Source organism: Vicia villosa, linkage group LG7, assembly GCF_029867415.1.
Source record: "Vicia villosa cultivar HV-30 ecotype Madison, WI linkage group LG7, Vvil1.0, whole genome shotgun sequence".
NCBI lineage: Eukaryota > Viridiplantae > Streptophyta > Magnoliopsida > Fabales > Fabaceae > Vicia > Vicia villosa.
The window spans coordinates 751654-823742 of NC_081186.1; positions in this window are offsets into that span (position 1 = coordinate 751654).

The window sequence follows — 72089 nt, forward strand, 5'->3', positions numbered from 1 at the left end:
CCAACTTAAACAAAAACATAATCAATTTAATCCAACTTAAACAACAACATAATCCACTTAATCCAACTTAGACAACAACATAATCAACTTAACATAACAATCATTCATCAACACAACAACTCGATATGCGACTCATTATGCAACTCAAACTATCCAAATGCATGTGGTGCCATTCGGAGTAAACTCCCAACTCTATCAATTTCCAGTAATTCTGAGGCATCAACGCAATAACTCTATCATCTTTGCCATTAAAGGCCAACTCTAACAATGTTATGCTATGCGACACAATGAGGAAACATCCACAGGTACAACAACTTAAACACACAACAACAACAACTTAAACATGCATTAAATGCATCAACTTAAATCAACACTGGTCATTCGACCTACAACTCAAACGTGTTCATATATTGGGACGATTCAACTTATTCAACATTGGACATAGGCCTACAACTTCATCAACGAATCATCAACAAGTTATAATAACAACAACTCAATAATAACAACATATTCAACTTCACAATACATCATCATCATCATATAATCATCCTCGTCATAACAACAACTATTCGTCATAAAGAGCATACATCATGTTATTTCAAACATAATCATTTTCAACTATACAACAATATTCACTTCATGCTTATCCACTCAATACAACCTATCAACTTTGACCATAGGGTCTACAACAACAAGAAGAAGTCCAACATACTAACAACAAACATAACTACATGTTATCCACAAGTCATCAATACATAATGCACACAAACATGATTACATGTTATCAATAATTCATCAAATAGCTCGCACAAACATAATTACATGTTATCGACAACTCATCAATACATAACGTACACAAACATGGTTACATAATATCAACAATTCAACATATAATGCATACAAACATAGTTATATATCATCAACAATTCATCACAAAACACATAAGATTAATCATAAGTTATTCATACAACAACATCATAATTAATTCATATCAAAAGATGATTAGAGTTAATTTCATGAGAATCTAACATAAACCCTAACATTTTCAAGTCCAATACTAAACCCATTATTTCTCTATCAATGGTGTACCCAGAACCAGCACAACAATCTAATGCACATAGATTATCAATTGCACACAACTTATCACATTTATATCATCACATTCTATCAAACCATCAAATACCCAAAATTGCACATAGAGGAACATGGATATCAAGTATAGAATCTACCCACCATAACATACTATCATACAACCCTTTATCATGAATGAACCCCACCCTTACCATGGCAAATATGGACTCTTTCACCACAACTCTAAGCTTTTCTCCAAAAGAAATCCTTTCTAACATCATTTAGAGACACACCTAAAAACCAGTTCGAGAATCAGCTTATCAGACAAACTTGAAACCCTCAAAATCAAATTTTCTCCGCTCAGAACTTACCTCTATGGGTTAGGAATGTTGTGTCTAAGTACCGCAACGATCCAACGGTTGGATTGAGAGATACGCCCGATTTTCCAAGGTGGTTTTCTGCTGAAACTTGCTGCGGAAATTGAGGCTTCCTCCATAATTTTTCTTCTTCTCCCAAGTGCTCTTCCCTTCTTTATCTTCTCTCTTCTTTCTCCCCCAAAATTAGTTATGAGAATCCAACTCTAAAACCCTAACTTTATACTCTTACTATCTCTCTTATGACAATTGGGCTTAACCCACCAATCCATCCATTATGTTTCTATGACTTAAGCCCATTTAGTTATATCTCTCTAATAACTCAGTTAAGTCAAACAACACAAACACTCACATAATTAAATACTTAAATAATTATTATATCGCATAATAACTAAATAAGTAACTAATTTTTAAAAACACCAAATAATATAATTACTAATATAATTAATAAAAATAGGGATGTTACATCGTAGTTCTGCTCAATATTTTCTATGTTTTTTATTGTTTGTTGTGTGTTTTTTAGTGAATAGTTACATCACACTCCGCTGCTCGACCTTTGGAGACTTAAACTGGGAGTGAAGTGGAAGTAACTTGCTCTTAAAAGCAAAAGAAATATTTGTCGAGCGTTTCAAGTGACTCCCTTAAGCAAGCGGACTTGAGCTACTCTTGGTTGGTGTTTTTTATGGTTGGGAACTTCCACTCAAGTGACTCCCTTAAGCAAGCGAGACTTGAGCTTCTATTCCCTTTTTATTTAATTCCAACCTTTATTAAGTGCTTTATGTGTTTTGTGTTTATTATGCAAACGGGAACATACATCTCTAAAGGGAAATCTCTATCCTAATTTTAACATGCAATGGTGGCCCTAAGGTCAAGGATAAGAGAATCTCTACCTATTATTAACATGCATAGATATCAACCTAAGTTGTTCTATGTGACTAATCTTAATCAAGATTGAAGTCACCACCCTAAGGGAACATGGTAAGTAAATGGTAAGAGATAAGCAAAGAAGAAGCATGGAGATAACACTCCTCTCAATCACATAAGTGTTGATACATGTCTACTCTTAAAAGATGAGAGACCACACCAAAGAACCCCAAAGAAAACAATCCACAAAAGGTGGATGAAGAATAAACAATTGTCGCCTCTTAAGCTACCAACAATCAATGTATGAAAGAAGAAGTAAAGCAAGAAGAGGGAGGAAGAAGCCCTAAGGAAGTAGCACATCAAGTAATTGAGTGTCCTAAATAAACATCGACATTGTCATACCCCAAAATTTGCCCAACATATTTATTCATATTTTAGTCCATCTGACTTTCAAATGCTCAAAGATACACAAGAAGGAAGCATGCAATCTCTCCTAAACAACAACCCTCCAACTAGGGTTCTGATCTTCTCAAGGAGAAATCATCTTCTGATATCTCAGGTGGATTCTAGGACCTCTCATGTGATTCAAAGAACCTCTATGCCAAGTTTCAAGCCCTGATTCCAAGGATTGCTCAGTCAATTGCTCAAATAGTCAATAATCGACTGGGTGACCTAAAAGTCAAACTATGGTCAAAGTACAGTCAAAATTCCCGATTTTTGGTCAACATCAACATTTTAATGTTAGATTCATCATTTGATCAAGATATGATCATGATTCATCAAGAAAAGATCAGAAATCAACAAAACCTAAAGTTTCTAAATTAGGGTTTCATAGGAGCAAGTCAACTGAACTTTGACCACCCATAACTTCCACATGGAGCATCAAAAATTTCCCATTCAAAGCTCATTTTGAAGGAAATTGAATTCTCTACAACTTTGTCTCTCACATGCCAAGTCTAAAAATGCTTCATTTGAGAGATATGACTTAAAACATTATAGGTCCTTTTGAAAATCAACCAAAAGTCATTTTTTTCAAAAGAGCATACAAGGAGCATGGAAAAATATTTTGATATGAGACCAAAGGCATTGGTTAAAGGACATCTTGGGCTTTCCAAAAAGTCATAGAACATATTCATATGACAAATATTGAGAGAGTTATGGCTTGCACAAGTTGGGCGATTTTGAGAAAATGCATGAAACTCAAAAGGACAAAAATCATACTTTTGAACATTGGGCTTGGATTTTTGGCTCCCCCACGTGATGTCAAGCATATAAGAGGCTCATAAACTCATTTATATTTATTTTATGATTTTTATTTCTTTTATTTTAATTTTATTCAGTTAAATTCAAATAAAACCAAATAAAATCACAAATTAAATGATACATGATTATGAGTTTATTTTCAATCTTTTCCTTCAATCTAGAATTATCTTGGGACCCATAATTTAATCTCACATAATTATTTTATTATTTTTATTCTTTTATTTCGAGTTTATTCATTAAAATTCGAAATTAAAACAATAAAATTATAATTTAATTGGCAAAAATTATGTGATTGATTTTATTGATCCTAATTGATTCAATAACACATGAAAGGCAAGATTGGAGAGAGATTGAACAATTTTAGTAAGGTTTCACATTGGTTTTCAATCAAATATTTTCCAAAAATTTTCTCTCATTAATCTCTTGATTTGATTCCAATTTTCTTAACCTAATACTCTCACCTATATATACCAAACATCATCAACATTCAGCAGCCACGAAATCCTAGTCAAGAAAGAGCAGCCATACACTATCAAAAATCCAAGAGCTAGGGCAAAAAGAATTCTACTTCCACAACAAGTGTTAAAGCCTCTCATTGATTTTATTGCACTCAGGAGGTGCCCTAAGGTGAGTATGGATCAAAAACTACGCTTCTTACTCCCTGAAAAGTGTTGCTCATATTCATCATTCATGTTCACCTTTTAGCTCTTCAAAACTATTCCTGTTATCGTGTTCTAATGCAAGCTAAAATTATATATGAGTTTTTGGTGATGAGTTGGAATGCTTAGAACCTTTAGGTCGGAGCTTGGACGCATAAACCGATTCCCACCATTGTTAGGGCAAGAGGAGTCAAGCTCTTCGTTCTCATGCATACGAACAAATCCAGGGAAAACTAACCCCATATTTGAACTCAGGGGATGTTTTTACATGGATATGGGTCGTTTTAATATATTGATACTGTGCTTTTAAGTGTTTTCAAAATTGCAAAAATTTCGAAGGGATTTTCCGCGGGTAAATCCGCAGGAAAACTCCCAACAAAATCTGCAGGTCAGAAGCAGGAAGACGATGACATGGGCGGTGAATTGTGGACCCCTCACGCGTGGAAGTTTCGTCCATTGCTATTCGTCAGTCAACGAGCCAACTTTCTCTCTCTCGCTTTCATTGGACAACGCATGCCCAAGGACCCCACTTTGAACAACCTTTTACTATTTCCATTCATTATTGCGTTACAAATTTATTTTCTTTGAGTGAACATAATAACAATACACAGCTTTAGCTTATGTGGTCTTGCAGGTTGATTGGTAATTACCATGTCCTGGGTTCGAATCCACGCAGGGTATTATATATTTTTGAATTATGTAGCACACAGATCCAGTACGATGCTCAGATCTGCATACTGTGCGCCCTTATCTCGTCGCCATCAGATATCTCCACCATAAGGATCCAACGCTCAAGACAATGAATCCACACCATGGACCCTCAGGCCAACCACATATGATCTGAGCTAAGTATCTCTTAATTTTTTATTTATTTATTTACGTTATATAATCCTTTTATTTATTCATTTTTTTATTTTGTTAAAATATTTTCCCTAAGTTTTATATTTACTAATAATGTTGTATTTTAACAATTATCTCCTTCTAATCGAAAACTCGATTTTTTATAGTTTTATCAAAAATTGTTTCTTTAACATCTAAAAATTATTTGTTTTGCACATATCTTTTTTTAATCAATTAAATAATTAATTCTTAGGTTTGTAAACCTCGATTCATTTATAAACCTTAGAATCCTCAGGTAGGTGTTTGAAGGATAGAAAAACACTTAGAAAGGGGGGGTTTGAATAAGTGTAGTCTAAAAACTTGAACGATAAAAACAAATTGCACAGTTATTTTTATCCTGGTTTGTTGTTAACTAAACTACTCCAGTCCACCCCCACGGAGTGATTTACCTCACCTGAGAATTTAATCCACTAATCTCAACAGATTACAATGGTTTTCCACTTAGCCCACGACTAAGTCTTCTAGAGTATCCTGATCACAACCTGATCACTCTAGGAACAAATGCTTAGACACAAGCTAAGACTTTTCTAGAGTATCCTGACCACCACGTGATCACTCTAGTTACAACTGCTTAGACACAAGCTAAGACTTCCTAGAGTATCCTGATCACACTTGATCACTCTAGTTACTTACAAATTAATGTAATTAAATCTAAGAGTATTACAATGCTTCTGAAAAGCTTTAATCACAACAGTGATATTTCTCTTAAAGTTTAAGCTTAATCTCACTAATATATTAGAACAGCAATGTAGTGAGCTTTGGTGAATATGAAGTTTCTGAGCTTTGAGTTAAACAGCGTTTCAGCAAGTTATTCAGAATAGGTTCATTCAGAATTCGTAACCTTGCTTCTCATCAGAACTTCATATTTATAGGCACTTGAGAAGATGACTGTTGGGAGCATTTAATGCTTTGCGTGTTCCGTACAGCATTGCATTTAATGTTTCACGCTTTTGTCAACTACCTCGAGCCTTGTTCACGCTGTGTCTACTGACGTTGCCTTTAATAGCTTTCAACGTTCCTTTTGTCAGTCAGCGTAGCCTGCCACCTGTACTTTCTTCTGATCTGATGTTTGTGTATACAACGTTTGAATATCATCAGAGTCAAACAGCTTGGTGCATAGCATCTTCTTGTCTTCTAACCTTGAAGTGCTTCTGAGCGTGATACCATGAGAACTTCAGTGCTTCTGCTTCTGAACTCAAGTTCTTCTGATGCTTCCATAGACCCATGTTCTGATTCTGCCTTGACCATCTTCTGATGTCTTGCCAGACCATGTTCTGATGTTGCATGCTGAACCTTCTGAGACAAAGCTTCTGAGCGCTGATTTGTGCATACTCTTTATATATTTCCTAAAAAGGAAATTGCAATGTATTAGAGTACCACATTATCTCACACAAAATTCATATCCTTGTTATCATCAAAACTAAGAATATTGATCAGAACAAATCTTGTTCTAACAATCTCCCCCTTTTTGATGATGACAAAAACATATATAAATGATATGAATTTGCGATCAGAAAGAGCAGACGGCTAAAGACAATTTACACAGCTATAGCATAAGCATGTGAATATGTCTCCCCCTGAGATTAATAATCTCCCCCTGAGATGAATAATCTCCCCCTGAAATTAATACTAGAAGAATTATAATAATAAAAGACTTCCCTGAGTATTTCTGTAGAGACGTTCACAGTGCTTGATCTACAGAACATTCATGACTTCTGATTTCTGCTTCCATAGGACAGCTTCAGAACATTGAATTTCTTTAGATCCACAGAACATTCACAGCTTCTGATTTCTGCTTCCGTCGGACAACTTCAGAACATTGTATTTCTTTAGATCCTTAGAACATTCACAGCTTCTGACTTTTGCTTCCATCGGACAGCTTCAAAACTTGAATTTCTTTGATCTTCAGAACATTCCCAGCTTCTGACTTCTGCTTCCATCGGACAGCTTCAGAACTTGAATTTCTTTAGATCTTCAGAACATCCACAGCTTCTGATTCTTGCTTCCATTGGGACAGCTTCAGAGCTTGAATTTCTTCTTACATCACTTCATGCTAGATTGTATCAGAACATTGTTGAATGTACCAGAGCATCATCAGAGCATCTCTACATCCTGAAATGTTACAGAACAAAACTAAACGACAAAATTCAGCATGAATGAGTCAGAACATAGAATATGTTTCAAAATACATAATATGTATCAGAACAAATAGACAAAATGTTTCAGAGCATATTCTATCATTAGAATATCTGAACATTCTTCCTTCTTGCTTATGATTCTGAAGCTTCATAGCACTCAACTTGCTTCAAGAATCCAAGAACTTGATTCATCTTGTTGCTTCTTAGGTTGATCTTGTAAAGAGAATCTTCAATTCCTGCAACAACACAACTTAAAGCATAGAACTTTGCAAGTTCTGTTAGTAATGTGAGGCCTTTTTACCCGGTAACTGATATAATATTTAATCAGATCATTTATCATATATTTTCTCCCCCTTTTTTTCATAACATCAAAAAGAATATAAAAGATTCAGATGTAGAAAACGACAGAATCAAACTTTTCATTGATTAAGCAAACAGAATTACAAAAGATGTATGCATAATAAGCAGATGCAATCAAACAAAGAAAACTACAAGGACTTAAGGACTACAACCCTAGCTTAGACATAATCTTAGCTTAACATATCATGAATCCCTGCGGTGTTCTCAGTTTGTCTAGCCATAAAAGCTTGAAACTCTGCATGCCTGTCCAGACTAGAACCTCCACTGTAAGAGAATGCATGAATTCAAGGAGGAAGTGAGAGACAGTTCACAGAAAGAGAGCTAATGTCTCAAACGGAGCTTTCCCTTAACATAGAAGTCAAGAACATGATCCTTAACTTCATCCAATATCTCAAGAAAGTCTTCTTCCTTTGGATAAATGTTGATAACAGCATCACAGAAGAGATCTGACTTGAGGCTTCTTGCAATCTTGAGAGATCCGTCTTGAAATCAATGTCAGCGATCCCCGAGATTTGTTTCTCAACCTGGAACCAGACAACCCTTCCAACTGTTCTATTCAAATAGATCGACCACCCTTGAGCCTTCGTCTTCGTTTTTGGTTTGAAACCATAAGCACCAAAGTCATCAGAGTCCACAGAAGATTTACACAAAACTTCCATTTCTGATGGAGGAATGTAGCGAGTTTTCAGTGGAGAAACCTCTTGTCTGTTGAATGCTTGTTGGGAGGAACTTGAAAAAGGATTCATGATGAATGTTAGGTTGAAGATGAATAAACTAGGGTTTATGCAACATGCAGAGAGAGAGAGAGAGCGAAAAAGAAACTGAATGCAAGAAAGAGAAATATAAGAGGGAAAAGAAACGTTTGAAGAGTATTAAAAGAAAAAAAATAAAAGGAACTGATGGATAGCATTTAATGTTACATGACGTAAGGAGAGATAATAATGACAAAAGAAGTGATTAGCACAGTTACCTAAGTAGGCGTCCCCTCAACTGCACGCACGCTTGTCCAGAAATAGTGAACACGTGTTTACCATCTGGATAGCCAGTTACAGCTGTTTTACTTTTAAAGAGATTCTGAGTCAACTTAGACAATGAAACGTTAGAAATAACAGAATCACTACTTCTAATTGATTACAATCAGAACTTCTTATAAAAGACTAATCCAATCTCATTTCAGAAGATACTCATACATAAGATCTTCTCATCTTCTCATTCTGGGCATAAATCCATACTGATATTCTTCAGAATGAACTTAAACCTATCTTCAGCAAGGGGTTTTGTAAAGATATCAGCCCATTGATGGTTTGTATCCACAAAGTTTAAAGATATAACACCCTTCTGAACATAGTCCCTTATGAAATGATGTTTAATCTCAATATGTTTAGCTTTTGAATGTAAAATAGGATTCTTAGATAAACATATAGCAGAAGTATTATCACAGAAAATAGGAATGTTACTCTCATATATCTGATAATCTTCTAGCTGACTTCTCATCCAGAGCATTTGTGTGCTACAACCAGCAGCAGCAACATATTCTGCTTCTGTTGTTGAGAGAGCAATTGTAGCTTGCTTCTTGCTGTACCATGAGATCAGATGACTTCCAAGGAATTGACAACTTCCAGAAGTGCTCTTCCTTTCTATTCTATCTCCAGCATAGTCAGCATCACAGAATCCTACTAAGTTGTAATCTTTGGATCTTCTGTAAACTAAACCAACATTAGTAGTACCTTTCAGATACCTCAGAATTCTCTTAACCGCAGTTAAATGAGATTCTCTCGGATCTGATTGGAATCTAGCACACAAACAAACACTGAAGAGAATGTCAGGTCTAGAAGCAGTTAGGTATAGAAGAGATCCAATCATACCTCTGTACAACTTCTGATCTACCTTCTTACTTACCTCATCCTTACCTAGGACACATGTTGGATGCATAGGAGTTTTGGCTTCTTTGCTTTCAGAAAGATTAAACTTCTTCAGAAGTTCTTTCACATACTTCCTTTGATGAACATAAGTTCCGTCAGAAGTTTGGTTGATTTGAATTCCAAGGAAATACTTGAGTTCTCCCATCATGCTCATTTCAAATTCAGCCTGCATAGACTCAGCAAACTCCTTTCCAAGTGTAGCATTAGATGTTCCAAAGATGATATCATCAACATATATTTGACATATTAAAATATCCTTTTTAAAGGTTTTACAAAAGAGAGTAGTGTCCACTTTTCCTCTAGTGAAACCATTTTCCAGAAGGAAGGAACTTAAACGTTCATACCAAGCTCTCGGAGCTTGCTTCAATCCGTATAATGATTTCTTTAATTTAAAAACATGATTTGGAGACTTGGAGTCTTCAAAACCAGGAGGTTGATGGACATAAACTTCTTCATCTATATAACCATTTAAGAAGGCACTCTTAACATCCATCTGATAAAGAGTGATGTTGTGTTGAGTGGCAAAAGAAATTAATAGACGAATAGATTCTAACCTGGCCACTGGTGCAAAGGTTTCTGTGTAGTCAATCCCTTCTTGCTGACTATAACCTTGAGCAACCAGTCTGGATTTGTTTCTTACCACTTCTCCCTTCTCGCTTAGCTTGTTTCTGAACACCCACTTAGTGCCGATGATGTTAAATCCTTTTGGTCTAGGAACCAAGTCCCATACGTCATTCCTTGTAAACTGTTTTAGTTCTTCTTGCCTGGCAATTATCCAGTCAGGATCTTCTAGAGCTTGGTCAACAAAAGTTGGCTCGATCAAAGAAACAAGACCTAATTGACATTCTGCATTGTTCTTAAGGAATGCCTTTGTTCTGATGGGATCATCTTTCTTCCCAAGGATCACATCTTCTGAATGAGCTGAAGCAAGTCTAGGTGATCTTCTGACTGTTGGCTCTTCAGAAATCCTGAGATTCTCTAAAGATGCAGCAACTTGATCTTCTGATCCATTGCTTCTGAGACTATCAGCTTCTGCAGCTTTGCTTCTTGGTTCTACTGCTTCTGATATATCAATATCAGAATCTGCAAAATTCTCAAACTGCTTTGGTTTTTCAAGACCAAGCTTATCATCAAACCTGATATTGATTGATTCTTCTACAATCAATGTTTCAGTATTGTAAACTCTGTAGCCTTTAGAGCGTTCAGAATATCCAAGAAGGAAACACTTTTGTGCTTTAGAATCAAACTTACCAAGATGATCTTTAGTATTCAGAATAAAACATACACATCCAAAAGGATGGAAATATGAAATGTTGGGCTTTCTGTTCTTCCACAATTCATAAGGAGTCTTATTTAGAATAGGTCTTATAGAGATTCTATTCTGAATATAACACGCAGTGTTTATTGCTTCTGCCCAGAAGTGCTTAGCCATATTGGTTTCGTTGATCATGGTTCTGGCCATTTCTTGTAGAGTCCTATTCTTTCGCTCTACAACTCCATTTTGTTGTGGAGTTCTAGGACAAGAGAAATCATGGGCAATACCATTTTCTTTGAAGAACTCCTCAAAGAATCTGTTCTCAAATTCGCCACCATGATCACTTCTAACCTTTATGATTTTACACTCTTTCTCAGATTGGATCTGAGTGCAGAATTCAAAGAACACTGAATGAGACTCATCCTTGTGTTTTAAGAACTTTACCCATGTCCAGCGGCTATAATCATCAACGATGACTAATCCATATTTCTTCCCTTTGACAGATGCTGTTTTGACTGGGCCAAACAGATCAATGTGCAAAAGTTCTAATGGCCTTGAGGAAGAGACAACATTCTTAGACTTGAATGCAGGTTTGGAGAACTTGCCCTTCTGACATGCTTCACAAAGAGCATCTGATTTGTATTTCAGATTAGGGAGTCCTCTGACAAGATTTAGTTTGTTAATCTGAGAAATCTTTCTCAAACTAGCATGTCCTAATCTTCTGTGCCCGGCCCATTGCTCTTCAGAAACAGACATAAGACAAGTCACCTTCTGATTCTTAAGATCCTGAAGATCTGTCTTATAAATGTTGTTCTTTCTCTTGCCTGTAAATAGGATTGAGCCATCCTTCTGACTTACAACCTTGCAAGACTTTTGATTAAAGATTATATCATAACCATTGTCACTTAATTGACTTATGGATAATAAGTTATGCGTTAATCCTTCTACAAGAAGTACATTAGTTATGGAAGGAGAGTTACCAAGACTTATGGTTCCAGAGCCAATTATTTTGCCCTTATGATCTCCTCCAAACTTGACTTCTCCACCTGGTTTAAGCACCAGGTCTTGGAATGTAGACCTTCTTCCCGTCATGTGTCGCGAGCACCCAGAGTCCAGGTACCATGACATTTTGCTTTTTGTCCTCTTTGCCGCCAAGGATATCTGCAACAGAAATTATCTTCTCCTTAGGTACCCACAATTTCTTGGGTCCTTTCTTGTTAGTTCTCCTCAAGTTCTGATTGAACTTGGGTTTAGCAATATATTTAATAGGAGGAACAACATGATATTCTTTAGGTTTGTCAGCATGATATTTCTTAGGATGTGTCACATGCTTCTTGGTGTGAACAGTGTTAAACTTCTGTGCATGTGAAGTGAGCCTAATATCATGAGCATGGCCATATTTGAACTGATCATAAAATGGCTTGTATGTGATCTTCAGATCATCAACAGGTTCAAATTTATGTGAGGTATCACCCTCATAGCCAAAACCAAACCTTCTGTTTCCAGAAACACCATATATCATAGAAGCAAGATGACTTCTGTCAATACTTCTAGATCCACTATCTTTGGATAGATTTAAAACTTTTTCCTTCAGTTCAGAGTTTTCCACTTCCAGCTTCTTAGTTTCAAATTCAAACTGCTTCTTCAGCTTTTTGTATTTGATACTAAGATGAGCCTTGAGTTCCAAAAGTTCTCTTAAACTGGAAACTAACTCTTCTCTAGATAGTTCAGAAAATACCTCTTTAGAATCTGATTCTAATGTAGATTCTGATCCATCATCTTCTGTAGCCATCAGCGCGAAGTTGGCTTGTTCTCCTTCAGAGACTGATTCTGATTCTGATTCAAAATCATCCCATGTTGCCATAAGACCTTTCTTTTTATGAAACTTCTTTTTGGGATTCTCCTTCTGAAGTTTTGGACACTCGTTCTTGTAATGTCCAGGCTCATTGCACTCACAGCAGACAGCCTTCTTCTTGTCAGATCTTCTGTCACCAGAAGATTCTCCACGTTCAAATCTCTTTGAACTGCTGAAGCCTCTGAACTTCCTTTGCTTGCTCTTCCAGAGTTGATTTACCCTTCTGGAGATCATGGACAGTTCATCTTCTTCTTCAGATTCTGATTCTTCAGGATCTTCTTCTCTAGCCTGAAAAGCGTTAGTGCATTTTTTAACATTAGATTTTAATGCAATAGACTTACCTTTCTTCTGAGGCTCGTTTGCATCCAACTCTATTTCATGGCTTCTCAAGGCACTGATAAGCTCTTCCAAAGAAACTTCATTCAGATTCTTGGCAATCTTGAATGCAGTCACCATTGGACCCCATCTTCTGGGTAAGCTTCTGATAATCTTCTTTACATGATCAGCCTTGGTGTAGCCTTTATCCAGAACTCTTAATCCAGCAGTTAGCGTTTGAAATCTTGAGAACATCTTCTCAATGTTTTCATCATCCTCCATCTTGAAGGCTTCATATTTCTGGATTAGAGCAAGAGCTATAGTCTCCTTGATTTGAGCATTTCCCTCATGGGTCATTTTCAATGACTCATATATATCATAGGCAGTTTCCCTGTTAGATATCTTCTCATACTCAGCATGAGAGATAGCATTCAGCAAAACAGTCCTACATTTATGATGATTCTTGAAAAGCTTCTTCTGATCATCATCCATTTCTTGCCTGGTAAGCCTTACGCCACTAGCTTTCACTGGATGTTTGTAACCATCCATCAGAAGATCCCATAGTTCACCATCTAGACCAAGAAAGTAACTTTCCAGTTTATCTTTCCAGTATTCAAAGTTTTCACCATCAAATACTGGTGGTCTAGTATAACCATTGTTACCATTATATTGCTCAGTAGAGCCAGATGTAGATGCAGGTGGATTTGTTGGAATTTCACCAGCCATCTTATACTGAAGCGTTTTTCTCTTCCTGAATCTTTTCTAAACACGGTTAAGTGCTTGCACCTTAGAACCGGCGCTCTGATGCCAATTGAAGGATAGAAAAACACTTAGAAAGGGGGGGTTTGAATAAGTGTAGTCTAAAAACTTGAACGATAAAAACAAATTGCACAATTATTTTTATCCTGGTTCGTTGTTAACTAAACTACTCCAGTCCACCCCCACGGAGTGATTTACCTCACCTGAGGATTTAATCCACTAATCTCAACAGATTACAATGGTTTTCCACTTAGCCCACGACTAAGTCTTCTAGAGTATCCTGATCACAACCTGATCACTCTAGGAACAAATGCTTAGACACAAGCTAATACTTTTCTAGAGTATCCTGACCACCACGTGATCACTCTAGTTACAACTGCTTAGACACAAGCTAAGACTTCCTAGAGTATCCTGATCACACTTGATCACTCTAGTTACTTACAAATTAATGTAATCAAATCTAAGAGTATTACAATGCTTCTGAAAAGCTTTAATCACAACAGTGATATTTCTCTTAAAGTTTAAGCTTAATCTCACTAATATATTACAACAGCAATGTAGTGAGCTTTGGTGAAGATGAAGTTTCTGAGCTTTGAGTTAAACAGCGTTTCAGCAAGTTATTCAGAATAGGTTCGTTCAGAATTCGTAACCTTGCTTCTCATCAGAACTTCATATTTATAGGCACTTGAGAAGATGACCGTTGGGAGCATTTAATGCTTTGCGTGTTCCGTACAGCATTGCATTTAATGTTTCACGCTTTTGTCAACTACCTCGATCCTTGTTCACGCTGTGTCTACTGACATTGCCTTTAATAGCTTCCAATGTTCCTTTTGTCAGTCAGCGTAGCCTCCCACCTGTACTTTCTTCTGATCTGATGTTTGTGTATACAACGTTTGAATATCAATCAGAGTCAAACAGCTTGGTGCATAGCATCTTCTTGTCTTCTGACCTTGAAGTGCTTCTGAGCGTGATACCATGAGAACTTCAGTGCTTCTGCTTCTGAACTCAAGTTCTTCTGATGCTTCCATAGACCCATGTTCTGATTCTGCCTTGACCATCTTCTGATGTCTTGCCAGACCATGTTCTGATGTTGCATGCTGAACCTTCTGAGACAAAGCTTCTGAGCGCTGATTTGTGCATACTCTTTATATATTTCCTGAAAAGGAAATTGCAATGTATTAGAGTACCACATTATCTCACACAAAATTCATATCCTTGTTATCATCAAAACTAAGAATATTGATCAGAACAAATCTTGTTCTAACAGTGTTATCCACTAAAACCTTATAAACATTTTGGGTCACAATAAGTATTCTTAAAATAACCCTTTAGGGTTCAAGATTAGGGTTTGTAAAACTTTTTAGGATCTGTAAACCTTTTTAAGATTTATAGATCATTCATACACTAAAAGTTTTTTTCTTTTGTGCAAATTTTTTCAGGGTTACCCCAGTATCCTCCGACTACGCGCCGTCAAATCAAAAGCTAAGTTTCTATTTCTTTTCTTCTTTAAAATATCATTTTAATTTTATTTTGCCTTTTTCCTAAAATAGGGTTTGTCTCAAATAGTCAATGAATCCCTCCTACACTCATCCTATTATTTTTATTTTAATTTTCAGGGTCGATCAAGGGTTCAAGGAAGATCAAGGCGCTTAAGGATTTTTTCTAATTATTGATCTCTCTTATTTTCTGCCTTTTAATTTCCCCCATCCTCTCAGGTTTTTATTGTAATAGCGTAGGAAATTTTATTTCTGCTTTTATATTAATTGTTGTGGTTAGTAATTTAGGGAGTGATAACCATGAATTGAACGTAGATCACCTAATTACAAGATAAATGTCATTGAAGTTAACCACATGATTGTGCACCCACACACCTTTAGGGTAATTCCTCTTGTTGCCTGTTGCCTTAATTGTTGCCTGTTGCCTCTAAGTGTACTAAATAGTCAAGTCCCTCGATTCCAAGGATACCTAAAGCAATGTTGCCTTCAAAGTTATTGAAACTCCCCCAAGGTTGCCTTATGAAAAGTGATTGTCCCTATTGCTAAGGTATCCTCGCATGATGCCTTAAATGACTATTATATCCTTCCCTTAGACTACCTGCCCTCTTTATGGCATGGGACAGTCTTGTGGCGAACGATTATTCTCGATGACCCTTAAACATCCAATTGAAAGACTTCCTGCCCTCTCATGGTATGGATAGATCCTTTCACCCGAAAGACTAAAAGAACAATTTTTCTAACTTAAGGGTAGTTGCTACTAATTTCTTGCTCTTTTTCAAATTCAAATTCAAACTCTTTTTCCCACTTCTTTTCAAAGAAACTTTTCAAAAAGACTACGCTTATTTACAAGCTAAAGTTCTTATTCAAATTTCTATTCACACCCTACTTTTCAAACAATTCAAACATTTCAAAAACAAAGTGAGCTAAGAAATTAAGAGCCCATGGAAAACCATGGATGCAAAGGGTTCCTTACACCTTCACTTTGTATAACTTACCCCCCGAACTCAAAATATTTTAAAAGGTCTTTTTTTGTTCTTTTAGCCTTTCTATAATTGGATAAAATAAAAGTCGGTGGCGACTCTTGCTATCCGCACATTTCAAATAAAGTCAGTTCACCGTATTACAGAACTGACGACTCTGTTGGGGATGCTTTCGAATAAAAGAGGGGTTACCTTAAAGTTTAGGATCACTTTAAAATTGTTTGATTTGTTTGCTTTATATTTGTGGGCATGTTTGGGCTTACTTGTGTGAAAGATCCTAACCCGGATCTGAGTACCTTAGGTAAATGGCATGAGACCAAGGAGACTGCACAGCGTATACTGATGTGGTTGATATGGTGGCCATTGTTAGTGTGACACATTGGTTTGTCCTGGTGTTCCTTAGAATCCGACTTGAGGAAACACTTGGCTGCTGCGTGGTGTCGTTAAGCACTAATCTGCCCTTAGAGTCCAAGTTGAACTTGACTTTGGCCTATTAGAAAGTAGCGAGATGGCTGGCTTTGGTTCCGACTGAAGTTGGTTGATAATCGAAGCTACACTCATATGGACTGGACTTTCAGGACCTTTTGGGTTGGTGATTCGATTTCCGAACTGAGATAAACGCCTTCGAGAAAGGTCAATGATATGAGCTCCCTAGAACCCGATCTTTATATAGGACATGTTGAACCAACTTAGCTTCAGTGGGGAGGGTACTTACCTACAAACTTCATGCAAGCCTTTAAACCTAAGGACACTTGCCTGACTTGTCTGTGCTTGCTATTAACCCTTTGGTTTTCTTGCAGATTTTTCTTGTGGGACTCACTCGTCCTTACTATCTTACGCTTTGCCTAATGAACTGCATTCACATAACATCATGACATCATGACATCATAAGCATAACATGATTTAACTAACCCTTTCAAGGATCTTAGGGATTTATGGCGCACAATTTTCAGGTACTCCTATCAAGGACCGATTTCCTAATCAAAGGGGGGCAAGAGGATTTATTTTCCTCTAGCCACATACCTTCCAATTCAAAAACTTAGCACCTATCAAGGGGCAAGAGGATTTATTTTCCTCTATCCATGTACCTTTAAATTCAAAAGTATCCCGAATCAGAGGCTATGACCCACTGGATATGGTGAGCTTGATTCCCATGGAAGAACATCCCAGAATCAGAGTTCTTCAAACAAATATGCGACCAAATCATTTTCCAATGTTGTTAACTAAATTTCCTATAGATCCTTGAAAGCATTTCATTTGCATTCATAACATCGCATAACAGGTTTCCCTAACAGGTCTCTCATCTTCTCTCGCTGTTTATTTCAGCAAAAATGGATCTCGAGCAATCAGTCAAAGACCTTCAAGCTCAGAATGCCCAGTTCCAAGCTTTGATTCTGAACTTGTCCAAGGGGAAAGAAGAGCTGAAGACCATCCTTACCAAGAAAAAGAAGAAGAAGGGTAACAAGACTCTGGGGAAAAAGCTTAAACTGATCTTGCAACTCAGGGAAGCCGAAGTCTCTGAAGACAGTGACGACGAGGAGCAAGATGATGATGCTAGTATCAAAACTGACGCAAAAAGTAATCATGAAGAAGAAGAGGACTACCATCATGAGGATGAACATCCTGATGACAAATATAAGTTGTTGGAAGAACGTATGAAAGCCATGGAAATCCAGAAGGTACCTGGACTAGAATTTGAAGAACTAGGACTCATCTTAGGGGTTGTCATTCCTCCGAAATTCAAAACTCCGACCTTTGCTAAGTATGATATAGTTTCCTGTCCTAAATTACACTTGAGGTCTTATGTAAGGGAGATTCAGCCTCATTCCGCTGATAAGAAACTCTGGATCCATTTCTTTCAAGAAAGCTTATTTGGAACTCAACTCGAATGGTACTATCAACTGGAGGGTACCAACATCCATACATGGGAAGACTTGGCTGTTGCTTTCTACACACAATACCAATACAATGCTGATCTTGCGCCAACTCGTACACAATTACAAAGCATGTCCATGGAACCTAATGAAAGCTTTAAGGAGTATGCTCAAAAATGGAGAGACCTGGCTGGCAGAGTTCAACCCCCCTTAGCTGACCGAGAGTTAGTTGACATGTTTATGAATACATTGACTGGTCCTTTCTACAGCCACTTACTTGGAAGCTCCTCGTCTGGTTTCACTGATCTCATACTGACTGGAGAACATGTTGAAAGTGGTATCCGAAGCGGAAAAATTCAGGTGGCTACTTCTTCCGGTACTGTAAAAAAGCCATACAATGGGAGGAATGAATCCGACACTGTTTGGGCAATCTTGGTCTCTAATCAAGCATCGACACAACAACAAAACAACCAACATAAACAAAGCGCATCCAAAAGACAATTCACAAAGATCAACATGTTTTTGACTCAAGCGCTGCAACACTTTTTGAAAGCAGAGCTACTTACACAGATAGCTCCTCATCCAAATCCCAACACTTCCTCCCCTCGCTATAATCCCAACGCGAGGTGTGCATATCACTCTAATAGTCCTGGACATGACACTGACAACTGCTGGACATTGAAGAATAAGATTCAAGACATGATCGATGACGGGGAAATCAAGTTCGATCCTCCTGCAACTCCTAATGTGATCACTGCTCCCATGCCTAATCCCGACAAGATTGCTAATGTTGTGGATGGCTAGAAAGATGGACTTTTAGATCATTAGATTTACTTTCATTTGCAATTTCTTTCTTGTTTGTTTAAACATTCGACTTATGATAGACATTATCTGTTTTAATAATCATCATCAGTGCATTTCATATGTTTGTCTTGAATAATTTATTTCGCTATCACTCATTTTAAATTGTGTCTTTACTTTGCATATGTTTTATTCAACTCCTGCTAAGCTGTAAGCCTTTTGAGGGAGAATGACGAAAACGATACCGCAACCTCATACAGTATGCTTTTGAGCGGACTATGCTGACGATGTACAGGCATTGTTTCAATTCCTAAACAGTGGAGATATAATGATGTTAATCCCTCGTCAACCCCTTTGAGCCTAAGGAGTCGAAGTTTTCTTTCTTGTGTAACTTAAAACCCTTAATCGTAACCTGGGGCAGGGTAGTTACTCAGTTAACTCAATTATCTTAGCTGTTGTCTACACGAATAATGATGGGTTCCCGCGATCATTAAGTCAGGTAGTCAATATCCACCAAAAGAAAAGATGTTGAGTCAAAACCTATGAAGGAGACTTATCAAAAATCAAAACATCCCGCTGACTCTAATCTCAAAATAAACAGTTCAGGCAAAAGTTAGGGATAACAAAATCAAAGAGGAGGTTGCTAAAAATTTCCTCGACAAAAGAAAACATTTCAAAAGAGGTCACTACAAATACTCGACAAAAAGAAAAATTACAAGAAAGGATGGTTGTCTGTCCAAATAAAAGTTTCAGTGCTTTAACCATCATCAAATGTCAATGTTACGACGTCAAGCTTTGCTAAGGCTTAAACACATGGTTAACTGAGCATAAGATCGAAGAACATCACGAAGATTGAGATGGGTATAAATAAATTTTTGAACCATTATCCTTTGTTTCTTAAACCGTGAACCAAGCCACGTTACAACCCTTGAAAGTCCTAACTGAAGCATGGTTAGTTTGAAAGCATACTGTCACCAAAAGGGTATCCTGACTCCTTAAGATTTGCCACAAATGCCGAGTTGATATCCTGTTTTTACAAACATCAAGTTTTAATATATATCACGCTTTTACATCTCCTGTTTTAATGTTTTTCAAAAACTCAAGACAGACTTATGCATTGCATCTCATGAATTCATTGTTAAACATATTCTGCTACATAATTTCAAATGTTAGCATCAGAAAGAATTTGCACAGGGTATGGTTAATGACTCAAAGTTATCCCGACCAACAAAGATTAATCCAAGAAGCAATGTCTCCTACGTATGCAAAGGGCATGACATGCTTTGCCCAATCAATCTGGGGCAATCAAGTCAAGATTCCGAGAATCTCTCAAGGATGCCAAAACAATCAAAAGCATACAACCCAAGTAGATTTGAAGCTACTTCCCGGTCAGTTAGGGGCATCACCCTAAGCTTATGATTACCAGGGGCATGTCGTCCATAGTACATATCTCATAAAGTCCTCGCGAGGAGAATATTTCCAAAGTCCCTACGAGCAGGGGAAAATATATGCAAGTCCAGTTTGACATCGTGATCAACATTCAGTGGTGTGTCCTACTCAATATAAGTCCAGGAATAACAAGAGCTATAAATCACTGGGAGCAATGATCAAAGCATGCACGCCTCCCCACAGCGCCAGCTTCACAGGGGCATATCCCCACAGAGTAGTCCTCAAGAAGTTATCTTTGAATAATCGCCATAAAGGTTGGCACTCACAATTGAGTTGAGTCAGATGCAACATCGGAGATTATATTCATCTCTCTCATACCTAATCAGGGTACATCGAGATCAATCACTTAAATGGCTCTCATCCCCAAGCAGAAAACATAAAATCCCCAGCTGAGTATCCTCGAGCACGAAGCGGGAGTTCTTAATAAAACAGAAGACTTGTACTCTATATTCTCCATAATATTCAGGGATTTATTTTCCCCGCCAGACTATTCTATGATCTACTTTCATCATCGATAATATGTTGCATACATACATCATTCATAATCAATCCATGCATCATGACATTGCATGCTGCTAACTTTGTCTTTCAGGTAAGTTCCCAAGAAGACAAATATCATCAGCAAATCAATCTCTGTCAGATATACATTCTGGAAAGCATATCCCTCCAGACATTCTGAAGACACCAGCATCAGATATACATTCCAGAAGCTCGAACCCCTGACATTCTGAAAGTTCCAATCAGATGAACATTCTGGAAGCGTGACCCCCAGACTTCTGAAACATTCCAATCAGATATACATTCCGGAAGCTCGAACCCCGGACATTCTGAAAGTTCCAATCATATGAACATTCGGGAAGCTTGACCCCCAGACTTCTGAACATCCCAATAAGATATACATTCTGGAAGCTCGAACCCCGGACATTCTGAAAGTTCCAATCAGATGAACATGCAGGTAAACAACCGCTAGTCCTCCAAACTATAAAATATACTTTGGTTACTCGCATGATCGACTAGATTGATCCTAGGACATAATCAAACAAATGTCTTTTGAAATGATTCGATTCATGTTTGCCTGCTTCGACTTCTAGAAAACTTGTTATGTGACTCGATCTTATGAATGTTCACTTGAAACAATATTGGTTATACAAGTTAATATAACTTTCGAAGAAACATAAATAAAAGCATGTGAATTGCAGAAAAAGTAAAGTGCAGAAATACAACATGCAGTAATGTAAAATGCAGGAATGTAAAGTGCTTCGAAATGAAAGTTTAGACGCAATGAAAGAAATGCAGGAATATAAATAACGAAAAGTAAATGAAAGTAGTAATAATGAAAAGATACTTTAATTAAGGAAAATACAAATGTATTTAAATTGATGTTGGTGTCATACGTACATTTCTCAGCAAACTCGTTATCTAAACACTTGATACTTGAGTGATTTGACAAAATGAACACATGGAATCCTAACATTAAGACCCATATTTATACTAATTTCAACCCTAACGGTCCTATACTAATCTAATGCCACGTTGCCCACAAGAATCCTTGGGATGCCATCTGTCTTTGTGCGGTTACACAAACTACTTCGAAATTCAAATCATCCGCCTGAATCCTCTTTCGACGCGTGGCAACATGACCAGAAACGAGAATGCCACGAAGACACGTTCAGCCTCAGTACTTTACGTATTTTGAAAAAACGTTTAAGTCTTTTAAAGATAATCCTCTTCGAATTAGCTCCAAGTCTAACCATCTTTTACTCCAACTCAAACCAACATTCTCGAAACATGGCCATCAGTAGCCATTTTTAATCTCAGAAATGGTCATCAGTAACCATATTCCTTCGAATTGTAACTCTTCAAAGGATATTCTTCCCAAACGAAATCTCCAGCCAACAAATTGCCCCCAATAAATGCCTGTTTCGAAAAACAAGAGAAATAGGCGTTTCTTGTTATAATGAGATTTCGTTCTACTCACTTTTGAGAGTTCCAAGACAACTGACTAACGTCGTAATCATTTATGGCTCCACTTTCAAAACGTCTTGTCATTTTCAAAGATGTCCTCTCAGAACTTACATTCCCACGTTCTGTCATTACCTCATGATCATTACTCCTATATACTAGGAGTAAGGCTAATAATTATTCGTCCGCCGTTGGATTAAATCAACATCTGCCGCGTGTCTTTGACTTTTACCCAAAATATTTGAAAGGGTTTTCGTTAAACCTTTAAATACTGGAACTTCTACCCTCGCATAACTTCCACTTCTATTTTCTTTACCCTCAAAATGGAAGAGAAAAATCTTCTTTGGCCCTGTTTAACCTATTTCTCAAATCAAATTCACTCATGGCGTCTTCTTCAAATGCTCTTCAACCCATTCAGAAACTTCAACACCCTACACCGATAAAGAATCAAGAACACATTCCAGATCCAAATGACGTAGAGGCGCGCGCTATCTACGCTTCTCAGGTAATCATCCCTTTTGAACTTTCTGGAAAAACTCATGCTTTCATGGGTCCATTACCAAGAGGAAATAACCCCTCTTTGAGTAAATTCTTCCATTCCTATTATAAAACTAGGCCCTTAGTTAGCAAGAATAAGATAGATGATGAAGGTCACCCAGTCTCAGCTAACCCTGATAGCCCAAAAGAAACCTCAACTGAAACCCCTTTGGTCTTAGAGAAATTAGGTTAAACTATGTAACCAATTTTGTGAAAGTCTTTAGGTCAATCCCTTTAGCAAAGGATCCTGAACTGTATTATGCTTGACTAACGAAGGTGGAAAAACAAAAAGCGTCTTTCTGGAAACAGCTAGGGATTTATGACTTAATCCAATTATCCAAAACAGGTTTAGAATATAACCAAACCATGTTAGTAGTGTAGCGGGGAAAATCTGATATCGAAGCCATGGGATTGACTCGAATCAATATTCCGTTTTGAAATCGCCACCGCGCTTTATTTTTTCAAAGGAAAAGGGAAAAGAACGTAAAACCCAAAGTTTTGTTTTTTTTAAAACAAGAAAGAGAACTCAGGTTCGGGTGTTGATTATATGAGGGGAAGGTTTAAAGCACCCCTCATATCCGTGGTACTCCACGGGAACCTTTTTGAAAATCTGTGTTGTGTGTGTGCTAAAAAACGGTTTGTTTTATTTTTAAAATAAGCTCGGCAAAGCGTTAAGCTTCGGGCCTACATACCTCCTCGGTGCAATGGAGAAGTCAGAGCTAATGTAGTTCCGCTTTTGGGAAAAACGTTTTTTAAAACGGATAAACACTTTGTTGTCGTTAGAGAGAAATACTCAGCCATTGATCTTGAGCATGAGAACAAACAAGTTCTTTGCATCGCAAATGAAAGAAGGGCGCCAACTCGGATAAAATCAACGAGTATGCCACTAGCTCTCTCACGCGGAAAAGATCTCGTTATTATCAATCAATTTCAAAATCGTGGGGTATAACCACTCGTTTCGACAATTAACGGTGTCTAAACTTTTGAAGAAAAGCCACTAAGGGCGAAAGATATTTTTAAGAAAAAAAGTTTTGAAAAGATTTGCAAACATAAGAATATTTTGGAAAAAGGGAGAAGATTTTGAAAATTTAAGAATGGGAGGAGATGAAGAGGCTAACCTAATGGATAAAATAAAAGCTAAGGAAAGAAACGGTCTAACCGAATAAGAAGCCAACACTTGACATTAAGAGCCAAGGTAGTTTTCCCATCCTTTGGATTTATCAATACCAACACATTAACACTTGGGGATCCAGATGAACTTATTGTCTTAGCACCATTTTTCATTAAGCACATTAAGATTCTAACGAAAATTGGGCAGAGTAACGGCTGTTTTCGGGTAAAATCCTTATATCAATGCCTTGGAATTAACCATCAAGGGCTTTCAAGGAAATACCTGCACACATAAACATACAACAGAACAATGCCAGACAGACAGAACAATCACATGATAGTAATAGAACGAGTCCAGAGGTACTAGGTCCATAAGTCCGAATCTCCAAAGTGCTAGGGATAGTAACCGATAGTCCGAAGAGAACCTTATGTATTTTTTAGATTTTTGTTTATTTATTAGTATTTTAGCGAAAAAATAAAGTATGGTCCAAGTGGACAAAAGAAAAATAACAGAAGCATAAACATATGTCCAAGTGGACAAAGAGAAAATGACGGAAAGTAAATATTATGAAATGATAAAGTAAAGCGATAAAGCGAGAAATGTAAAGAGCGGTAATATAAAGAGCGGTATAGTAAAGGTGCGGAAATTAAAGTTAGTTGTTAAGTGTTAAAGATAACCATCTTGAAACTTGTCAAGTATGTTATCAAAGTTAGTAGGAAGATCTATGGTGAGTGAATGATGTACTCGGATTTAAATTCAATGGGGTTTATCAGAAGCTTGATAGAATCATAGCGACTACACGATAAAAACCTCCACAAGTCTTAAATCAACCGCATACAATTCTCTTCCATATTTGATCTTTTTTATTCGGGACACGAAATATTGCGCTATGTTAAGCAAATCGCCAAGTGATTTATGTAGAAATCACCCTACAACGAGGCCGGTCAAAACTTTATGTGCTAATGCATGCGAGAAGAACGATATGTAGATCGCCTTCCGAAAGCAATACCGCACGAAAAGAAAATAGGTAACGATCTAGTCTTTACTAAGAATCCATAAGAATTCTCAAAGTATTAAGACTTTCATCGATCAAAAGAAAAAAAGGAGAAGGAGAAGATAAAATGCATAAAGATAATCAACTCACACTATCATTAATATCATTCATCTAATATTATGGATTTGGTTCTTTCAAACCTATCAACATCCTAGATCCAATGATATTAATGAAATGGAGGAAGAAGAATAAAATTCACAAAAGATAATCAACTCACACTATCATTAATATCAATCATCTAATATTATGGATTAGGTCATTTCAAACCTATCAACATCCTAGATCCAATGATATTAATGAAGTGGAGGAAGTAGGAAGCCAAAACAAGCATAAAAAAGGCAAAAAACACATTCTGCCTTACTGGAAATCGATTTACCTCTGTAGGAAATCGATTTCCTGAGTGCAGAGTTCAGTTTTGGGCGCAAAAAACAGAGTGGAAATCGATTTCCCTCTGTAGGAAATCGATTTCCTGCGCACAGTTTTCAAAAAAACAGCATTATGAACTTTGAAACTTGATTTAGGTAAACATACAAACACCTTATGATCACATATCCATTGGAGCACGAATTTTCCATCAAATCACCATCAAATAGCACCAATATAGCATCAAAGATGCATTGAACACAAGCAACAAAGATCTACATCTTAGAATTGAGAAATTTACCAATTCTTGAATTAAAGTGTTGAAGTAGCTTCAAGAACAAGCACAAAGTGTAGATCCTTCAAGTATGGAGATGAACAATCAAAGAAAAGAGTGAAATGTAGGAGGCTTAGTTCAAAATTAGCAAGATTCAATGTGAACCTTACTAATCTTATGAAAATGAACTTTGGGTGAGGGTTTTGGAAAGGGTGAGAAATGAATTTGCAAGCAATTTTTTGGCTCTCCAAGCTTGAGAAATGAGAGAGTAGAGGGCTCTATTTATAGAGTTGGAGCAAGAGTAGTGGCAAATTGGTCTTTTTGTGTTTGGTGATTAACTTGTGTTTAATTGGTGATTAAAGTGGCAATTAAATGGTAAAAAGTGGTAAAATGGGGTTAAAGAGGGTTTAATGAATGAGTTAATTTTGATGAGGTGGAAAATTGATAAATGATCAAATAAAAAAGGTGCCAAAATGATGTCAAGCTTCCCTCTTATATTTTTTTGAATTTTGCGCACAGGAAATCGATTTCCCACAGGGGTAAATCGATTTCCACCTTCCAATTTTCAAAAATTGTTTTCTTGCGCTGTTTTGATTTTTGCCCGATCTTTCACCTGTAAAATATAAACAAAAGAGACAAAACATATATTTTTGATTTCTTTTGGTTAGTATAAACAAATAAAAACTATAAATGCTCGATAATTCCCCTCAGAGATAATCACAGTATCAAAGATCAAGCTTCACAATGGTGCTCTTGATTGATGATTGAATGCAATTGATGTATGATCTTAGGGTCAAAAATTGGGGTATGACAGATGCCCCTATTTAAGTTTCTTCGATTTGGAGATACGATGATTGGAAATCTTCGTTTTGACAAAAATCGAAGAGACTTAAATATATAAAACACAATTTTTGAGCCTAAGATGCAATGCAATGAATGCATGTGATGATAATAAAGCATGACAACACTGGGGGAATAACAAGTGATCCACTAGGGAAAACAAATGTCTTGCTATAACTCCGCTGGGGAAACAAACGTCTTAGAAGTTCCACTAGGGAAGGCAAGACTTTGTTGGAGAGACGGAACTTTGGTGGGAAAAGAAACTTCTCTAGGGAAAACACTTCGCGTCAGAGAGGTTATAGCATCCTCTTTCACTGGGGATGAGAAAAAGGGAACATCCTCTTTCACTGGGTATGAGAAAGTATGCATCCTGAATTAGAATGCCAATCTTCCGTTAATAGAAATCACACCATCGTACCACTGATGATTGAAGAGATGTACCGCCGTGCCACTGATGATAACACACAACAACGTTCCACTGAAGGCATGAAGAAGAAATATACCACCGTACCACTGATGATATGAAGAGAGTTATACCACCGTACCACTGATGATATGAAGAGAGATATACCAACGTACCACTGATGATAACACATACCAACGTTCCACTGAAGGTGAACTACCAACGTTCCACTGAAGGTATTGAAGAGAAATACATCGACGTACCACTGACGATGAAGATAACAAAATACACCAACGTTCCACTGAAGGCGAACTACCAACGTTCCACTGAAGGTATTGAAGAGAAATACATCGACGTACCACTGACGATGAAGATAACAAAATACACCAACGTTCCACTGAAGGTGAACTACCAACGTTCCACTGAAGGTATTGAAGAGAAATACATCGACGTACCACTGACGATGAAGATAACAAAATACACCAACGTTCCACTGAAGGTGAACTACCAACGTTCCACTGGAGGTAGAAAGAGATATACATCGACGTACCACTGACGATGAAGATAACAAAATACACCAACGTTCCACTGAAGGTGAACTACCAACGTTCCACTGAAGGTATTGAAGAGAAATACATCGACGTACCACTGACGATGAAGATAACAAAATACACCAACGTTCCACTGAAGGTGAACTACCAACGTTCCACTGAAGGTATTGAAGAGAAATACATCGACGTACCACTGACGATGAAGATAACAAAATACACCAACGTTCCACTGAAGGCGAACTACCAACGTTCCACTGAAGGTATTGAAGAGAAATACATCGACGTACCACTGACGATGAAGATAACAAAATACACCAACGTTCCACAGAAGGTGAACTACCAACGTTCCATTGAAGGTATTGAAGAGAAATACATCGACGTACCACTGACGATGAAGATAACAAAATACACCAACGTTCCACTGAAGGTGAACTACCAACGTTCCACTGAAGGTATTGAAGAGAAATACATCGACGTACCACTGACGATGAAGATAACAAAATACACCAACGTTCCACTGAAGGTGAACTACCAACGTTCCACTGAAGGTATTGAAGAGAAATACATCGACGTACCACTGACGATGAAGATAACAAAATACACCAACGTTCCACTGAAGGTGAACTACCAACGTTCCACTAGAGGTAGAAAGAGATATACATCGACGTACCACTGACGATGAAGATAACAAAATACACCAACGTTCCACTGAAGGTGAACTACCAACGTTCCACTGGAGGTAGAAAGAGATGGTGTACGAAGATGACATAATCAAGCATGTCCCAAGCTGAACACCAAAGCAGAAACTGCCAGCAATCTTTCGATGGCTTCAAAATATATGCTACCCAACACTAGGGAACATTGAAGCTGAGAGAACACCGTAGTTGAGTTCTAAACCAAACTCGAACCAGGCCAAAAATGTATTGAGTGTAATACGTTCTTCTGCATATGAATACATCAACATGACCATTACTTGAAATGCACTCATGAATCAAAGTAAAAATTCTTTTATAATTTTCAAAAGGATTTTGTTGAAATCAGTTATCTCTTTGTTTCAAAAATTACTATCAACAATAAATGACATTTTGAGAGATATGAAAGAAATAAGATTGCCAATAAAAAGATAAAGGCTCAAACTTTTTTAATGGAATGGTAGCCTGCAAAAGGCAAGACCCCACGGATTATTACAAAGTTTGGAAAGTGGTAATTTTGTGGAAAAGGTACATTGAAATGTAATGACCCCATCCTCTCTCTCAACTGGGAATTCCTGAGCAAAGGCTTCCGTTGAAAAGTGTTGAACTTCTTCATGATAACAGATGACTGCTGATGATCAAGTCTTGTCTGATGTAGTTACTTGCCATGAATCCCTAACTTTTGCCTGGACCGCCCTTTCGGGTTTTCAATCCACCGGGTATTTTATTCTGTTTATGTCTCTAATTTTTGCCTGGACCGCCCTTTCGGGTTTTCAATCCACCGAGACGCTCTTTTTTGCCTAAGCCGCCCTTTCGGGTTTTCGACTTAGCGAGCTGTTCTTTTATTATTTAGGCGAAGTATTTCTTGACTACATCAGCATTCACGGGACGTGGGAGCTCTTCTCCATCCATAGTTGCAAGAATTAATGCACCGCCAGAGAAGGCTTTCTTAACAACATATGGTCCTTCAAAATTAGGAGTCCACTTGCCCCTTGAATCGGAGGTGAAAGACAAGATCCTTTTGAGCACGAGGTCGCCTTCTCTGAATACACGAGGTCGAACCTTCTTATCAAATGCTTTCTTCATTCTTTTCTGGTATAACTGACCATGGCATAAAGCCGTCATTCTTTTCTCTTCTATCAAATTCAATTGATCAAACCTGCTCTGACACCATTCAGCCTCAAATAACTTGGTTTCCATTAAAATTCTCAATGATGGAATCTCAACCTCAATAGGGAGAACTGCTTCCATGCCATAAACCAAAGAAAAGGAAGTTGCCCCTGTTGAAGTACGAACAGATGTACGGTACCCATGCAAATCAAATGGGAGCATCTCATGCCAGTCCTTGTACGTAACAACCATCTTTTGCACAATTTTCTTAATGTTCTTATTTGCTGCTTCAACAGCTCCATTCATCTTTGGCCTATAAGGCGAAGAGTTGTGATGTTCAATCTTGAAGCTTTCACACAATTCTCTCATCATGCTATTGTTCAGATTCGAGCCATTATCAGTGATGATCTTGCTTGGTACACCATATCTGCAGATGATGTTGTTCTTGATAAATCTGACCACAACTTGCTTTGTTACATTAGCATATGAAGCAGCTTCTACCCACTTTGTGAAGTAATCGATTGCTACCAGGATGAATCGATGTCCATTCGAAGCCTTGGGTTCAATCATGCCATTCATATCAGTACCCCACATAGAGAAAGGCCATGGAGAGGAAATAACATTGAGAAGTGTCGGAGGCACATGAATCTTGTCAGCATACACTTGACACTTGTGACACTTCTTTACAAACTTGTAGCAATCAGATTCCATTGTCAACCAATAGTAACCTGCTCTAAGTATCTTTTTAGCCATCGAATGTCCATTGGCATGGGTACCAAAAGAACCTTCATGAATTTCATGCATCAACATGTCTGCTTCGTGTCTATCCACGCATCTGAGCAAGACCATGTCATAATTCCTTTTATACAAAACATCAGCATTGATGAAAAAATTGCCAGCCAATCTCCTCAAAGTTTTCTTGTCTTTATTTGATGCCCCAAGTGGGTACTCTTGAGTCTGAAGGAAGTGCTTAATATCGAAATACCAAGGCTTTTCATCTGTTGCCTCCTCAACTGCAAATACATGGGCAGGTCTATCGAGACGCCTGATTGTAATTTGAGGTTCCTCATTATGGAAATTCACTTTGTACATGGAAGACAATGTGGCTAAAGCATCGGCCATCTGATTCTCATCTCGAGGGATGTGGTGGAATTCAACTTTGTTGAAGAATGTCAATAACCTTCTGGCGTAATCTTTGTAAGGAATTAAACCAGGATGACGAGTTTCCCATTCTCCTTTAATCTGATTAATCACAAGCGCATAATCTCCATAAACATCAAGAATCTTAATTCTCAAATTAATGGCCTCTTCAAGTCCCATGATGCAAGCTTCATACTCAGCAATATTGTTTGTACAGTCAAAACATATCCTTGCAGTGAAAGGAACATGTGATCCATGTGGAGTGATGATAATGGCGCCAATTCCATGGCCATGAACATTAGAAGCTCCATCAAAAATCAAACCCCATTTGGATTCAGGATCAGGCCCTTCTTCTGGCAACGGTTCATCCCAATCTTGAGATCTCAAATACATTATATCTTCATCTGGGAAGTCCATTCTGATAGATTGACGATCATCAATTGGTTGGTGAGCGAGGTACTCTGCCAACACACTTCCTTTCACAACTTTCTGAGCTCGATATTCAATATCATATTCTGATAGCAACATTTTCCAGCGAGCAATCCTTCTAGTTAATGCAGGTTTCTCAAATACATACTTAATTGGATCCATTTTGGAGATCAATAGGGTGGTGTGGTTCAACATATACTGTCTCAGTCGGCGAGCAGCCCACACCAAAGCACAGCAAGTTTTCTCAAGCAGCGAGTATCTTGTTTCGCACTCGACCAACTTTTTGCTAAGGTAGTATATTGCATACTCTTTTCGACCAGACTCGTCATGCTGACCCAACACACAACCCATTGAATTCTCAAGCACTGTGAGGTACATAATCAGAGGTCTTCCCTCAACTGGAGGAAGCAAAATAGGAGGTTCAAGCAGATATTCTTTGATGTTGTCAAAAGCTTTCTGACAATCTTCATTCCACACACATCCCTGATTTTTCTTTAACAACTTGAAGATTGGCTCACAGGTAGCAGTCATATTGGAAATGAACCTGGAGATATAATTCAGACGCCCGAGGAAACCTCTCACTTGTTTTTCAGTCTTTGGTGCCGGCATTTCCTGAATTGATTTGACTTTATCAGGATCCACTTCAATTCCTCTCTGACTGACAACAAAACCCAATAACTTTTCAGAACGGACACCAAAAATGCATTTGTTTGGGTTTAAGCGGAGACGATACTTTCTCAAACGCTGAAACAACTTTAACAGATCTTCCATGTGCCCCTCTTCTGATTGGGACTTGGCAATCATATCATCCACATAAACCTCAATTTCTTTGTGCATCATATCATGGAAAAGAGTAGTCATGTACCTCTGATATGTCGCACCAGCATTCTTCAACCCAAAAGGCATCACTTTGTAACAGAATGTCCCCCATGGTGTGATAAAGGTTGTCTTTTCCATGTCTTCAGGTGCCATCTTAATTTGGTTATATCCTGAAAAACCATCCATAAAGGAGAAAACTTCAAACTTTGTAGTGCTATCTACCAACATATCAATGTGAGGTAGGGGAAAATCATCTTTCGGACTGGCTTTGTTCAAATCTCTATAATCCACACACATGCGAACTTTTCCGTCTTTCTTCGGAACAGGCACAATATTGGCAATCCATTGAGGATATACAGAAGTGACAAAGAAACCTGCATCTATCTGTTTCAAGACCTCATTCTTAATCTTTTCTGCCATATCAGGATGACTCCTTCTTAACTTTTGCTTGACAGGAAGACATTCTGGTTTCAACGGCAAGCGATGCTCCACAATATCTGTGTCTAGTCCAGGCATATCTTGGTAGGACCACGCAAAAATGTCAACATACTCTTTAAGAAGCTCTACCATCCTCTTCTTAACATCTTGACCAAGCAGTGCCCCAATCTTGACTTCCTTTTTATCCTCTTCAGAACCCAAGTTGATGACTTCCAATGGCTCTTTATATGGCTGAATAGTGTCTTCCTCGTGCTCAAGCAGTTGGGAAATCTCATCAGGAATACATTCATCACTCTCTTCTTCCGCCTTATACACAGGACACTCGAAGTTAGGAGAGGTCGCAGGGTCATTACTTTCAACGGTTTTATTGATTAATCTGCACAAATGATTATTATTTCAGGAAAAGGAAAGATATATGCAAACATGTAATCGTGCAGATTATGGGAAGGAATGAAAACATTTTTTAAGGTTTTTTGTGTTACCACTTTCCAGAAAAAGCAAAAAGATAAAAAGCATTTATATGCAGAAACAAAATGACTTTTATTGATGATTTTAATGTTTAAAACAAACAGAAAACAGCCCCAACAACTTCACTTTCATCTTGGGCAGAATGAAAGGATTTTGAAAAACATAAAAGCAAATTACTTTGAGACATGAGTACACTCAGGAATGTCAATGGTGATCCAGTTCTTAATCATCTTTCCATGGGTCACAAAGCTTGGCACTTCTGGCTCTGGTTCATCTTCAACAATAACGTTCACCTCTGGAAGAGTCGGGTGTAGAAACCCAGCACTATGAAACATCTCTTGATAAGGACGAAAAGCAGATTCAGACTTCATCACAGACTTGTCTGAGGCAGAAAATCCCAGACCAGCTCTATTCCTGTTCTCTTGTAGACTCACCATTTGTCCCCAGACTCCTGAATGTCCATTCTGAACCACCAGCTGAGCATCTTTGAAGGAGGCAATGGAAGCTTCATCCTTTTTGATTTCATCACTAACAGACAGGGCTTGGAATGCAGTTCCAATGACCACTTCATCAGCTTCTATGGTACGGAATGAAGAGAGATGACTAATCAGCAAAGCTTGTTCTCCATTCACAACGACCATCTTTCCATCTTTCACAAATTTCAACTTTTGGTGAAGAGTTGAAGTAACTGCCCCAGCCTCATGGATCCACGGGCGTCCTAATAAGCAACTGTATGCCGGAAAAATATCCATCACTTGAAAAGTAATCTTGAAGACAAATGGTCCAATACCAATAGGCAAATCCACCTCCCCAACCACTGATTTCTTCGACCCATCAAAAGCCTTGACGATCACATTGCTAAATCTCATTGGTGTGCCACCATAAGGCAGCTTGGCAAGAGTGGATTTTGGCATGACATTCAGAGATGATCCAGTATCGATCAACACATTGGACATTGAGTCCTTTTTGCAGCTGACAGAGATATGCAAAGCCAAATTATGATTTCTTCCTTCCTCAGGCAAATCTTCATCACTGAAGCTCAAATTATTACACGCAGTGATATTACTCACAACCCCATTAAACTGATCCAGCGTCACATCATGATCCACAAAGGCTTGATCAAGTATTTTCATCAGAGAATCCCTATGAGCAGGAGAATTCGCCAGCAGCTCCATTATAGAAATCTTGTACGGAGTACGATGCAGCTGATCCACGATCTTATAATCGCTCATCTTGATAAGCTTCAAAATCTCATCCATCTCCTTTCCTAAAGATGACCCAGCATTCACTTTTGTCACATCATTATTGTTCATAGGTACTGGAGTAGAATTCCTCTGGACATCCACAACTGTTTGGGGCTGAGTAAAAACTTGTCCACTTCTAGTCACTCTACTGACATCTGCTATATTCTCAACAGAAGACAGAGGCTTAATCTCAACTTCTTTTCCAGCTTCCAGCATGATGGCATTGTATCTGTAAGGTACAGCTTTATCAGAACTATAAGGTACAGATCCAGGCAAACATATCACAAGAGGTTCCACAACAGCTTTGCCATAATAACCAATCTCTACACATTCCGGGATTTCAAAGCATGGTTCAATCACATTGACATCATCTTCATCTCTATCCCTCAGAATCTCAATAAGCCTTTGATCTATCATCTCTTGCAAGTCTCTTCTCACAATGTAACACCCTCGAGGATTAACTGAACAAATCCTACAAGCAGCATGATTATGCTCATAATGACTATACTCACATAGAGTGGCATGCATCTCTACCAATGATCCTCTGATGTGTTCCACACGATAAATCTTATACTTCCCAGGGCATCCATGCACCATATTCACAGCAGACGCTTCATGAGTTGGCAACGGATTGTTCTTCACATTTGGGCCAATATCACGGAAAGAAAGCATTCCAGAACGGACCAATCTCTGAACTTCATTCTTCAAAGGCCAACAATTCTCGAGGTCATGCCCAAGAGCGTTCTGATGAAAAGCACATGTGGCATCAGCTTTATACCACCAAGGGAGTTTCTCTAGAACAGGAGGTGGTGACCTTGGTTGAACCAGCTTCTTATGAATTAGAGCAGGATACAGTTTAGTGTACGTCATAGGGATAGGATCAACATTAACCCGAGGATACGGATTCCGCCTTGCTGGTTGTTGATTAACAGGAGCTACAGGCACTGAATTCACAACAGGAGTTACTGAGGCCACTTGTTGAGATTGATTCCTGAATCGACTATTCCTCCCATGAGAAACAGCATTGGCATCTGATTCTTTCTTCTTCTAGAATGAAGAACTATACTTCTTCGCACCACCAGATGAATTGTCATTTCGAACCAAACGACCTTCTCGCACAGCTTCTTCCAATCTAACACCCATACCCACCATTTCAGTGAAGTCTACAGGAGCACTGGCAATCATCTTCTCATAATAAAACGGACCAAGAGTCTTCAGAAAAATCTTAGTCATCTCTTTCTCTTCCATCGGAGGAATCACTTGGGCGGCAACCTCACGCCATCTCTGAGCATATTCCTTGAAGGATTCCTTCTCTTTCTGCATCATAGCTCGCAATTGATCCCTATCAGGAGCCATGTCCACATTATACTTGTATTGCTTCACAAACGCTTCAGCTAAGTCATTAAAAGTGCGAATATGGGTGCTATCAAGGCCCATATACCACTTAGAAGCAGCTCCAGTCAGACTGTCTTGGAAATAGTGAATCAACAGACGTTGATCAACAGTGTGAGTGGACATCTTCCTTATATACATCACCAGGTGTGCCTGAGGACAGGAATTTCCTTTATACTTCTCAAATTCAGGCAGCTTGAACTTAGCAGGTACTTTCACATTGGGAACAAGGCAAAGATCATGCACATTCTTTCCAAACAGTTCTTTCCCACGGAGAGCTTTCATCTCTTTCTGCAATTCTTCAAACTGATCTTGGAAACCATCCATTCTGTCATGAATTTCACTTGGAGCAGCATCATAAATGGGCTCTAGGACAAAAGGACCAGTATGAACAACAGGAGAGGTGTTGACCATAACAGGAGTCAACGGACGAGTCATCTCAGGAACAGACAAATAACCTTCAGGCATGCCCCAGGGATATCCATTAGGCATACGTTGTTGAGTAGCACCAACAGGAATAGCAGGAATGGTTGTGGCAGCAATTTCAGAAATCACAGTGGTCTGACCCTGAGCTTGGGCATTGGGAGGAGGAACTTGATTCTGATTCTGATTCTGAGCAGCCATCAATGTCTCAACCAGAGCAGTGAGACGATCCACACAAGATCTCAAAGTAACAACCTCTTCACGTAGCTCACGATTCTCTTGTTCAAGACCTTCCATCTTCTTCTTGCAGCTAGCTCGAGTATTATACCGGTGAGACAGCTTGATTCTGTATGAAGAACACTGAATAAGACCTCGGGAATACTCTCGGAAGCAGGACCAAAATGCAGAATGATGCCTGAAATGCAATGCAAATGATTTTATTTTGGTTTTCAAAGAACTTTTAAGACATTAATTGCAAACATTAGCAAAAAAAACATCATAAAACATCACAATATTCTTCCATTAATCATGGGAAAAGCATACAAAAGGATTCAAAGATCCAGAATTACAAAACAAAGGAAAAAGCTAAAAACTAGAAGGGAACACTTCTGATGAAGATCCAACTCCTCTTTGCAGCTTCCTACGGAGCTTCTCCAATTCATCTTCATAAAAGGCCTTCAAATGAGCATTCTCGACCATCAGCTTATCAGCAACTTCCTTCCATGCAACTGAATCTTCTTGTGGTCTCTTTCGCTTTTCACCATGTTGTTGAAGCAACTCTTCTTGATGACGAATCTGATCTTCCTTTTCCATCAACCAACCATCTTGGATATCAAGCATTTCATCTTTTTCTTTCAAGTGTATCTTCAACTCTTTGTTCTCAAACTCCAAAGCATCTCTTTCCGCTCTCAACTTAGCCGCGAGCTCTAGATGTTCTTCACTACTTTCAACAGGAGTAGTGGAAGACAATGGCGGAGTAACGAGTAGAGAAGGCTCCTCGAGTAAATAAGGCATCTGAAAAGTGTGAGCTCTAGCTCGAACCCAATCAGTATAGTCTTTGAGAGCAACACATTGTTTTGTTCCCAAATGTCTCTTCCTATCAACATGGTGCCAAGCACGCACAAACCGATTTCTCATATCCGAATTTCCATCTTGATTAAGATAGAAGATTCCTGACACGAGAATACTAGCGGGTCGCTCCTTCATGGGGTAGCAAAATTGACGCCTTGCAAGAATGGGGTTGTAGGTAATTCCTCCTTGTATACCAAGAAGAGGTACATTAGGGAATTCTCCACAACTATCAATAATCTCACCAATGTCATAAGCAGGATTGTACCAATGGATATTCCCATTAGTAAGAGGCATGATCTTCTGAGACCATGAGAGACCATCAGGATTGTTCAGGAAACTCTTAGCTTGAGGTAAGTGCGAAATAAACCACTTATAGAGTAACGGAGCGCAACAGTTGATAAGTCCACCTTTCTTATCGTTCCTATGGTGAATGGAATGATAAGTATCCCCAAGCAAAGTAGGCACGGGATTCCCAATCATGAAAATCCGAATAGCATTAACATTGACAAAGTTGTCAATGTTGGGAAAGAGTATCAAACCATAGATGAGCAGGGCCAAAAATGTCTCAAAAGCAATCATACTTCCTTTACTAGCCAACATAGAAGCCTTTCCAATCAAGAACTTAGAAGTCAACCCCCAAATTCCTCCTTTTTTGGTCATGTTTGCTTTTACATCTGATATTTTTAAATGAAGGAGTTCTGCTATCTCATCAACCTGAGGCTCTTTCTCTAAACCACTAAACGGTATGTCATCCGTAACGGGCAAACCAATCTGTAGCGGGGAAAATCTGATATCGAAGCCATGGGATTGACTCGAATCAATATTCCGTTTTGAAATCGCCACCGCGCTTTATTTTTTTCAAAGGAAAAGGGAAAAGAACGAAAAACCCAAAGTTTTGTTTTTTAAAACAAGAAAGAGATCTCAGATTCGGGTGTTGATTATATGAGGGGAAGGTTTAAAGCACCCCTCATATCTGTGGTACTCCACAGGAACCTTTTTGAAAATCTTTGTTGTGTGTGTGCTAAAAAACGGTTTGTTTTATTTTCAAAATAAGCTCGGCAAAGCGTTAAGCTTTGGGCCTACATACCTCCTCGGTGCAATGGAGAAGTCGGAGCTAATGTAGTTCCGCTTAAAGGGAAAAATGTTTTAAAACGAATAAACACTTTGTTGTCGTTAGAGAAATACTCAGCCATTGATCTTGAGCATGAGAACAAACAAGTTCTTTGCATCGCAAATGAAAGAAGGGCGCCAACTCGGATAAAATCAACGAGTATGCCACTAGCTCTCTCACGCGGAAAAGATCTCGTTATTATCAATCAATTTCAAAATCGTGGGGTATAACCACTCGTTTCGACAATTAACGGTGTCTAAACTTTTGAAGAAAAGCCACTAAGGGCGAAAGATATTTTTAAGAAAAAAGGTTTTGAAAAGATTGCAAACATAAGAATATTTTGGAAAAAGGGAGAAGATTTTGAAAATTTAAGAATGGGAGGAGATGAAGAGGCTAACCTAATGCATAAAATAAAAGCTAAGGAAAGAAACGGTCTAACCGAATAAGAAGCCAACACTTGACATTAAGAGCCAAGGTAGTTTTCCCATCCTTTGGATTTATCAATACCAACACATTAACACTTGGGGATCCAGATGAACTTATTGTCTTAGTACCATTTTTCATTAAGCACATTAAGATTCTGACAAAAATTGGGCAGAGTAACGGCTATTTTTGGGTAAAATCCTTATCTCAATGCCTTGGAATTAACCATCAAGGGCTTTCAAGGAAATACCTGCACACATAAACATACAACAGAACAATGCCAGACAGACAGAACAATCACAGGATAGTAATAGAATGAGTCCAAAGGTACTAGGTCCATAAGTCCGAATCTCCAAATTGCTAGGGATAGTAACTGATAGTCCAAAGAGAGCCTTATGTATTTTTAGATTTTTGATTATTTATTAGTGTTTTAGCGAAAAAATAAAGTATGGTCCAAGTGGACAAAGAGAAAATGACAGAAAGTAAATATGATGAAATGATAAAGTAAAGCGATAAAGCGAGAAATATAAAGAGCGGTAATATAAAGAGCAGTATAGTAAAGGTGCGGAAATTAAAGTTAGTTGTTAAATGTTAAAGATAACCATCTTGAAACTTGTCAAGTATGTTATCAAAGTTAGTAGGAGATCGATGGTGAGTGAATGATGTACTCGGATTTAAATTCAATGGGGTTTATCAGAAGCTTGATAAAATCGTAGCGACTACACGATAAAAACCTCCACAAGTCTTAAATCAACCGCATACAATTCTCTTCCATATTTGATCTTTTTTATTCGGGACACGAAATATTGCGCTATGTTAAGCAGATCGCCAAGTGATTTATATAGAAATCACCCTACAACGAGGCCGGTCAAAACTTTATGTGCTAATGCATGCGAGAAGAACGATATGTAGATCGTTTTCCGAAAGCAATACCGCACGAAAAGAAAAATGGTGAGTGATCTAGTCTTCACCAAGAATCCATAAGAATTCTCAAGGCATTAAGACTTTCATCGATCAAAATAAAGAGAAGTAAAAGATGGAACCACATTAAAAGCTCCTTTCATCCATAATTTCAATCACATAATTTTGCGGATTTGGATTCTCATCCTATCGACGCCCTAAGTCCATTGAAATTAGAGAGAAATTAGGCCTCTAACTTGTGATTCAAAGAAAATATCAAAAGAATGGAGTAGAAGATGAGTTAGAACCAAAAACAAGTCAAAAACCACAAAAATCAACATTCTGCCCAGTGTAAATCGATTTGCACAGAGTGTAAATCGATTTGCACAACTCTGTTTTCAAAATCTGCACAGTTTTCAGTTGTGTAAATCGATTTACACAAGATGTAAATCGATTTGCACAACACAGTTTTCAAAAAAACAGCAAATAAAGAGAAGAAAACTTGTTTAAACATAAAACCAAACACCTTGTGATCTTGGATCAATTTGTGCACGAAAATGTATCAAGTAAGCAAGCAAATCTCATCAATATAGCACCAAAGGTGCATCAAGCATAAACAACAATGGATCACATCTTGAATTATGGAATGGATCTAGAATTTTACCAAATCTTTCACAAACTTTGAATCTTCTTCAAGAACACACAACCACAAGCCTTGATCTCTCACAATTGATGAAGAAAAGTAGTGTTTATGTTGAGGTTTAGCTCTAAATTAGTGAGGTTCAAGATGTGACTCACTAATTTATGTGGAAGAAAAAGAGCTTTGAGTGATGGGTTTGGAAGAGGTGAGGAGAGAATTGGCAATAAGTTTCTTGGCTATCAAAGCTTAAAAAATGAAGAGGGGAGTGCCTCAATTTATAGCACTTAGGCTTGGGAAATTTTGTGGCTTGGAGTTAGGATTGGAAAATAGAATTAGGCTTGGAAAAGTGATTTGGAGCCAAAAATGAAATCCAATGGTCTTGATGCAATCACATGAGGGTACATGATTAGATGATGTAGGAAATCAAATGTAAGAACCAAGTCATGCTTCCCATGCTTGCAAATGATGTCAACACTTCAAAAAGCTAAAATTTGCCTTCATTTTTCCAAATTCGTGCTGGTGCAATCGATTTGCACATTATGCAAATCTATTTACATGGCTGAAAAAAGGCAAAATCTGGGGCAAAAACAGTTATGCAAATCGATTGCTGTCTTATGCAAATCGATTTGCACTGATGGCAGAAGCAAATCTGGTGCAGAAACAGTTGTGTAAATCGATTTACACCTTATGCAAATCGATTTGCACAGTGAAAATGTTGAAAAATGCTCCTTTGATGGGTATTTTGACTTGGTACCTACAAAACACAAACATACAAGAGCACAAGGCAATATTTTTGGTATTTTGGTTAGTAAAGGAATATATACAAACTAAAACATGGGTGCTCGATGATTCCTTTGCAGATGAATTGAGCACAACATTGCAAGTAGAGATCTAGGTTAAAACTTCTTGATTGATGATTGGTATGCAAATGATGCGTGATCTTAGGGTCAAAAATTGGGGTATGACAGATGCCCCTATTTAAGTTTCTTCGATTTGGAGATACGATGATTGGAAATCTTCGTTTTGACAAAAATCGAAGAGACTTAAATATATAAAACACAATTTTTGATCCTAAGATGCAATGCAATGTTAATGAATGCATGTAATGATAATAGAGCATGACAACACTGGGGAGTAACTGGTGATCCACTGGGGAAAACAAATGTCTTGCTATAACTCCGTTGGGGAAACAAATGTCTTAGAAACTCCACTGGGGAAAGCAAGACTATGTTGGAGAGACGGAACTTTGGTGGAGAAAGAAACTTCTCTGAGGAAAACACTTCGCGTCAGAGAGGTTATAACATCCTCTTTCACTGGGGATGAGAAAAGGGGATCATCCTCTTTCACTGGGGATGAGAAAGTATGCATCCTGAATCAGAATGCTAATCACACCATCGTACCACTGATGATATGAAGAGATGTACCGCCGTACCACTGACGATAACACATACCAACGTTCCACTGAAGGTGTGAAGAGAGATATACCACCGTACCACTGATGATATAAAAGGAGATAATTCATCGACGTACCACTGACGATGAAGAAGATGTACCGCCGTACCACTGACGATAACACATACCAACGTTCCACTGAAGGCATGAAGAGATATATACCACCGTACCACTGATGATATAAAAGCAGATAATTCATCGACGTACCACTGACGATGAAAGAGATGTACCGCCGTACCACTGACGATAACACATACCAACGTTCCACTGAAGGCATGAAGAGATATATACCACCGTACCACTGATGATATAAAAGGAGATGATTCATCGACGTACCACTGACGATGAAAGAGATGTACCGCCATACCACTGACGATAACACATACCAACGTTCCACTGAAGGCATGAAGAGATATATACCACCGTACCACTGATGATATGAAAGGAGATGATTCATCGACGTACCACTGACGATGAAAGAGATGTACCGCCGTACCACTGACGATAACACATACCAACGTTCCACTGAAGGCATGAAGAGATATATACCACCGTACCACCGATGATATAAAAGGAGATGATTCATCGATGTACCACTGACGATGAAAGAGATGTACCGCCGTACCACTGACGATAACACATACCAACGTTCCATTGAAGGCATGAAGAGATATATACCACCGTACCACTGATGATATGAAAGGAGATGATTCATCGACGTACCACTGACGATGAAAGAGATGTACCGCCGTACCACTGACGATAACACATACCAACGTTCCACTGAAGGCATGAAGAGATATATACCACCGTACCACTGATGATATAAAAGGAGATGATTCATCGACGTACCACTGACGATGAAAGAGATGTACCGCCGTACCACTGACGATAACACATACCAACGTTCCACTGAAGGCATGAAGAGATATATACCACCGTACCACTGATGATATGAAAAGAGATGATTCATCGACGTACCACTGACGATGAAAGAGATGTATCGCCGTACCACTGACGATAACACATACCAACGTTCCACTGAAGGCATGAAGAGATATATACCACCGTACCACTGATGATATAAAAGGAGATGATTCATCGACGTACCACTGACGATGAAAGAGATGTACCGCCGTACCACTGACGATAACACATACCAACGTTCCACTGAAGGCATGAAGAGATATATACCACCGTACCACTGATGATATGAAAGGAGATGATTCATCGACGTACCACTGACGATGAAAGAGATGGTGTTCAAAGATGACATAATCAAGCATGTCCCAAACTGAACATCATAGCAGAAACTGCTATCAATCTTTTGATGGCTAGGGAATATTGAAGTTGAGAGAACGCAGTAACCGAGTTCTAAACCATATTCGAACCAGGCCGAAGGTGCATTGAGTGGAATACATTCTTCTGCATATGAATACATCAACATATTCATTCCTTGTAATGCACTCATGAATCAAAGTAAAAATTCTTTTATAATTTTCAAAAGGATTTTGTTGAAATCAATTTTCTCTTTGTTTCAAAAATTACTATCAATAATAAATGACATTTTGAGAGATACGAAAGAAATAAGATTGCCAAATGAAAGGTAAAGGCTCAAACTTTCTTAATAGAATGGTAGCCTGCAAAAGGCAAGACCCCATAGATTATTACAAAGTTTGGAAAGTGGTAATTTTGTGGAAAAGGTACATTGAAATGTAATGACCCCATCCTCTCTCTCAACTGGGAATTCCTGAGCCAAGGCTTCCGTTGAAAAGTGTTGAACTTCTTCATGATAAACAGATGACTACTGATGATCAAGTCTTGTCTGATGTAGTTACTTGCCATGAATCCCTAACTTTTGCCTGGACCGCCCTTTCGGGTTTTCAGTCCACCGGGTATTTTATTCTGTTTATGTCTCTAATTTTTTCCTGGACCGCCCTTTCGGGTTTTCAATCCACCGAGACGCTCTTTTTTGCCTAAGCCGCCCTTTCGGGTTTTCAACTTAACGAGCTGTTCTTTTATTATTTAGGCGAAGTATTTCTTGACTACATCAGCATTCACGGGACGTGGGAGCTCTTCTCCATCCATAGTTGCAAGAATTAATGCACCGCCAGAGAAGGCTTTCTTAACAACATATGGTCCTTCAAAATTAGGAGTCCACTTGCCCCTTGAATCGGAGGTGAAAGACAAGATCCTTTTGAGCACGAGGTCGCCTTCTCTGAATACACGAGGTCGAACCTTCTTATCAAGTGCTTTCTTCATTCTTTTCTTGTATAACTGACCATGGCATAAAGCCGTCATTCTCTTTTCTTCTATCAAATTCAATTGATCAAACCTGCTCTGACACCATTCAGCCTCAGACAACTTGGTTTCCATTAAAATTCTCAATGATGGAATCTCAACCTCAACGGGGAGCACTGCTTCCATACCATAAACCAAAGAAAAGGGAGTTGCCCCTGTTGAAGTACGAACAGATGTACGGTACCCATGCAAAGCAAACGGGAACATCTCATGCCAGTCCTTGTACGTAACAACCATCTTTTGCACAATCTTCGTAATATTCTTATTTGCTGCTTCAACAGCTCCATTCATCTTTGGCCTATAAGGCGAAGAGTTGTGATGTTCAATTTTGAAACTTTCACACAGTTCTCTCATCATGTTATTGTTCAGATTCGAGCCATTATCAGAATGATCTTGCTCGGTACACCATATCTGCAGATGATGTTGTTTTTGATAAATCTGACCACAACTTGCTTTGTTACATTAGCATATGAAGCAGCTTCTACCCACTTGGTAAAGTAATCGATTGCTACCAGGATGAATCGATGTCCATTCGAAGCCTTGGGTTCAATCATGCCAATCATATCAATGCCCCACATAGAGAAAGGCCATGGGGAAGAAATTACATTGAGAAGTGTCGGAGGCACATGAATCTTGTCAGCATACACTTGACACTTGTGACACTTCTTTACAAATTTGTAGCAATCAGATTCCATTGTCAACCAATAGTAACCTGCTCTAAGCATCTTTTTAGCCATCGAATGTCCATTGGCATGAGTACCAAAAGAACCTTCATGAATTTCATGCATCAACATGTCTGCTTCGTGTCTATCCACGCATCTGAGCAAGACCATGTCATAATTCCTTTTATACAAAACATCAGCATTGATGAAGAAACTGCCAGCCAATCTCCTCAAAGTTTTCTTGTCTTTATTTGATGCCCCAAGTGGGTACTCTTGAGTCTGGAGGAAGCGCTTAATATCGAAATACCAAGGCTTTTCATCTCTTTCTTCCTCAACTACAAATACATGAGCAGGTCTATCAAGACGCCTGATTGTTATCCGAGGCTCCTCATTATGGAAATTCACTTTGTACATGGAAGACAATGTGGCTAAAGCATCGGCCATCTGATTCTCATCTCGAGGGATGTGGTGGAATTCAACTTTGTTGAAGAATGTCAATAGCCTTCTGGCGTAATCTTTGTAAGGAATTAAACCAGGATGACGAGTTTCCCATTCTCCTTTAATCTGATTAATCACAAGCGCAGAATCTCCATAAACATCAAGAATCTTAATTCTCAGATTAATGGCCTCTTCAAGTCCCATGATGCAAGCTTCATACTCAGCAATGTTGTTTGTACAGTCAAAACATATCCTTGCAGTGAAAGGAACATGTGATCCATGTGGAGTGATGATAATGGCGCCAATTCCATGGCCATGAACATTAGAAGCTCCATCAAAAATTAAACCCCACTTGGATTCAGGATCTGGTCCTTCTTCTGGCAATGGTTCATCCCAATCTTGAGATCTCAAATACATTATATCTTCATCTGGGAAGTCCATTCTGATAGATTGATGATCATCAATTGGTTGGTGAGCGAGATACTCTGCCAACACACTTCCTTTCACAGCTTTCTGAGCTCGATATTCAATATCATATTCTGATAACAACATTTGCCAGCGAGCAATCCTTCCAGTTAATGCAGGTTTCTCAAATACATACTTAATTGGATCCATTTTGGAAATCAATAGGGTGGTGTGGTTCAACATATACTGTCTTAGTCGGCGAGCAGCCCACACCAAAGCACAGCAAGTTTTCTCAAGCAGCGAGTATCTTGTTTCGCACTCGGTAAACTTTTTGCTAAGGTAGTATATTGCGTACTCTTTTCGACCAGACTCGTCATGCTGACCCAACACACATCCCATAGAGTTCTCAAGCACTGTGAGGTACATAATCAGAGGTCTTCCCTCAACTGGAGGGAGCAAAATGGGAGGTTCAAGCAGATATTCTTTGATGTTGTCAAAAGCTTTCTGACAATCTTCATTCCACACACATCCCTGATTTTTCTTTAAAAGCTTGAAGATCGGCTCACAGGTAGCAGTCATATTGGAAATGAACCTGGAGATATAATTCAGACGTCCGAGGAACCCTCTCACTTGTTTTTCAGTCTTTGGTGCTGGCATTTCCTGAATTGCTTTGACTTTATCAGGATCTACTTCAATTCCTTTCTGACTGACAACGAAACCCAATAACTTTCCAGAACGGACACCAAAAGTGCATTTGTTTGGATTCAAACGGAGACGATACTTTCTCAAACGCTGAAACAACTTTAAAAGATCTTCCATGTGCCCCTCCTCTGACTGGGACTTGGCAATCATGTCATCCACATAGACCTCAATTTCTTTGTGCATCATATCATGGAAAAGAGTGGTCATGGCCCTCTGATATGTCGCACCAGCATTCTTCAACCCAAAAGGCATCACTTTGTAACAGAATGTCCCCCATGGTGTAATAAAAGTTGTCTTTTCCATGTCTTCAGGTGCCATCTTAATCTGGTTGTATCCTGAAAAACCATCCATGAAGGAGAAAACCTCAAACTTTGCAGTGCTATCTACCAACATATCAATGTGAGGTAGAGGAAAATCATCTTTCGGACTGGCTTTATTCAAATCTCTATAATCAACACACATGCGAACTTTTCCGTCTTTCTTCGGAACAGGCACGATATTGGCAATCCATTGAGGATATACAGAAGTGACAAGGAAACCTGCATCTATCTGTTTCAAGACCTCATTCTTAATCTTTTCTGCCATATCAGGATGACTTCTTCTTAACTTTTGCTTGACAGGAGGACATTCAGGTTTCAACGGCAAACGATGCTCCACAATATCTGTGTCCAACCCAGGCATATCTTGGTAGGACCACGCAAAAATGTCAACATACTCTTTAAGAAGCTCTACCATCCTCTTCTTAACATCTTGACCAAGCAGTGCCCCAATCTTGACTTCCTTTTTATCCTCTTCAGAACCCAAGTTGATGACTTCTAATGGCTCTTTATACGGCTGAATGGTGTCTTCCTCGTGCTCAAGCAGTCGGGAAATCTCATCAGGAATACATTCATCACTCTCTTCTTCCGCCTCATACACAGGACACTCGAAGTTAGGAGAGGGCGCAGGGTCATTACTTTCAACGGTTTTATTGATTAATCTGCACAAATGATTATTATTTCAGGAAAAAGAAAAGATATATGCAAACATGTAATCGTGCAGATTATGGAGAATGAAAACATTTTTTAAGGTTTTTTGTGTTACCACTTTCCAGAAAAAGCAAAGAAAGATAAAAAGCATGTATATGCAGAAACAAAATGACTTTTATTGATGATTTTAATGTTTAAAACAAGCAGAAAAAAGCCCCAACAACTTCACTTTCATCTTGGGCAGAATGAAAGGATTTTGAAAAACATAAAAGCAAATTACTTTGAAGCATGAGTACACTCAGGAATGTCAATGATGATCCAGTTCTTAATCATCTTTCCATGGGTCACAAAGTTTGGCCTTTCTGGCTCTGATTCGTCTTCAACAATAGCATTCACTTCTGGAGGAGTCGGATGTAGAAACCCAGCACTATGGAACATCTCTTGATAAGGACGAAAAGCAAATTCAGACTTCATCACAGACTTGTCTGAGGCACAAAATCCCAGACCAGCTCTATTCCTGTTCTCTTGTAGACTCACCACTTGTCCCCAGACTCCTGAATGTCCATTCTGAACCACCAGTTGAGCATCTTTGAAGGAGGCAATGGAAGCTTCATCCTTTTTGAATTCATCATTAACAGACAGGGCTTGGAATGCAGTTCCAATGACCACTTCATCAGCTTCTATGGTATGGAACGAAGAGAGATGACTAATCAGCAAAGCTTGTTCTCCATTCACAACGACCATCTTTCCATCTTTCACAAATTTCAACTTTTGGTGAAGAGTTGAAGTGACTGCCCCAGCTTCATGGATCCACGGGCGTCCCAATAGGCAACTGTATGCAGGGAAAATATCCATCACTTGAAAAGTAATCTTGAAGACAAATGGTCCAATACCAATAGGCAAATCAACCTCTCCAACCACTGATTTCTTCGATCCATCAAAAGCCTTGACAATCACATTGCTAAATCTCATTGGTGTGCCACCATAAGACAGCTTGGCAAGAGTGGATTTTGGCATGACATTCAGAGATGATCCAGTATCGATCAACACATTGGACATTGAATCCTCTTTGCAATTGACAGAGATATGCAAAGCCAAATTATGATTTCTTCCTTCTTCAGGCAAATCTTCATCACTGAAGCTCAAATTGTTACATGCAGTGATATTGCTCACAACCCCATTAAACTGATCCAGCGTCACATCATGATCCACAAAGGCTTGATCAAGTATTTTCATCAGAGAATCCCTATGAGCAGGAGAATTCGCCAGCAGCTCCATTATGGAAATCTTGTACGGAGTGCGATGCAGCTGATCCACGATCTTATAATCACTCATCTTGATGAGCTTCAAAATCTCATCCATCTCCTTTCCTGAAGATGACCCAGCATTCACTTTTGTCGCATCATTGTTGTTCACAGGCACTTGAGTAGAATTCCTCTGGACATCCACAACTGTTTGGGGCTGAGTAAAAACTCGTCCACTTCTAGTCACTCTACTAACATCTGCTATATTCTCAACAGAAGACAGAGGCTTAATCTCAACTTCTTTTCCATCTTCCAACATGGTGGCATTGTATCTGTAAGGTACAGCTTTATCAGAACTATAAGGTACAGATCCAGGCAAACATATCACAAGAGGTTCCACAGCAGCTTTGCCATAATAACCAATCTCTACACATTCCGGGATTTCAAAGCATGGTTCGATCACATTGACATCATCTTCATCTCTGTCCCTCAGAATCTCAATAAGCCTTTGATCTATCATCTCTTGCAAGTCTCTTTTCACAATGTAACACCCTCGAGGATTAACTGAACAAATCCTACAAGCAGCATGATTATGCTCATAATGACTGTATTCACACAGAGTGGCATGCATCTCTACCAATGATCCTCTGATGTGTTCCACACGATAAATTTTATACTTCCCAGGGCATCCATACACCATATTCACAGCAGACGCTTCATGAGTTGGCAACGGATTGTTCTTCACATTTGGACCAATATCACGGAAAGAGAGCATTCCAGAACGGACCAATCTTTGAACTTCATTCTTCAGGGCCCAACAGTTTTCCAAATCATGCCCAGAAGCATTCTGATGATAAGCACAAGTGGCATCAGCTTTGTACCACCAAGGGAGTTTCTCTGGCACAGGAGGTGGTGACCTTGGTTGAACCAGCTTCTTATGAATTAGAGCAGGATACAGTTCAGTGTACGTCATAGGGATAGGATCAATATTAATCCGAGGGTACGGATTCCGCCTTGCTGGTTGTTGATTAACAGGAGCCACAGGCACTGAATTCACAACAGGAGTCACTGACGCCACTTGTTGAGATTGATTCCTGAATCGACTATTCCTCCCATGAGAAACAGCATTAGCATCTGATTCTTTCTTCTTCTGAAATGAAGAACCATACTTCTTTGCACCACCAGATGAATTGTCATTTCGAACCAGACGACCTTCTCGCACAGCTTCCTCCAATCTGACACCCATACCCACCATTTCAGTGAAGTCTACAGGAGCACTTGCGATCATCTTCTCATAGTAAAACGGACCAAGAGTCTTCAGAAAAATCTTAGTCATCTCTTTTTCTTCCATCGGAGGAATCACTTGGGCGGCAACCTCACGCCATCTCTGAGCATATTCCTTGAAGGATTCTTTCTCTTTCTGCATCATAGCTCGCAATTGATCCCTATCAGGAGCCATGTCCACATTATATTTGTATTGCTTCACAAACGCTTCAGCCAAGTCATTGAAAGTGCGAATATGGGTGCTATCAAGGCCCATATACCACTTAGAAGCAGCTCCAGTCAAACTGTCTTGGAAATAATGGATCAACAGACGTTGATCATCAGTGTGAGTGGACATCTTCCTTATATACATCACCAGGTGTGCCTGAGGACAGGAGTTTCCTTTGTACTTCTCAAATTCAGGCAGCTTGAACTTAGCAGGTACTTTCACATTAGGAACAAGGCAAAGATCATGCACATTCTTTCCAAACAGTTCTTTCCCACGCAAGGCTTTCATCTCTTTTTGCAGTTCTTCAAACTGATCTTGGAAACCATCCATTCTGTCATGAATTTCACTTGGAGCAGCATCATAAATGGGCTCTGGGACAAAAGGACCAGTATGAACAATAGGAGATGTGTTGACCATAACAGGAGTCAACGGACGAGTCATCTCAGGAACAGACAAATAACCTTCAGGCATGCCCCAGGGATATCCATTAGGCATTCGTTGCTGAGTAGCACCAACAGGAATAGCAGGAATGGTTGTAGCAGCAATTTCAGAAATCACAGTGGTCTGACCCTGAGCTTGGGCATTGGGAGGAGGAACCTGATTCTGATTCTGATTCTGAGCAGCCATCAATGTCTCAACCAGAGCAGTGAGACGATCCACACCAGATCTCAAAGTAACAACCTCTTCACGCAGCTCACGATTCTCTTGTTCAAGACCTTCCATCTTCTTCTTGCAGTTAGCTCGAGTATTATACCGGTGAGACAGCTTGATTCTGTATGAAGAACACTGAATAAGACCTCGGGAATACTTTCGGAAGCAGGACCAAAATGCAGAATGATGCATGAAATGCAATGCAAATGATCTTTATTTTGGTTTTCCAGGAACTTTTAAGACATTAATTGTAAACATTAGCAAAAACATCATAAAACATAACAATATTCTTTCATTAGTCATGGAAAAGTATACAAAAGGATTCAAAGATCCAAAATTACAAAACAAAGGAAAAAGCTAAAAACTAGAAGGGAACACTTCTGATGAAGATCCAACTCCTCTCTGCAGCTTCCTACGGAGCTTCTCCAATTCATCTTCATAAAAGGCTTTCAAATGAGCATTCTCGACCAGCAGCTTATCAGCAACTTCTTTCCATGCAACTGAATCTTCTTGTGGTCTCTTTCGCTTTTCACCATGTTGTTGAAGCAACTCTTCTTGATGACGAATCTGATCTTCCTTTTCCATCAACCAACCATCTTGGATATCAAGCATTTCATCTTTTTCTTTCAAGTGTATCTTCAACTCTTTGTTCTCAGACTCCAAAGCATCTCTTTCCGCTCTCAACTTAGCCACGAGCTCTAGATGTTCTTCACTACTTTCAACAGGAGTAGTGAGAGACAATGGTGGAGTAACGAGTAGAGAAGGCTCCTCGAGTAAATAAGGCATCTGAAAAGTATGAGCTCTAGCTTGAACCCAATCAGTATAGTCTTTGAGAGCAACACATTGTTTTGTTCCCAAATGTCTCTTCCTATCAACATGGTGCCAAGCACGCACAAACCGATTTCTCATATCCGAATTTCCATCTTGATTAAGATAGAAGATTCCTGACACAAGGATGCTAGCAGGTCGCTCCTTCATGGGGTAGCAAAATTGACGTCTTGCAAGAATGGGGTTGTAGGTAATTCCTCCTTGTATACCAAGAAGAGGTACATTAGGGAATTCTCCACAACTATCAATAATCTCACCAATGTCATAAGCAGGATTGTACCAATGGATATTCCCATTAGTAAGAGGCATGATCTTCTGAGACCACGAGAGACCATCTGGATTGTTCAAGAAACTCTTAGCTTGAGGTAAGTGAGAAATAAACCACTTATAGAGCAAAGGAGTGCAACAATTGATAAGTCCACCTTTCTTATCATTCCTATGGTGAATGGAATGATAAGTATCCCCAAGCAAAGTAGGCACAGGATTCCCAATCATGAAAATCCGAATAGCATTAACATCGACAAAATGGTCAATGTTGGGAAAGAGTATCAAACCATAGATGAGCAAGGCCAGAAATGTCTCAAAAGCAATCATACTTCCTTTACTAGCCAACATAGAAGCCTTTCCAATCAAGAACTTAGAAGTCAACCCCCAAATTCCTCCTTTTTTGGTCATATTTGCTTTTACATCTGATATCTTCAAATGAAGGAGCTCTGCTATCTCATCAACCTGAGGCTCTTTCTCCAGACCACTAAACGGTATGTCATTCGTAACCGGTAAACCAATCCAATAAGAATACTCCTCCAAAGTGGGCATAAGCTGATAATCAGGAAAGGTGAAACAATGATAAACCGGGTCATAAAACTGCACAAGAGTCTCAAGAATCCCCTTTTCCACTTTAGTCTTCAAAATAGAAATCAATTTCCCATAACGGCTTTTGAAGTTGTCAAGATTAGGAACCAAAGTTGCCAGCTCTTTCAATTCCTTTGCACTTGAATTTCTGAAAGTGTACTTCTTGATGCTTCTCTTTTGATCCATAGTACCTGTGATGTTTACAAAAAATGTCTCTAAGTTCCTTGAAAACCACTTGTGAATGTTATTTTTATGAATGCATGAATGCATGGTTTATGCACCAATCACAATCAAGAGCACACAAGATCACATCAAATCACACAAAATCACACAGTCCAGGTTCAAAGGTTCGACGTCACGAGCATGGAGCCATGGGTCTACCCACCCCACAAGGAGTGATCTAAGGAATTTTGTACCTGCCAATCGGGTTCTACAAAGGTTCCCAGAGTTTTCAATCTTCTATCGGATATTACCGGCACGCACAATTGCTCATGGGCGCCAATAATATGCCTAAAAAGACCTCGTCTGAGCGTAGTATCGCATGACAACAAGCTCAAATTGGTACTTGATCTTGTTTCTGCACTACATCCTAAAAAGGCTTAGATTGGTTAAAAGGGTTCTAGGTCATTCAGCTTCGACGGACACTCACTATTGAAAGTAATAGCGTTATCACGATGGTTCGTAACAACCTCTACTACCTTCCATGAGGCCTCCACTGATTGGGGTTCCACCATATGACGCTCATGGTAAGGATTGCTCCTGACATGCGACTATTGGTCTTACCACCTCCTATCTCAAGTTACTCACCAAAGTCCGGTTTAGAACTTTATCTCATCACAGAGGAACCATCGAGCACCAAAAAGAAAAAAAAAGAAAATAAACAAACAAAGCACACAATAATATATACAAATACCAAACACACAGATAAACAAAAATAGGCTTAACACACTTAAAACTGGATCCCCAGTGAAGTCGCCATTTTTCTGTAGCGGGGAAAATCTGATATCGAAGCCATGGGATTGACTCGAATCAATATTCCGTTTTGAAATCGCCACTGCGCTTTATTTTTTTCAAAGGAAAAGGGAAAAGAACGAAAAACCCAAAGTTTTGTTTTTTAAAACAAGAAAGAGATCTCAGATTCGGGTGTTGATTATATGAGGGGAAGGTTTAAAGCACCCCTCATATCTGTGGTACTCCACAGGAACCTTTTTGAAAATCTGTGTTGTGTGTGTGCTAAAAAACGGTTTGTTTTATTTTCAAAATAAGCTCGGCAAAGCGTTAAGCTTTGGGCCTACATACCTCCTCGGTGCAATGGAGAAGTCAGAGCTAATGTAGTTCCGCTTAAAGGGAAAAACGTTTTAAAACGAATAAACACTTTGTTGTCGTTAGAGAGAAATACTCAGCCATTGATCTTGAGCATGAGAACAAACAAGTTCTTTGCATCGCAAATGAAAGAAGGGCGCCAACTCGGATAAAATCAACGAGTATGCCACTAGCTCTCTCACGCGGAAAAGATCTCGTTATTATCAATCAATTTCAAAATCGTGGGGTATAACCACTCGTTTCGACAATTAACGGTGTCTAAACTTTTGAAGAAAAGCCACTAAGGGCGAAAGATATTTTTAAGAAAAAAGGTTTTGAAAAGATTGCAAACATAAGAATATTTTGGAAAAAGGGAGAAGATTTTGAAAATTTAAGAATGGGAGGAGATGAAGAGGCTAAACTAATGCATAAAATAAAAGCTAAGGAAAGAAACGGTCTAACCGAATAAGAAGCCAACACTTGACATTAAGAGCCAAGGTAGTTTTCCCATCCTTTGGATTTATCAATACCAACACATTAACACTTGGGGATCCAGATGAACTTATTGTCTTAGCACCATTTTTCATTAAGCACATTAAGATTCTGACAAAAATTGGGCAGAGTAACGGTTGTTTTTGGGTAAAATCCTTATCTCAATGCCTTGGAATTAACCATCAAGGGCTTTCAAGGAAATACCTGCACACATAAACATACAACAGAACAATGCCAGACAGACAGAACAATCACAGGATAGTAATAGAATGAGTCCAAAGGTACTAGGTCCATAAGTCCGAATCTCCAAATTGCTAGGGATAGTAACTGATAGTCCAAAGAGAGCCTTATGTATTTTTAGATTTTTGATTATTTATTAGTGTTTTAGCGAAAAAATAAAGTATGGTCCAAGTGGACAAAGAGAAAATGACAGAAAGTAAATATGATGAAATGATAAAGTAAAGCGATAAAGCGAGAAATATAAAGAGCGGTAATATAAAGAGCGGTATAGTAAAGGTGCGGAAATTAAAGTTAGTTGTTAAATGTTAAAGATAACCATCTTGAAACTTGTCAAGTATGTTATCAAAGTTAGTAGGAGATCGATGGTGAGTGAATGATGTACTCGGATTTAAATTCAATGGGGTTTATCAGAAGCTTGATAAAATCATAGCGACTACACGATAAAAACCTCCACAAGTCTTAAATCAACCGCATACAATTCTCTTCCATATTTGATCTTTTTTATTAGGGACACGAAATATTGCGCTATGTTAAGCAGATCGCCAAGTGATTTATATAGAAATCACCCTACAACGAGGCCGGTCAAAACTTTATGTGCTAATGCATGCGAGAAGAACGATATGTAGATCGTTTTCCGAAAGCAATACCGCACGAAAAGAAAAATGGTGAGTGATCTAGTCTTCACCAAGAATCCATAAGAATTCTCAAGGCATTAAGACTTTCATCGATCAAAATAAAGAGAAGTAAAAGATGGAACCACATTAAAAGCTCCTTTCATCCATAATTTCAATCACATAATTTTGCGAATTTGGATTCTCATCCTATCGACGCCCTAAGTCCATTGAAATTAGAGAGAAATTAGGCCTCTAACTTGTGATTCAAAGAAAATATCAAAAGAATGGAGTAGAAGATGAGTTAGAACCAAAAACAAGTCAAAAACCACAAAAATCAACATTCTGCCCAGTGTAAATCGATTTGCACAGAGTGTAAATCGATTTGCACAACTCTGTTTTCAAAATCTGCGCAGTTTTCAGTTGTGTAAATCGATTTGCACAAGATGTAAATCGATTTGCACAACACAGTTTTCAAAAAAACAGCAAATAAAGAGAAGAAAACTTGTTTAAACATAAAACCAAACACCTTGTGATCTTGGATCAATTTGTGCACAAAAATGTATCAAGTAAGCAAGCAAATCTCATCAATATAGCACCAAAGGTGCATCAAGCATAAACAACAATGGATCACATCTTGAATTATGGAATGGATCTAGAATTTTACCAAATCTTTCACAAACTTTGAATCTTCTTCAAGAACACACAACCACAAGCCTTGATCTCTCACAATTGATGAAGAAAAGTAGTGTTTATGTTGAGGTTTAGCTCTAAATTAGTGAGGTTCAAGATGTGACTCACTAATTTGTGTGGAAGAAAAAGAGCTTTGAGTGATGGGTTTGGAAGAGGTGAGGAGAGAATTAGCAATAAGTTTCTTGGCTATCAAAGCTTGAAAAATGAAGAGGGGAGTGCCTCAATTTATAGCACTTAGGCTTGGGAAATTTTGTGGCTTGGAGTTAGGATTGGAAAATAGAATTAGGCTTGGAAAAGTGATTTGGAGCCAAAAATGAAATCCAATGGTCTTGATGCAATCACATGAGGGTACATGATTAGATGATGTAGGAAATCAAATGTAAGAACCAAGTTATGCTTCCCATGCTTGCAAATGATGTTAACACTTCAAAAAGCTGAAATTTGCCTTCATTTTTCCAAATTCGTGCTGGTGCAATCGATTTGCACATTATGCAAATCTATTTACATGGCTGAAAAAAGGCAAAATCTGGGGCAAAAACAGTTATGCAAATCGATTGCTGTCTTATGCAAATCGATTTGCACTGATGGCAGAAGCAAATCTGGTGCAGAAACAGTTGTGTAAATCGATTTACACCTTATGCAAATCGATTTGCACAGTGAAAATGTTGAAAAATGCTCCTTTGATGGGTATTTTGACTTGGTACCTACAAAACACAAACATACAAGAGCACAAGGCAATATTTTTGGTATTTTGGTTAGTAAAGGAATATATACAAACTAAAACATGGGTGCTCGATGATTCCTTTGCAGATGAATTGAGCACAACATTGCAAGTAGAGATCTAGGTTAAAACTTCTTGATTGATGATTGGTATGCAAATGATGCGTGATCTTAGGGTCAAAAATTGGGGTATGACACAATCCAATAAGAATACTCCTCCAAAGTAGGCATAAGCTGATAATCCGGAAAGGTGAAACAATGATACACCGGGTCATAAAACTGCACAAGAGTCTCAAGAATTCCTTTCTCCACTTTAGTCTTCAAGATAGAGATCAATTTCCCATAACGGCTTTTGAAGTTGTCAAGATTAGGAACCAAAGTTGCTAGCTCTTTCAATTCTTTTGCACTTGAATTTCTGAAAGTGTACTTCTTGATGCTTCTCTTTTGATCCATGGTACCTGTGATGTTTACAAAAAATGTCTCTAAGTTCCTTGAAAACCATTTGTGAATGTTATTTTTATGAATGCATGAATGCATGGTTTATGCATCAATCACAATCAAGAGCACACAAGATCACATCAAATCACACAAAGATCAAACAGTCCAGGTTCAAAGGTTCGACGTCACGAGCATGGAGCCATGGGTCTACCCATCCCACAAGGTGTATTCTAAGGAATTTTGTACCTGCCAGTCGGGTTCTACAAAGGTTCCCAGAGTTTTCAATCTTCTATCGGATATTACCGGCACGCACAATTGCTCATGGGCGCCAATAATATGCCTAAAAAGACCTCGTCTGAGCGTAGTATCGCATGACAACAAGCTCAAATTGGTACTTGATCTTGTTTCTGCACTACATCCTAAAAAGGCTTAGATTGGTTAAAAGGGTTCTAGGTCATTCAGCTTCTACGGACACTCACTATTGAAAGTAATAGCGTTATCACGATGGTTCGTAACAACCTCTACTACCTTCCATGAGGCCTCCACTGATTGGGGTTCCACCATATGACGCTCATGGTAAGGATTGCTCCTGACATGCGACTATTGGTCTTACCACCTCCTATCTCAAGTTACTCACCAAAGTTCGGGTTAGAACTTTATCTCATCACAGAGGAACCATCGAGCACCAAAAAGAAAAAAAAGAAGATAACAAACAAAGCACACAACAATATATACAGATAAAAACACAAAGATAAACAAAAATAGGCTTAACGCACTTAAAAACTGGGTCCCCAGCAGAGTCGCCATTTTTCTGTAGCGGGGAAAATCTGATATCGAAGCCATGGGATTGACTCGAATCAATATTCCGTTTTGAAATCGCCACCGCGCTTTATTTTTTCAAAGGAAAAGGGAAAAGAACGTAAAACCCAAAGTTTTGTTTTTTTTAAAACAAGAAAGAGAACTCAGGTTCGGGTGTTGATTATATGAGTGGAAGGTTTAAAGCACCCCTCATATCCGTGGTACTCCACGGGAACCTTTTTGAAAATCTGTGTTGTGTGTGTGCTAAAAAACGGTTTGTTTTATTTTTAAAATAAGCTCGGCAAAGCGTTAAGCTTCGGGCCTACATACCTCCTCGGTGCAATGGAGAAGTCAGAGCTAATGTAGTTCCGCTTTTGGGAAAAACGTTTTTTAAAACGGATAAACACTTTGTTTTCGTTAGAGAGAAATACTCAGCCATTGATCTTGAGCATGAGAACAAACAAGTTCTTTGCATCGCAAATGAAAGAAGGGCGCCAACTCGGATAAAATCAACGAGTATGCCACTAGCTCTCTCACGCGGAAAAGATCTCGTTATTATCAATCAATTTCAAAATCGTGGGGTATAACCACTCGTTTCGACAATTAACGGTGTCTAAACTTTTGAAGAAAAGCCACTAAGGGCGAAAGATATTTTTAAGAAAAAAAGTTTTGAAAAGATTTGCAAACATAAGAATATTTTGGAAAAAGGGAGAAGATTTTGAAAATTTAAGAATGGGAGGAGATGAAGAGGCTAACCTAATGCATAAAATAAAAGCTAAGGAAAGAAACAGTCTAACCGAATAAGAAGCCAACACTTGACATTAAGAGCCAAGGTAGTTTTCCCATCCTTTGGATTTATCAATACCAACACATTAACACTTGGGGATCCAGATGAACTTATTGTCTTAGCACCATTTTTCATTAAGCACATTAAGATTCTGACGAAAATTGGGCAGAGTAACGGCTGTTTTCGGGTAAAATCCTTATATCAATGCCTTGGAATTAACCATCAAGGGATTTCAAGGAAATACCTGCACACATAAACATACAACAGAACAATGCCAGACAGACAGAACAATCACATGATAGTAATAGAACGAGTCCAGAGGTACTAGGTCCATAAGTCCGAATCTCCAAAGTGCTAGAGATAGTAACCGATAGTCCGAAGAGAACCTTATGTATTTTTTAGATTTTTGTTTATTTATTAGTATTTTAGCGAAAAAATAAAGTATGGTCCAAGTGGACAAAAGAAAAATAACAGAAGCATAAACATATGTCCAAGTGGACAAGGAGAAAATGACGGAAAGTAAATATGATGAAATGATAAAGTAAAGCGATAAAGCGAGAAATGTAAAGAGCGGTAATATAAAGAGCGGTATAGTAAAGGTGCGGAAATTAAAGTTAGTTGTTAAGTGTTAAAGATAACCATCTTGAAACTTGTCAAGTATGTTATCAAAGTTAGTAGGAAGATCTATGGTGAGTGAATGATGTACTCGGATTTAAATTCAATGGGGTTTATCAGAATCTTGATAGAATCATAGCGGCTACACGATAAAAACCTCCACAAGTCTTAAATCAACCGCATACAATTCTCTTCCATATTTGATCTTTTTTATTCGGGACACGAAATAATGCGCTATGTTAAGCAGATCGCCAAGTGATTTATGTAGAAATCACCCTACAACGAGGCCGGTCAAAACTTTATGTGCTAATGCATGCGAGAAGAACGATATGTAGATCGCCTTCCGAAAGCAATACCGCACGAAAAGAAAATAGGTAACGATCTAGTCTTTACTAAGAATCCATAAGAATTCTCAAAGTATTAAGACTTTCATCGATCAAAAGAAAAAAAGGAGAAGGAGAAGATAAAATGCATAAAGATAATCAACTCACACTATCATTAATATCATTCATCTAATATTATGGATTTGGTTCTTTCAAACCTATCAACATCCTAGATCCAATGATATTAATGAAATGGAGGAAGAAGAATAAAATTCACAAAAGATAATCAACTCACACTATCATTAATATCAATCATCTAATATTATGGATTAGGTCATTTCAAACCTATCAACATCCTAGATCCAATGATATTAATGAAGTGGAGGAAGTAGGAAGCCAAAACAAGCATAAAAAAGGCAAAAAAACACATTCTGCCTTACTGGAAATCGATTTACCTCTGTAGGAAATCGATTTCCTGAGTGCAGAGTTCAGTTTTGGGCGCAAAAAACAGAGTGGAAATCGATTTCCCTCTGTAGGAAATCGATTTCCTGCGCACAGTTTTCAAAAAAACAGCATTATGAACTTTGAAACTTGATTTAGGCAAACATACAAACACCTTATGATCACATATCCATTGGAGCACGACTTTTCCATCAAATCACCATCAAATAGCACCAATATAGCATCAAAGATGCATTGAACACAAGCAACAAAGATCTACATCTTAGAATTGAGAAATTTACCAATTCTTGAATTAAAGTGTTGAAGTAGCTTCAAGAACAAGCACAAAGTGTAGATCCTTCAAGTATGGAGATGAACAATCAAAGAAAAGAGTGAAATGTAGGAGGCTTAGTTCAAAATTAGCAAGATTCAATGTGAACCTTACTAATCTTATGAAAATGAACTTTGGGTGAGGGTTTTGGAAAGGGTGAGAAATGAATTTGCAAGCAATTTTTTGGCTCTCCAAGCTTGAGAAATGAGAGAGTAGAGGGCTCTATTTATAGAGTTGGAGCAAGAGTAGTGGCAAATTGGTCTTTTTGTGTTTGGTGATTAAATTGTGTTTAATTGGTGATTAAAGTGGCAATTAAATGGTAAAAAGTGGTAAAATGGGGTTAAAGAGGGTTTAATGAATGAGTTAATTTTGATGAGGTGGAAAATTGATAAATGATCAAATAAAAAAGGTGCCAAAATGATGTCAAGCTTCCCTCTTATATTTTTTTGAATTTTGCGCACAGGAAATCGATTTCCCACAGGGGTAAATCGATTTCCACCTTCCAATTTTCAAAAATTGTTTTCTTGCGCTGTTTTGATTTTTGCCCGATCTTTCACCTGTAAAATATAAACAAAAGAGACAAAACATATATTTTTGATTTTTTTGGTTAGTATAAACAAATAAAAACTATAAATGCTCGATAATTCCCCTCAGAGATAATCACAGTATCAAAGATCAAGCTTCACAATGGTGCTCTTGATTGATGATTGAATGCAATTGATGTATGATCTTAGGGTCAAAAATTGGGGTATGACAAGTAGCATCAGTTTACTTTTGGGATGCTTCTCACAATACCTTCCACCTTCCATGCGGGATGGTTACCCTTACTCTCTTCGATGTAGCTGCTATCATAGGGCTTCGACCCACTGGAGAAACCTTCGACCCCAATTTCATGGATACTGACACCATTCAATTTAACGAAGCAACAATCACTTATACTGCCTTCATTCAACAATACCACAACGAAACGGACCCAGATGTTTCTGACGAAGAACATATAGCATTTCTAGCACTTTGGCTCTCGAGATGCGTTTTTTGCTCTGGGTCCATACAAGTAGCAAAAAGATATCTTTTCATGGCCAACCAGTTAAATGCTGGGAAGAAATTAAACTTAGGCCAGTTAATTCTAGGATTTCTTTATGAGAATCTTGGTGAAGCAACGGACCTTGTTAAGAACTACAAAACAAGATCTCTTCTTTTTGCTGGTCCCTTATGGTTGTTGCAACTATGGATTAATGCCACTTTTGAGGCTCACCTCCCATATAAAAATGTTGTGGATGAAGAAAGTGAAACTATAAAGAATCGAACAATGGAAGGAACCAGATTGGCTTACCTAACTCCAAAGGAAGAAACTGGCAAACTTCGTGAAACCTTCCTGGCATTCATAATGATGTTCGCTAAACGTTATCAGTTCACTCCCTTGATGGCTCCATTCGTACAACGTAAGGTGGGTCCCGAATGGTTTACTCGAGAATTTCCAATAACTTCTCCTGATCAACAAGCTGAATCTATGACTATCTGGGAAGCTTTCCATCACCCCAAAGTTATTATATCACTGACTTCGATCTTCAAAAAGTCACTGCTGTCTCCTTTGCTATCAACCAAATCTGGTTTCAAGACAATTTGGGTTGGTTCAACTCAAACCAAAGTGTTTGTATGACAAAAGGAATCACATGTGTTTACACACTTCGCATCTGGCAGAAGATGAATATGAATCAAAAATCTCCCGATATGTTGGCATCACCACTTTATCTCCCGTTTCTTTCGAGCCTGCATTTTATTCTACCATAGATTTTCATCAATGGTGGACAGAGTATTATTCTACACAAATCTTCGATGCTGAAAGCCTTACTCGGGAACTAACTGAAGCTTTTGCTGATGTGCAGGAGAATTTCCATAAAGGTACTTCGACTCATATTAAAGAAATCCAAGCATTTCAAAAATTCTTTGAAACTACTTATAGGCCTGATGATCTTAGTCGGACCGTTCGTGAAGCCGCGGTCACTTTACGTGAAAAGTTTTTTGCTAAACTGGATAAGTTGAAACTGCCCACGTCTGTTCGACCTGAACTACATTATAAAGTGGCTTTCGAACTTCATCCTCCAAAATTTCCTCCACTATCTAGTGCTGATTTCGGTGTGGCTTTAAGCCCTCCTTTTCCAGACTGGTTTGTGTGTGGGAATCCCATAAAAATTCTTCAGGAACAAACTAAAAAATGCGCTGAACGAGTGGTCCCGACTAAGCACACCTTGGATACTTTCAAAGGACATTTTCATATAGATCTTGAGCACGTTCGCGTTTTGACTCCAATACCTGAAGGTTGGGGTTTAGAAAATCCTTCGACTAACTTTTTCTTTTTCCATTGAAATACTGATTCATACTTCGTTCACAGCTGTTACTCGAAAGAGACAAATCAAGGAAGCTCCTGTACATAAGGGTTCTAGAACTTCGAGGAACACCAAGGCGAGTGAGAGTGATTCTGTCACCACTGGCAAGAAACCTACGGTACATACATACTCTCATATTCTAACATGTGAAACTTTATGAATATTACTCACTTGGTTTTAATATGTATTCTAGAGTTCGAAACCTCCAGCATCTTCGAAGCGAAAAGTTCCTCAAACAGCCGATTCGGACGACGAAGATAAATCTCCTCCTCGCACCAGACAAGCGATAAAGAAAAGACAATGAGCTGCCACCCCTTCAGCCAAAGAAAAGGGATTTGGGGGGCTCGAAGCTTACTTCGTCAAGTGACAAAGTATCTTCTGATGGATCACCCTTGAAAGCTGCTAGTACTATCCCCATCATGGAGAGTCATAACTCAAGTCCAGACAACATTCCAACCAAGGTATTTGGGTTCCACAATTTAATCATTTCCTTACATTCTAATTCTAATGATTAAGTTCACATTTTACCTTGTAAATGTAAGATGATACTGGTACCTCTACTTCTGATCTCAAAGCCCCAAGTTTACACATTGACCTTGACAACCTTCGAGGTAAATGTTCGTTCCTTCGAATGACAGATGAACTTTCTGCCCTTTTTCGTTTTAATCGATTCTGACTGTCCATCGCAGGAGTTTCTCAACACGAATCTCATGTGCTTTCTCCCGTTCTCGAAGACACTCAACCTCTTGCAACTATCATTCCGACTGCGTCTACTGAAGAAAGCCATTAAAATGATGAGTCTCCACCCATTCATCAAGATGAAAATATGGAGGAGAACCCGCAATGTTCGAATAGTGGTAACGCAGCTGGACAACCAACTGGCAGCGAAGACACTATATCCGAACAAGATGCTGCAGAAGAAACTTCCAAAGTGCCTACACCTGGTTCTCATGAAACTTCGAACCTTGGGACTACACTCACTCCTATGACTACTTCGAAGCAGGCCCCTGCGATGCTTACTCCCTCAGAACTAGAGCAACTCAAGAAAACTGACCCTGTGAGCTTCCTCAAGACCATGATAAGTGTTGATAGCGCTTCACCCCTTGGGCTTGGAGCCCCTTCTAATGTCTTGGCAGGTGCTGGTGACAAGGATGACATTCCTAAACTCCTTCGTCAGATAAGGGAGAGGTTCTTTGAAACCAACCTCATCGAAGTTCTCAGCAAGGATTCCACCAAATACTACGGTCTAAACAACCTTCTGAAGAAAGTGGACTTACTTCTTGTTCCAGAGAAAGTCTCAGAAGTAATTGTTTTACTGAGTTCTCTGATTGAACAACTCCAATCTAATCTCCTTCGAAAACGGGATATTGACGGACAACTCACAGCAAAAGTGACTTCTCACAGTTCTTCATGGGAGGCTGCTAACAATGCAACAAAGAAGGCTGACACCCTTAAGCTCGAGCATTTGAAGAATCGGCGAGAATATGAAGAATGTGAGGCAATTATCAAATCTTGGAAACAAGAAATTGAGCAACTCAAAGGGAAGATAAAGGATGCCCAGTCTCGTCAGGTAGAAATCCAAAAAACCAATCAAGATGAATTAACTGAAGTGGCGCAGTCGGGGATTCGACACTTCGAGATGGCACAGAAGCTAGTGCCAGAGATCGAAGAACTGAAAAGACAACATGCATTGATCGAATGTCATATGTCCTTATGGGAGATTCAGTACTCGAAGATAAAAGATAATCTTCCCAAATATTTTAATTAACTACTTTAGTCCTTAGACTATTTTCTTATATTCTGTACTTAGTTTATTTTGTAATCGAACTTCCTCCAGAATTTATATGCAATTTTATCCTTCACACATCTAATTTTGCAATTGTCATAAGCAACATTTTAGTAATTCCTAACAAATTCCAAAAACCACTTTATTATCAAAATGATTTTAATAATGCACCCACGTGACATGATTACCCTTCGCAGCCTCTTAAACCTAGACTTGACGTTTCCACTTCCCTTAGCCGTAACCATCATTAAATGATGACATCACCTTTTTCAAAACGTCTATTTGAGACGTGCGTGCATTAGCTTTTAATCATGATTACTTTTCAACTTATAAGGCGGGAAACGGCGGAGGCCATAACTTCTCTTGGGGATACCAATCGCAGTCCAATCAATAATCAAGAAATAAACCATTCCTTTTGGCTAACGTGTTCTATATAAAGGGTTAGTATTCTACTTCTTTCTTCACACTTTCCTCAAACTGTTATCAACTTCCTTCTTCCCCTCACACTTTTTCAAATACAGAGTTTACTAAACCTCTTTGTATTCTTTCCCTAAAAAATGGCGCAACCCTTGACCTTCAACACCATCAAAGCCTGTATCAAAAAATAGTTCAAACTTTCTGAGGAAGAGCTTGAAGGAAATCACATCAGCTTCAACGCACTCTTTGCTAACCAACATCTTCAGTTCTATCCTGAAATCCTGGAGGGATCTGTTTATCCCAACATGTTAGCAGATTTCTGGATGTTTGTGTCTCTGCGCATAGATCCGGAAGGGAGGACCACTATTGTATCTGAGGTTCGAAGGGCTCACATTACCATCACTCCTTCCACCATCTCTGACTTGCTGAGATGTGAAAAATTTGGAGAAGCTTTTGATGACAACGCCATCTACATGACCACCTATCGAATGTTGAGGACCCTCATGGAAAAGGACCCCTTTAGTGCTAAAGTCATCAAGATTTGGCACCAGCTTTTGGTGGGTAACTTCCGGCCACGAAGTCATGATCTAGATAGCATCATGATGGAGGATCTGGAATTTATACTCTGCGCCCTCTAGGGAAAGAAGATAAACTTTCCATTGCTAATCTTCAAAGGGCTTGTCGAAGCTGTTTCCATGACTGCTTCTCGCCAAGGTGTGGTCACGTGCCTTCCTTATGGAAGATTCTTGTCCTACATGTTCCTTAAAAAAGGCATAGTGAGAAGAATGCGCAATTCGGGGGCTCTAGACATGTTCGAAGCAGAAAGCTTGCCCCTGCTATCCTTGGAGAGTTTAGAGCAAAGGATTAACTAGAGGGTGCTTTGTTTGAGGCTTTGATGAAGGCGTTATGGGCCTTAGTTTTTTTATCCAAAATCTTCTGAATGCCTCCTTTTGTTTACCTCTAGCGTATTTCTTTTCATTTGTAGTCCTTTTGTTAATGGAAATGTAATGTACTCTTCCCAACTTAATGAAATGCATTTTGATATTGCTTTGTTTGTGTTTACTTTACTTACCACATAACACTCTTGAACATAAAACCATTTTGGTGCTTGTTCAACCATTTTGGCCCACGTAGCATCCTTTGAATATCTACGTTTTTGCAATTTTAACTTCGTGCATGCTTGGTTTGTATCTTTTCAGATACTTCCCGTTTACCCTTAAAATCCTACGATCTTCTGCCAATTCTTCTATCTCATAAGCGTTATTTGAGAACACTTTCAAAATTCGAAAAGGGCCTTCCCAGTGTGGAGACCATTTACCTAACGCCTAATTTTTCCGATCTATAGGTAAAATAGCTTTCCAAACTAAGTCATTACTGATAAACTTTTTACCTTTCACCTTTTTACTGTATGCTCTGGACACTCTTTCTTTTTTTCTTTTTATCATCTCCAATGCTTGAAGTCTGTCTTCGTCCAAATCTACTAATTCATTCATCATCAATTCCCAGTAAGTATTTGGAGGAATTTCTGCTTGTCTTTGGATCTTGACTGATTGCAAGTATATTTCTACTGGAAGCACTGTGTCGTGTCCAAACGTCAATTGGAAAGGCGTTGTGTTTGTAGCTTCTTTTGGCGATGTCCGACAAGCCCAAAGCACTTGGTCCAAAGTTTCATGCCAATTTTTGGGTTTTTTCCCTACATGTTTCTTTATAAGACCAATTATTATCTTATTTGCTGCTTCGACTTGTCCATTTCCCTGAGCATAGTAAGGTGTAGAGGTAAACAACTTGAACCCCATATCTTTGGCGAAATCTTGCATCTTTCGCCCAGTGAACACTGATCCTTGGTCTGTGGTTATACTTTCTGGGATTCCGAACCTGTATATGATGTGTTTTTGAATAAACTCAATCACAGCTTCCTGATCCACATTCGCAAGTGGTATCGCTTCGACCCATTTTGTGAAATAGTCTATTCCTACCAAAATATATCTTTGACCTCTAGAAGACTTGGGGTGAATTTCTCCAATTAAGTCTAATGCCCATCCTCTAAAAGGCCAAGGTTTTATTATTGAACTTAACTCGTTTGCAGGAGCATGTTTAATACCTGCATGTTCTTGACATTCTTGACAACCCTTTGCAAATTCTATGCAATCTTTCAACATAGTAGGCCAATACATTCCGTATCGAAACAAAAGCCATTTCATTTTGTGCCCCGCTTGGTGTGCACCATATGCTCCGCTATGTACATTTGAGAGAGCCAAATATGCTTCTGCTTCGCCCAGACACTTTAATAAAACTCCTTCGGGAGTTTTCTTAAACAATTCATTTCCCATTAAAAAGTATGATAAAGCTTGATATTTTACCTTTCTATCCGTGTCTGTCGAAGGATCTTTTAAATAGTTCACAATTGGACTTCTCCAATTTGTGTCTGCTAAAGAGTCTATATTCAAAACTTCAAACTTTTGTTTGTTGGCAAAACCTAATTGTGAGCTCTCCAAATCACTTGGGGAGAGCCTAGTAGCCATTGCCTTGCCTCTTACTTCGATCAGCTCTTCTAGTTTTTCTTTTGATACCCTGTATCCTGAAGCTAATTGTGCCAAATCATTCGCTTCTTGATTTTTCACTCTAGAAACGTGATTTAAATCCATGTACTCGAATTTTTTGAGCAACCTATTTGTTATGACAAAATACATGATCAAATTTTCTTTGAGACACTTGTATTCTTTCGTCAGTTGCTTAATCACTTGTTCAGAGTCTCCTTTAATTTCGACTCTAGTTGCCCCCAATTCTAACAAAGCCTCAAGTCCAGCAATCAGTGCTTCGTATTCAGCTTCGTTGTTGGAGCATAAGGGACCTTCAATCTTGTACTTGAGCTTTGTTGGAATTCCATCAGGAGAAATTATTAGTATTCCAACGCCAGTTCCTTCTTTATGGGTTGAACCATCGAAGTATAGCTTCCAAGGCTTCAATTCTACGTATTGTTGAGGGTTTTCAACCACTGCATGGTCAACAATGAAATATGCTACGATCTGACCTTTCATCGCTTTAAGGGGTTGAAATATCAAAGAATACTCAGTAAGGGCCAACGTCCACTTGCCAATTCGATTATGCAATATAGGCTTTGATAGCATGTGTTTAATAACATCACAATGAGATGAAACATAAACATCAACTGGCTTTATATAATACTTAAGTTTGATACAAGAGAAATACAGACAAAGGCAGAGTTTCTCTATTGCGCTATACCTAGTCTCTGCATCATTGAGTACTCTACTTAAGTAATAAATGGCTCTTTCGATGCCATTATCGTCTTCTTGAGCTAACATGCTACCTATTGTATTATCTAACGCTGAAATATACAGGCGCATGTGTTTCTTCCCATTTGGGGGGGATAATATTGGTGGATGCATCAAGTATTGCTTGATCTTCTCGAAAGCTTCTTGATGTTCAGCACGCCATTCGAACTTTCCTTGCTTTAGTCGAATTAAGGGAGAAAAAGCTTGCGTGCATCCACTCAAGTTAGAAATGAATCTTCTCAAGAAGTTTATCTTTCCCAGTAAAGACTGTAATTCTTTCTTCGTGGATGGAGGCTTCGTTTCCATAATAGCCTTTGTTTTATTTTGATTAATTTCTATTCCCTTTTTGTGGACCACGAAGCCCAGGTAATCTCCAGCCTGCACAAAGAAAGCACATTTAAGGGGGTTCATCTTCAAGCCATGTTTTCTCATTCTCTTGAACGATTGGCTCAGATGATCCAGATGACTGTTATCTGAAACAAATTTCACCACAATGTCATCTATGTATACTTGCATGAAAGTTTCTATAAAATCATGGAATATAGAATTCATTGCTCTCTAATAAGTTGCCCCAACATTTTTTAGACCAAAAGGCATTACAACCCATTCGTAGGTGCCTATGGCCCCTGGGCAACGAAACGCTGTTTTAGACACATCTTCTTCTGCAATGAAGATTTGGTTGTACCCGGAATATCCATCCAACATACTTAGATATTCGAAGCCTGCGGCTGAATCGACTAACATTTCTGCCACAGGCATGGGATATTCATCCTTAGGCGTTGTTGCGTTAAGATTGCGAAAATCTATGCATACTCTTAATGAACCGTTCTTTTTAGTAACCGACACAATATTAGCAATCCATTCGACATACCTCGTAGTTCTAATGAACTTGCATCGTAGAAGTCTTTCGACCTCTGCCTTGATATTTGAATGAATTTCTGGTGCGAACCTTCTAGGAGTTTACTTGATGGGCTTTTTCCCTTCCTTTATGGGCAGCTTTAATTCGACCAAATCCCGCCCTAGACCAGGCATCTCGTTGTAATCCCATGCGAAGCAATCTTTGTTCTCCTTCAACAACGTGATGACTTTTGACTTCAGCATTGGCGCCAGTTTCACACTGATGTATGTTACCCTCTTCTGATCTCCATCTCCAAGATTTACTTCTTCGAGTGGGTCTTGGGCTAACATTTTGATATTTTCCCCCATTGGGTCTTTCTCGAATCCCAAAGGTTCTTCGTCATAGATTGCATCCAGCCTTTGACTCATCTCCTCTCTTGAGATTTCTTTGGCTTGAACTGGATCTTCGAGGCATTGGGGGGTAGGATGTATTACAAAATCCCTCGTTTCTGCTTCTCTTTAAACCGTACTGACTATCATGTGTGATAACTCGGCTTCGAGAGCCGTGTTTCTTTTGTTCTCGGCTACGTAAGCCGAAATCTTTTCGAAAAAAGATGCTTCAGATGTAACACCCCATGTTTTCCCTTAATTAATTTAAATTGAAATTAAATTATTTATTGGAATTATTTGGCATTTTATTGGATTTATTGGAGAATTATGGAAAATAAGGCTAATGGGCCAGTGTCGCTTTTAGTAGGAGGGGGTGTCAGTTGTGAAGCCCATTGCTAATAATAAAATATTTTCATAAAATAGAGAAAGAGAAGGATTTGTGAAAATAGAACCAAAAAGGAGAAGAGAAGCATGAACGTGAAAAGAGCAGAGAAGCGAGGAAGTGCGACGCGAGGAAGAACAAAGAACCAGCCTTCAGGTAAGGGGGGACTCTTCCGTTTAACTTCTATTATGAGATTATAGATAGTAGGATAGATTGAGCATGTTGTTTGTGTCAATTGGGTTATGGTTAGATTTAGGGTGTTAGGTTTTGGAAGAATTGTTGAATTGTTTGCATTGATTGTGTATGGTAGTGTTTGGGTGTTTGAAATGAGTTATAAACATGCCAAATTGTGTTTGTTGATGCTGTTTGATGTTGCAATACGTTATGGTACGTTCTGGTATGGTTTGGAATGATGTCGGTGCTGTAAAAATAGTGATTTTGGGTTGCAGGCTCGAAGTAATCGGTTACCGTAGGGTGGGTAATCGATTACCCATAGTAAAAACAGCAAATTTGAGTTTTTGAGTCTCAGTAACCGATTACTGGTGTTTGGGTAATCGGTTACCGCTGTACGTTTTTGAAAAATACTTGTTTTTATAAAACTCATAACTTTTGATCCGTAAGTCCGTTTTGGATGTCGTTCGAAGCGTTACGAAGCTAATGAAATGCTCTTTGTGATTAAAATAAATTAATTAGCACTATATAATTTAATTATTATGTGGCTTTGAAAATGACATGTAATTGTGTTTGTATATGTCGTGGATTAATGTTATTTAAGAATAACATGTATGGGTATTGTGTATTATGTGCTAATTGTGATACATGGAATTGATAAATGATAAGTTCTATGTATTGTTGTGATTGTTACATGATGAATGTATGTTATACCAATGGTGGATAATTCAAGATGTTGAATTGTGATGGATGTGTTATACGTGGTATTATGGTGATGTAAATCTCATATTGTTGTTGTGTTGATTTGATGTACTTGGTACATAATTGTGGAGTGTATTATTGTCGTATGCACTATGTGATGAGTCGAGATATGATAATGTTGTTCATATGATTGAAGTGGCGATGTTGTGGTAACATGATTATAATGTTGATAATGTGATCATGTGGTGATTGTTTTGGTTGTGTGATGATGATTGATGTTTATGAATAATGCATGATACATGTACATACTTGTTGGTGATAACTATGTTGAGTTATGTGAGACGATGTTGTTCATCGGATCGGTGGTGTTGTAAGTATGTGATATGTGTGCATCCATTCATAAGGCATTTTGTTGTGGGCTGTATCCCTTATGGTGGTGGGACAGCGGTAGCTAATTCCCATTGTGTGGAATTAGTGAGAGAAGTAGCCGAATCTTTATGGTGGTGGATCGGTGAGATGGGTTATCCCATGTTTGGTACCACATGCATGTAGTTGCATTGCATTAGGTGTTTGATATATTATAACATGAATGGAAGTTGTCCAATGTTATAATATTGTGTGTTTGGCCAATTGTTGTATTTGGTGTATGTGTGTATAGCCTGAATCTGATCATAACTGTAATTGGGTGAATAATATGTGATTGAATATTTTATTATTTATATCTTATAACATTGGTTAAATGTGAATGAGACTCACCCTTACTGTTGATTATTTTTCAGATTAAAGGTTAGCGGCTTGTGCTGGGTGAGGATAACTCGTAGAGTTACTTCGTTAGTACGGTTGTGTCGGTGTCATGCTCTGGTCTTGTAACACTGGGGGGAACGTTTGTTTTAGAATTTGAATGATGGATTATTTCTTATGTTGGAATAATGTTTTATTGGTTTAGATCGGTGAATTTGGATGTGAATCCCGATGTTTTATGTTATTCAGTTTTGAAGTATTTTCCGCTGTGTTAACATGATTACTGAATAATATGTTTTGAAGTTCCTCATAAGACGTGACATGGCTTAATGTTTTAAATATTTTGAAGTTGTAATACCCTTTTCATGTTTTACTCTGAATTTTAATTGTTATTCCGCGGGGTTTTAGAAGGGTGTTACATTAGTGGTATCAGAGCATGTCGGTCCGTCCGGCCAATTGTCGAGTCAGTTGAGTTGCACGACAGTTGTATACTGTCGGTGTTTTATCCATTGGTACACGACATGTGAGTGAATCACTGTCGGTACTTGTTTGTTTTGTTGCAGGTGTTGGATTGAAACAAGTGGGGGAGAAGCTTCGCTTCTCGGTTATGTTTCAGTTGTAAGACGATGGTTCAGTAGACTGTTACTGCAACAGTGCAAGTGTTGTTGGAGTTGGTTGTTTCCCGAATTGAAGGTGACTTGGAATTAAGACTCGACTGGTAATTAAGTTGGAGCTCTTGAAGAAGGATGATTAGATGTAATTGATGATTATTTGTAGGAGAGGGAAATTAGAAAGTTGCAATGTATCCGCTCTGCTGATGGGCTGCGAAGTTGTCAGTTGAGTAGTCTTGCGTCTTGGAAGAGGTTCAGTTGCAAGTTTGCAAAGAGGATTGCGGTCGTAATGTTTCAGAAATCGCACTTCGGCGATGGAATGTGTTGCTCAAGTTATAAGAATATTTGGGAGCGAAGAGATATGATAAGAGGCTGTATAGAATGTGATTGATTTGAAGAGGATGAGTTTTGGAGTGGAATTTCCGCAAGAAAAACGCAGGAAAGTTGCCGAATCGTTATGAAACTTCGAAAATTCATAACTGGAGTTCTGGACATCCGATTTGAGTTCCGTTTGAAGTGTCGGAAAGCTAACGAGATGAACTTTATTATAAAAATGGTTGCAACAGCTGTAACATATTTAATTGTGACAGGATGACGTTGGAGAGAAGTGAAGTTACGGTTACATTTGTCCTTAGGACTAGACTTGTTAGCGGGTACTGCACGGGATGTCAGTGTCAGAGTTGAACGGATTGAAGGAATAATTAAAGGCTTGTTGAGAAGTAATTTTAGAAATTAAGTGTACCATTTGAGGAGTTTTGGAAATATCGTTTAAAGTGTCGCTGCATGGCGTCGGTGTTGCATTTTCGGATAACGATTGGAAAATTCATGTCTTGAGTTTCGAGTGTCGGAATTATGT